The 54,119-nt window shown below is 33.1% G+C and overlaps 4 protein-coding genes across 5 annotated transcripts; 1 reads left to right on the forward strand and 3 right to left on the reverse strand.

The window, feature by feature from the left end:
- Positions 1-591: 591 nt before the first annotated feature.
- Positions 592-6,939, reverse strand: LOC137920182 (regucalcin-like). Its single transcript, XM_068763444.1, has 6 exons — positions 6,629-6,939; positions 5,876-6,035; positions 3,559-3,756; positions 2,676-2,894; positions 1,595-1,710; positions 592-861 (listed from the first exon to the last, which is right to left on the reverse strand). Exons 1-6 carry the CDS (start codon positions 6,713-6,715, stop codon positions 622-624), a joined length of 1,020 nt encoding a protein of 339 aa, XP_068619545.1. The 5' UTR covers positions 6,716-6,939; the 3' UTR covers positions 592-621.
- A 40-nt stretch (positions 6,940-6,979) lies between these two features.
- mor (SWI/SNF- related protein mor) lies at positions 6,980-35,644 on the reverse strand. 2 transcript variants are annotated; one of them, XM_068763443.1, is made up of 21 exons: positions 35,409-35,644; positions 34,258-34,377; positions 24,124-24,228; positions 21,274-21,442; positions 20,569-20,723; positions 19,588-19,731; positions 18,697-18,821; positions 18,517-18,623; positions 17,793-17,908; positions 16,250-16,431; positions 15,501-15,642; positions 14,950-15,070; positions 14,010-14,146; positions 13,710-13,899; positions 13,071-13,225; positions 11,862-11,979; positions 11,285-11,428; positions 10,316-10,537; positions 9,543-9,645; positions 8,549-8,689; positions 6,980-8,111 (listed from the first exon to the last, which is right to left on the reverse strand). In XM_068763443.1, the coding sequence occupies exons 1-20, from the start codon at positions 35,523-35,525 to the stop codon at positions 8,581-8,583; spliced, it is 2,781 nt and encodes a 926-aa protein (XP_068619544.1). In that variant the 5' UTR covers positions 35,526-35,644; the 3' UTR covers positions 6,980-8,111; positions 8,549-8,580. The 2 variants fall into 2 exon arrangements, with proteins under 2 accessions (XP_068619544.1, XP_068619543.1); XM_068763442.1 differs by having other exon boundaries at positions 24,115-24,228.
- LOC137920248 (regucalcin-like) lies at positions 26,560-33,462 on the forward strand. Its single transcript, XM_068763527.1, has 6 exons — positions 26,560-26,759; positions 29,312-29,447; positions 30,098-30,301; positions 31,489-31,707; positions 32,144-32,256; positions 32,648-33,462. The coding sequence occupies exons 1-6, from the start codon at positions 26,670-26,672 to the stop codon at positions 32,894-32,896; spliced, it is 1,011 nt and encodes a 336-aa protein (XP_068619628.1). The 5' UTR covers positions 26,560-26,669; the 3' UTR covers positions 32,897-33,462.
- Positions 35,645-37,015: 1,371 nt separating the features above from the next.
- On the reverse strand, positions 37,016-50,594 carry LOC137920220 (mitochondrial glutamate carrier 1-like). Its single transcript, XM_068763492.1, has 8 exons — positions 50,329-50,594; positions 49,734-49,791; positions 44,843-44,977; positions 43,293-43,442; positions 41,891-42,024; positions 40,240-40,432; positions 39,345-39,485; positions 37,016-38,864 (listed from the first exon to the last, which is right to left on the reverse strand). Exons 2-8 carry the CDS (start codon positions 49,772-49,774, stop codon positions 38,723-38,725), a joined length of 936 nt encoding a protein of 311 aa, XP_068619593.1. The 5' UTR covers positions 49,775-49,791; positions 50,329-50,594; the 3' UTR covers positions 37,016-38,722.
- Between the last annotated feature and the right edge of the window lie 3,525 nt (positions 50,595-54,119).

The following is a 54,119-nucleotide window of genomic DNA, read 5'->3' on the forward strand; positions in this document are numbered from 1 at the left end:
GAAAATAGTAGAAAGTGCTAAATTTTGGCGTCAGTTCGATATAAGAAATTAAAGACTGGAATATTAACACATTTTTGAAATATTAAAAAGCTGTATTATCCTCTGTGTCATAACTTTTTAAAACTATATTTCAGATTCCATGCCTACATATTATTTATATATTGATAGCACGTTTTCAATCTCACTCTCATTTCATTTTAAGTCTAAGAGAACAATATGTAAAATTTTATGATTTTTTTTAAATCATCGGTTATTGCTTTGACAAAAAATTCCGTAAATAACTTCGTAGAAAATTCAAAAGCATAGACTGACTAAACTAAATTTTACGTATTCTTGTGTCAATGAAAAATCACAAAAGTGAATTAAAAGGGTACGAGATATACAAAAAGATTGTAAATAGCATGTAATTCGCACCTTGCGAACGACGGATGCTTGTAAACAAATCCTTAGCTCTTTATGATTAACAGTTGAGGATTTCTAGTATTAATTTTGTCTGGAAAATATAGGCTTGAATAAAAGAAAAATTTAATGTATTTATTTTTTTAAAGATTTTCTTTTTTATTAATGATTATAAACGGTACACATAAAATTTTTCAAAACGACACCAATAGTCACAGTTTCTTAGTACACGTCGGCATTGTCAAATCGGAACATTGGTGTGGGTACACCTTTACTGCCGGTGGCTCGGATGGTGAACAAGGCGCCGGCCAGCGGCTCCTGCTTCGTGGACGCAGGATTGCGACCGGTGGTGACGAATAACTCGTCCATCTTAGGTCCGCCCCAGCAAACCGACGTTGTCCTCGATACGGGCAATTTGTATCCGTACACTACTTCTCGCTTATCCGGATCAATGTGTAGTACCTAAAAACATAAAGGAAAGGATTCTCGTCTTGTAATTTTCTATAAAGAAGTACTACATTCCCGTAATCAGAAAGACGCGAGCAATAGGCCACGTCCACCATTGGACATAGCCCGCCCACATAGACTTCCAAATAGGACCGGCTAGCAGCGATCTACATCCAACTCCAAGCGGTCTTAACAATGTCATCTATTCAATTATAGATGGACACCCGACACTACGCTTACCGGGCTGTACTCTATTCTGAAACGTTTAAACGGCAATCTGTTCTGCGTGATATGTGGTTAACACGTAACCATTTCAACTTGTACTATACCGCATACTTATGTCTACGAATATCTTCATTCTTGATTCGATTCCTAATGAAATCGCGAGCATAGCTGTCTCCACGGCTCGTTAAGCGATTATGATTGAGGTTATGAGGCCCGAAGTGAGTAACCACGCTTCTGTGCAGTGACCACTATATTCTTAATATTAAGGGGACCCGAAAGTAATGTGGTTTCTGTCGACATATTTTACAGAAAAACCGATTGATTTTTACCGCTCCGGCATTGAAAATTTGTATACTAGATGGCAAAAGGTTGTCGATAACGAAGATGAAAATATTGTTAATGAAAAATAAAAACTTATTAAAAATGTAGTCGTGTGAATTTAAGAAAGCGACATTACTTTCCGATCCCCCTAGTATATAATACTTGTACATAAAATAGACTGGTAATATGCTGGTATACTTACTGCTCCCCCAAACATAAGTGCCACCCACAAATGTCCCTTGTTGTCGATAGTCATACCGTCCGGTATCGCTTCGTCATATCCGTAGGCGGTTATATCAATAATTGTTCGCCGTCCACCTGGAAAGATTCGTCGTAGCTCATATAAATTATATATCTTCGCAAAACTGTCACCTGTCTATTTTATAAACTTAATGAACGTCTTCTCCACTTTCTTTCAATTGGGTTTTCATAATAGAATTTCGTAAATACCGTACTAAGTACATTTACACAACATTTCGTAATAACCAGCAGCGCATATGAAAGGGGAATTCCTCATATATAAAATTGTTCATTTACGTCGGTATAAGTACGGGCGAAGCGTGAATGAATATACACTACTTCGGACTTCGTATTATTATTACCTCTAGACCTACCGGCCCTAGGAAGAAATCTACAATTTTATGTCTCTAAGGTTTGTGGTTCTTGAACCTCAAACCACTGGATTCACTCACTACTTTTTGAATCCTTCAGAATCCTTACAAATCTTATTTATCATAATCAATATCATTATTTTAGCCGAAGGATGTCCACTGCTAGACATATATTTCCGAAAGACTGCATTTAGCATTTTCCGGCGACTTTAACCTATTATTATTTTTTTACTTTATTATTACCTTAATCTATGCTTATTGAACCATAAAGTTCAGACACTTAAAAAGAATTCTACTCTCTCGTCATGTATACATACAGATATAAAACTAAGACCAATTGCATATATATAAAAACAGGCGACGCTCTATCTTTTTCTGATTAAAATTAAGTAAAAACTAAATTTTCAAAAGACTAAGTATGTTTATTACATTAATTGAGTGGAACTTGGTGTGTTGACCTCATTTACATGGTTGATATTACAATGTATACATCAAATTGTTAAACTTCATTTGTAAAGAGCAACTGTTGAGTTTTTGATCGGCTACTCTCAGCAGAACCTCTTGTAGCTTACTGTTCATAATGTTAAAATATGTGACGGTTCAAAATTGCGTGTAAATGCTTACTTGTATAAAGGTATTATGAATTTGAATTATTAAGAAATATTCTCTTACTGATTTCTCCTCTTTGCGAATCGTAGTCGAATGCCTCTATCTTCTGTTTGGGCGAATCGATGTAGTACATGAGGGAGTTGTTGAGGGCGAAAGCGATGCCGTTGGAGATTGAGACGGGCTTGAGGTGCGTGTGCACGTGCGTGTGGGACTCTTGCTCCACGCTGTACAGCGCGGCTTTGTCCAGCGTCACATCGTCGCCTGACTGCGGACCCTTTGTGCCTGAACAACGTCATCGTTACTTCATTATTTACTATATATATATATATATATATATATATATATATATATATACATATTTTTTTTTTTAAATAATTTTTACACACTCCATATATCCCTCTCAACTCCCCTACAAGAAAGCCGTCGTAATGGACGACATAATTCGGTTGTCGCTGAGAAAATATATTAAGTGTATATGTATATACGCTTTGACAAAGCTGATATATATTATTTATAGTTACATTTGGAAATTAGTATGAAAAGATATGTTCGGGATTTCTCTACGAGGTCGATTCAGGGATGGGAAGGTTCGTAGAGGAACTGAAGTAACCGACACAGATCAGTGGATTGGCATGTAGAATAGTCAATGGGCAGGTCATGAAGAACAGATGACTGCTAAAGTCTTAAAGTTCTGCAGTGAAGACCATGGACTGGCAAGTGCAGTACAGAAGGTGCACCTGACTGTTGGCAAGAAGATTTTGGTAACTTGAAGCTAGGTGGACGCTTCCAATCGATCCTATAGAAAATCTTGAGGGGAGGCCCGTGTCTTTCGTTTGAAATGATGGTCATGATATTATGAAAAAGTCATATCAGGAATGTGGAAGTAAAACGATCCAGAAGTTCGTTTTGATAACCATCAAAGGAAAATAAACCAACGATAACGTACCTACCCAGAAGCGACCTTCCACGTCAGATTTACCCTCATTGATCTGATTGTCCGGCATTCCGTCGTCTAGTACAGTCAGCAAGCGCAGTGCCGAGTCACCTTCCACCGTCCAGTCCAGCAAGTACAGCCCGGTGCGAACCGCTACCAGCTGTCGCTTAGACCCCGATATCAGCGACACAACATTCACTTGACCGTAACCTAAGAATGAAGAAATTAAACGCTATAGTATATTCCCATAGCGCTATTTAGCGTAGATAAGCGCGGCAAGATGAGGAGATTGTCGGCCACTCCAAACTTTGTCAACGCTCGCAGCGACACCGCTCATTCTGTTCCTGGACCCCATCTCGCCGCGTTTGCCCTAGGCGCGGTACAGCAGATTCGGCTGAGCTGAACTAAAGACGGTTAATGCTTACTCAATAAATGGACACATATATACCATCGAGCTTATACATAGGGGAAACCTGCCAGTTTATAGATGTCATTAGCAGTGTAAACTTCTTTTCTAGTGATTATATGCTGCCAGTTAAAAAAATAATGCCGTGGATGCCGTCGCATGGACGTAAAGGACCTAAAAGCTAATAGCGTATCCCTTTATACCAAATGTCTGGATTATTTAAAATTTAATTGTTGCATATGTATCAAAGAAATTACCACAACGACAGTGGTTATGGCCACATTATTTTACAAATTATACCTTTTAGACTAATACGCTCCTAGGACGTTCATAGCATGTTACGTTGCGTTTGCGTCTTTACAGCCTCCTTCATAATTAAAAAAAAACTGCATCGGTAAATATCTGCTTCCGTGTATTGGTTTTTTATTAATAAACGTTTGAGTGACATTAGATATCAACCACGTCAATTAAATATTTTACGAATCACGGATTTCATGGTTATAAGTTTTCACGGCATATCATTTTAATTGAATATTTTTTTTAAATTAGCTATTAGTTTTATGATTTCGTGTTTAAAACGATACTTGCATGAGGTACTATGATTTCTCAGGTTCCTAATTGATATTAAAATGCATGTAATTAAGTGTGACAGTAAATAAATTAATTTACATTTGCCACGTTGGTTCCAATTAGTGCATTTTAACGCAAAATGTACATGTCAAACGTTACGAATGTAAATTATGTTGATAGCGTTCAATTCATGTTTTTATTGTCCAGATTCAGATCAGAATATATCTTATGGTACCTTACTAATATAATATCATAAAACATATGTAAGGTACCATAGTAATTCCAATATACTGAAATAATTACGATATCTAAAGGACTATACGGCTTAAGAACTTAAAATTTCATAGTGTTATGCCTTTGTCCGAAATTTCACCTGCAAGAGGGGTTAAAGGCAATCATTAAAAACTCATATTTACAAACTAAATTAAATCTAGGCAAAATTATTCGGCCAGAATTTTTTTGCTATATTACAAATTACTAAGAATGGATTTTATATAAATTTTACCAACAAAAGGCAGTACGGGCTACACAAAATAGGCGCGGTCCGCTACAGTACCCGGCGATAAAAATTACACATGGGCCTTTGGAAAGAGACAATCGGCGTAAACAAGTATAACTATAAAAATAATCATCAAAAGAAGCAAATGATACTTGTTTTAACAGCTCCTAATAGATATCGGACTGTTTGTATTTCGTGCGACAGAGATAACGCTCTACGAAGCCGAAATTTGCCGATTGTCTCTTTCCAAAGGTCGATGAGCAATATTTATCACCGGGTACTGTATAAAATATTATGTCTCGGGGCAATAATTTATTTCCTCGAATTGGACTCTAAACATGCACTACCGATTATACAGTACATCTAAATATTAGGAGGACGGGAAAGTAATGCCGCTTTCTTAAGTTAAATTCACATGACTACATTTTTAACAAGTTTTTATTTCTAATCAACAATATATTCACCTTCTTTATCGACAACCTTTTACCATCTAGTATAAAAATTTTCAATGCCGGAACGGTAAAAATCAATCAATTTTTTCTGTAAAATATGTCGACAGAAACCACTTTATTTTCCGGTCCCCCTAATACATTAAAAACTACTGTCGAGTTTGTAGGGGGCTTTTCTAATGTCAGGACGATGGGCTATATTATTATGTTGGCTTATAGAGCAACATTATAGACCACTTTTGTTGTATTGTTTTAAAATCTAGCATTATGGGCTTTTGCCACATTCTTCTCATGACGTACACATCACTGTAATCGACCTAAATTGGAAAAGAAAAAAAAATAATCTGAAAGTTTACGTTTCTTAGTATCGATGTTCGTAATCACACATCATCAACACACACTTACCGATATGTTTAGTTGATATTTTTCCCGTGTTGTAGTCGAGTTTGTGTACGTTCTGCGCGTACACGTCTACAAAATACAGATTTTGAGTCTCCGCGTCCCACACGGGGCTCTCTCCGTGTAGAAATAGAGCGGGCTGGTTGGGGTTGTCGTTGGATGATACCTTGATATTGTAAAATAATTTATAAACAGCAACATTATGACATATTTTGAGAAATCACGGAAGAGTCCGACAACTTTTTTCATTTGATCAAGGTCGTGTCTTCTCTTTAGTCATGAACCGATTTTTAGGTTGAGGAACCTACAATTAGCAAGTTGACATGTACAAGGGTGACATTATATCTCGTTGCAAATGTAACATTAACAGCCACTTAGCCCTCATATTTCATTGGCTGCTTGAAAACCGGGTCTCGACCGGCGCTAAAGTGTTGTTGACGATGTACTTCGAGCAAGGGCTGAAGTACAATATGACACACTAACATAAGCACCACGCAGGAACCGCAGATTCACAACATTTCTCTACTCCTAAACACTTCTGCACGATTTAGTTGAATATCTATAACTTGCAATCATATTATATTTTCTTTACGTCTCCTCATTTGTCTTTACGAGGCCTGGCAACATCAATCTTCAAATTAGTACTTATATAACATAAAAATAACTACACATTAAATGAATTTTAATAATTTTCAGGCAGTCAAAAAGATGAATGAATGAAATAATTTGAATGTATCAATTTTATAATTAAATACTTACCATTGAAATTTTATAATATTGATTTGAATTGGTAGTTTTTGCTGCACGGACACTTAAAAAGCACGAAATAAATAAAATAAACAACATATTAATTTTAATTTAATTGTCTTCCGTTAAAACTGGAGCCGAAACTTAGCACTGTAGTGGTACTTGCATTTAGCATATTTCCATTGGTAAAATGCTATTGTTTTCATTTGCTAAACGAAAAAATAGTGTAAAAAGAGTCAAGTCCGCAGAAAATGCGACACAAAGCAATTAGCGGCGGTATAATACCCAAAGTGTCAACATAAACGGCGGAATTGAAAAAGAACAGCGACAAATAAAACAGTCGTTTGATAAAAATTCTTTATTTTTATACTTCTTAACTACGTTTCTAAATTACACAGTGCGGCGTACAGCGCAGCGAATGACTTAATTAAAATTATTTATTTAAATGACCCTAATAATTGTTAAGGATAATCGATTCTCTTATTGAAATAAAGCGTGAAATGGTGTAATAAAGTTATTAAATAAACTAATAATAAAAATTTAAGCCCCGTTGTCGCAGCAGTATTTTAAGGAGACATTACTAAATGCCCATATAGAAACGAGGAGTTTTAGTTTAATGAAATGTAATCCTACACGTTACTATGTAGATAGTTTTGGTGTAATTAAATAAATAGTTACAAATCCAACGATAGTAATTCATATTAAACGTGTTGTTGGAATCAGCACATTAGCACGTTAAAGTCGCAGTGGGGCAAGTCACATAGAACGCAGAAAGGATGGCAGTCACAGCGCTTTTCCATCCTTAATCAGGTCGTCTGTCCACCTGGTTATGGATCTGGAAGGCTTCCGAACAGTTTTATTGCAAACCTATGATTTACGCTTACGTCCAGCTGTGGTTGGAATGATCATAAATACAAATACTGAGTTATAGATCTAAAAGTAACACGTGTTCGTAAACAGAGCTTTTAATTTTTGTTATACGCCTGCAAATTTTTTGATTTTAAGCGTTCATAAATTCATTTTTTTATGATTTAAAATAAAATTTCATAGATTTACCTGAACCTATGGGTTTTCTTAGTCTTATGACAAACCCTATGACATTATGGTATACGAAAAATAATAATTATATGTATTATATATAATAAATACATAATACCGTCAATGAGTTCTTATAATAACATAACATTAGTGGAGTTTTGCTTAATTATTTTGTATCAATAATAAATGTTGAAGTTATTTTTTGCAATACAAGGTAAATTTATTTTCACTGCAACCTATTGAGTATAGTTTAAAATAACAAATGCACTACCGATGTTACCAACAATAATGTAATATAAAAAATCAAATAAACTACAGTTTTACTTAAACTTATTAATAAATCGTCACAGCGAAAATAGTATTCACTTTTAGTCAACATTCACATGTATATCTTATACGTAAATATCAACAGATCACAACGCCTGACCTTTTCTTCTTCAGTTCACTTTCACCATTCCTGTTGGTTAAAAAAATAACAATTAATTAACCATGAAGTTTCAAGAATATAAAAATAAATGTATATTAATCATATATTATTCATATAAATATCTTTTTTTGAAGATTAGACTCAGTATAGTGAACTGTAATTGCTAAAACGTGTGTTAATCATTTTAATATTTTTATCTAAAAATCACGAGAATAATTTTATTGAAATAATCTTAGCTATTTTCTATGCATTCACTAGATATGAACATCGAAATATCATTTAAATTTTAGGTGATCATTTTAGAAATCTATGAGGGATACATATACGAATATATCTATGAGGACCTTTGTTAGTGGACGTCATCAGTTGAAATGATGCTGATGATTAAGAAGCATTAAAAACGCATAAAATTATTAAAACGTGTCGACATTAATTCCTGTAATTCGAGCTACGATGTTAACAAGTACCTTTAATCGGTCTTAATTATAGTTTTTTTATTCTAGGCATGGTGAGGCGGCACTATGGGCTGCGAGGGTGCCTCCCCCGGCGGCGGCTGCTCGCCCGCGCCTACCACTGCTCCAACTATTCCGCCGCTTTCTGCTTGAAGTCTGGACAAAAATATATTTATAAACTAGTTGAAGTTGTACATAGATATAAACTAAACAGTATGATATTTTTTTTACGTTTGTTATGCAATTCCTCCAACAATATTTCTCGGATCCATTCTCATGACCTGTTGTTCACATTTTTTTTAGAACAACTTTAATCTACCATAGTGGCAACCACACATACCCATGTGTGTCCGCAATTCATTGATTATGATATTGTGCAGAAATTAGCAATGGATATTTATTTCGAAAAATACATTTTAATATTTACCGTTACAATTTTCCCTTCTTCATTTAATTTGTATATAACACGTATTTGATGTACGATTTTCTTACCATCTACAACATTTTTAATTCTTACTCTAATTTTAAGTAAACAATTATAAAAATTAATCGAACAGAAGGTTCTAGAAAACTGGAGCATGTCTACAAAGGTGACATACACACCTTTTTTAATACTACCTATGTTATTCTCCCCGCCATATAAATGTTTGTATTTGTTTTATAAATTGTGAATGGAAAAATAAAATGGAATGCTCATTTCATTCAATCATTTTATTTCTAATTCAGAGGTTCCCATATTTTTTGTTAAAATAGACCACTAAAAATTAACTAATTAACTAAAAAAAACTAACTAAATACAGTTAATACACTTCAGCTACATTTCTATCATAACTCTAAAATTGAATAATCAAAATTTTTTACATTGAAAGGTAAAGTTAAGCCAACATTTTTATATTCGCTTTCAAAAGAAAATTAATTTTCGTGGACCATCATAATTTCTCGTAAATTCTTGGAGATGCGCCTGGATAACTTTAAGATGTAAGGCTTTAATAAACCATTACATTATTACCTTTGATGCGCTTGATGCCGAGCACGGAACTCTGCGGCCTTCAATTGTTCCAAGTGGAACTGCTGCCTCTCTTGTATAAGCTGCTGCCTTTGATACTCGAGTCCTATTTGAGCATTTATAAACACAATTAGACCGGTTTCGCTAACGCCACATAATAGTTTTTATTTTAGAATTTATACAACCGTATCTGGAGCAAAAAACTAAAGATACAGTGTCATACACACTTGCACACACATACATGTAATTATATACTACATATATAATACTAACACATACCAAAAACAGAGGAAACTGTATTTTTTCTTAATTTACATGCTTTTATTTTAATAATACAGCAATTCATCTTAGATTTTATGGCTATTATATAATATGTGTTTACTTTATACCTAGATTAAAATTGTAATTGGGAAGACATTGGCTTTTGAAATATCAGATTTTGTACTATTATTCATACAAAAAATGATCATGTCATTCTTTACAGACAATTTTTGATAAAAATTGACTTATTACAATTCGTGAGAATATTCCGAACAAATTGTGTTAAGCGTTTTCAATTTCTCTGCCGGTGCACAAACCAGAGCACGGCTCAGTGTTAACTAATGAATAACAGATTTCTTTATTTTAGATCCAAAGATAAGTCTTCATCACACGATACTTTCCTTCACCCTCCATAAAAACGACGAGATTACAAATTCACAGTCCTTTCGCAAGCTAAGTTCCGCATATTATTTTAGTATAGGATCATATGATTACATATATATTTTAGTACATACCCTCTCTCTCCCGCTCCATGGTAGCTTCTAGTTCCTCGAAGTGTCGCAGCTTGATCTCCAGCTTCTTCATCTGCGTCTCCACGAGCAGTGCCACAAGTGATTTAATCTTGCGTTCTTCGACGCCAGCGAGATGCTTCGCCTTAACGGCAGCAGCTGCTAGCGCGGCAGAGGCTGCCGCTGCCACACCTGCCTCCACTTGCCCACCACCGCCACTACCTGCCTCTGGTGAAGAACGTTACCATCAATAATTATGTTATTATAATTAATTATTATCTCAGGCACAGGAAATCTACTGCTGGACATAGGTCTTCTCCCAATAGGACCAGTTGGAAGCAGCCGGCAACCTGCATCTTCCGAATACCTTAACAAGATCTTGTCAACACTGTAGGTTGATGCCTTTTGCTGCGCTTATCGGGCGGTGGTCTTACCTTCAGAAACTAAGTACCCCAACTATCTGTTCTACGCTCTAAATAACCTGCCTACTGCCATTTCAACTTGCTAATCCATTTGGCTGTGTTAGTTAATTTCGTACGCTTGAACACACTGCATAAGTTGTGTTCCTTAGGGTAAGCCCTTAAAAAGTGACAGAGGATCTACAATTTTGCCAATGTACATTCAGTTTTATTTACAGTAGGAATACGACCTAAATTAGTGTTTTAAAATGATTCGGTGGCATCAAAATTTTCTTGTACACCACTTTTATTATTTCACTTGCCCACATCGAGTTACTTTTTGCATGACGTAAATAACCGTTTTCGTGGTTATATAAATAATTAGTGAGCTCTGAACGACAACATAAAAGTCCACAATTCTATTCCGATAAATCAAATACCGGTTATAGTAAGTAAGTTTATATGTAAAAATTCTGGGAGACATCGTATCGTCGTTTTGGCATTTTACCTACTTTTACTAGAACTGTTCATCTTGTTATGTTATGTATAAAAACATAAAATGTATGTAAATGTTTACCTGGTGGTGGAGACCCCGTTTCTTTTCGATCCTTTGATTCTTCCGTCGGTGCAGCCTCGGACGGTTCATCCTTTACCTTGACATCGCCTTCTTCTACTTCCATCGGTTCCGCCTTCACATCCGAAGGTTCCTCTTTCTTCTCTCCTATTAATTAATTATATATTAGGCGATACAATTCATCATACTATACCTTTTACACACATAGAATGATACACATAAATTAATTAATTGTGTGACTGCCATCTCGTATATTTTTAAATGATATTCAAAAATGTTTCATACCCTCTATATTTTAATGTTCTAAATTATAAGAAGCAGAGTTAAAGAACACGTGAGATAAATATACAAAGGTCGTGCGTTACTTCGTGAATCGTCATGACGAAAAAATCATGCTGTTACCGAGCGGTTATTTTTAATTAAGTTACTTAAATATATTAAATATAAGTTTAAAGATTTACAATATTTCAAAACGATATCCAAAGATGTGCTCGAAAGTATCAATCTCATGTTAATTCATGATAATTAAGGCCGCGGTATAGCGGATTCAGTAGTACTATACTATAGTATGGTAATGTACCTGCGGGTTTGGGTTCGGGAGCTGTACCGGCAATACCAGTTGCGGCCAACGCCGCGGCCGGACCGTGAGCGCCCGCTGCCTTCACGTGAGCCTCCATCATAGCCGCGGGCACCTCGTCCTGTTTGCAAACGTTTAAACAAATTTGGCCCATTGTATATTAGTACAAATGTAGAGGTATCAAAAATATCATTTATATATATCATTATCTACACAAGATCATAAAGTGACCACTTGTGCATGGCAGAAGAAAAATGTCACAGGAACCCAATATGATAGAAGCTAAAAGTTATGAGGGTTCCAAACGCGCCCTGATCTGAGAAGAGCCCATAGCAAACTCTGACGTTTTTTTTTTTTGTGGTTACTTTTACAATATCTTTAATAGAGTAGTAAGTACAATCATTTAAAAATCATTCACACTTTAGTAGGGTTTTTTACCATTTTTGTTTTATGAACTTGTAAGAGCTTCAATACGTCACTGTCAACGGCGCATCAAACACGAGATTCTTACTCCAGAGCGCTCTATGTCTACGTCAGCTGAAAGAGAGCCCGCTACAATACTTCGCCTTATTACGGTTTTCATTCGTTGAATATTATTTTAGTTGTTTTAATAATTGGTATGAATATGGGCTAAGTTTGATCAATATACAAACTTCTTTCAATACTTACTAACCCTAGGAAGATTCCCACAAATTTGTTATATTTATTACAAGATAATTTAGATACATTACATAGATATGCATTGTAATACAGGTTTTTACAATGTTTTAAAATTTGAAAACAAGATAAAACAATTAAATTAAAAAAAAGTAAGTTCTAATTTTTTAATTTGTATTTAGATTATTCTGTTTATACCAAATTATTAATTTGTATATAATTTGTAAATTTATCTGATCAATATTTATTTATACATCATCAGCCGATAGATACCCATTGAAAAGCATATAGCCTACCCCAAAGATCGTCAAGGTGAACGGTGTTGCGCTACCCGCATTTAGTGACTTCCCCAATATTGACCATGTCGTCGGTCCTTCTATAATACATACATTGAAATATATCTCTGTATTTAATTGGTGCTTTCGATGCTCAATATTTCTTCAGCCATCGCAATGTCCGAGGAATTGTCTTCTGCACAGCATATTGTTAAAAAGGACTTTCTAGTCGCGCTTTATAGACAGAAATTAATTACGTAAAAAATAAATAAATCCAAACCTTAATAGCAGCGAATTCATCCATAGCGGCCCTAGTTGCTTTGGACGCGATCCGGGGATCAACAACGGACGCAAGGAAAGCGACTGTGCTCATCACCGGGTTACCCACTTTGCTAAACGGTATGGGCTGGTAGGCGAGAGGGCCTAGTACACCACCTGTCAATATTGTAAAATAAATAATAACTTCAATATAACTTACAACAATAACATATAAAATAATATATTCGTTTTCAAACCGATATGTATATCAAGGTGTGATTTCAACAGGGCCACATACCACCCAAACAATGTATTTATTTCAAACCAAGTATTAATTACCACTATTATTACTGAATCATGCTTTTGAAATGTATAAACATTATAGCAAACTTAGGTCTCGATATCTGTAACGGCATTAAGGTAGCACAACAATCATATTTTAGCAATTGATGATCATTGTTTCGTCGAAATGAGATTTAATATTTTGATACATGTGCTGGATATCCACTATTAATTTTCAAACCTTGTTAATGCTTCAAATAATAATAGTTGGTGCCTTTCAATTCATTTACTTTTTCATTTTTATTTTAAAAACAAAATGCTCATCGAAAAACCATTAACATATAATGTTGAGATTTTTAGCAAAACTTATACAATTCACCTGAGGCAGAGTCCTGTAAGTATGGCTCCTCGATGGGCAGACGCAGGAAGTGCAGAATACACTCGTCGTGGGTGCGGGTGCCCACGTGTGCAGCCACGCGGTTCCAGTCGTCGCGGTGCAACTCCAAGCCCTCCAAAAGAAGCAACGTCTCTTGTTCGGTCCATTCACGGCCTCGCGCTCCACCACGATACTGAAAATGTATAAGTACACAATATTTTAATCAACACATTTTATCTACGAAATCAAATATAATTTTTTATACGCATCGCAAGTTGTAAATTTTATAAAAAAAAACTGTACTTGGTCAAGTTTGAGTCCCGGAGCATTTCCAAGTTCGATGTTTGGTTCTTGTTTGATCGGTGCAGCGGCCGAAGGGGCCCCGGCGTCGGCGCCATTCGGCAGACCCGCTTCCACTTTAGGCACTGCAGCATTCTCCGCTATCAAAACATAAAACAAAATGTCAGTTCTGTAATATCATTTGATTTAAAAAAACAATGATTGACACGTTTTCAATGAGTTACTAATTAAGTTAACAAAAATAAATTTATTTGTGTGATTTTTACCTACCTACAAGAAGGTAATTTGTCATCTTACTTGCATAAAAAGTAGGGCTAAATCTTACTATACATCCATTCGCTTCTCGTGTTAGTAAGCAAACATTCTAGCTTTAATTTTAAAAATATAGAGAATGTCGTGTATCTGTGCAAAAAACAAACGTTGATTTTTAAATCGAAAGATTAGCAACAAACTATTTATAAAATACGTACAATTTTGGTTAAACAATTAAATAAAGCTTATTATATGAATAACGCTTTTGAAATATGATAGCGAAGGATGCTATGCACACCGTGAACTGCAAGGAGAACCAACATATCTGTTCTCAAACAACTTCTCATAAAGACCAGGAGGTTTACCACCGTCTGTTACAAGCGAATTCTGGGCTACGTCGGCCACTTAGCTAGAAGGCAACCAGAGAGTTACTATAAGTTAGTAGACGTAGGAAAAAGAGAGGGCAAGAGACCAAGAGGGCGATCACCGATCAAAAAGATGGGGTGGACTCTGTGCGGCTGGTGACGGGCCTCACAGTTACAGATACAATCAGAAACGCAGGTCATAGAGACCAACGACTCTATGACCAACTCGTCGAATCCCCGACCAAAGGTTTTTTTCAGGAAGAGCGCGACCATCAGAAATGAAAAAATAAATAACCAAGAAGATATTACATGAATATATTGCATACTTGGTCGTGGTTGCGTGGGCCTGGACTGCAGCGGTTGGAGGCCAGACGGTGTATCGGAGAGCACGTGGAAGTGCGACGTTGGCGGTGGACCCATTGCAGTTGGTCGCGACTCTGCCTCCAGCTGTAAAAATTTAGATAATTCCACATTAATATACCAGGGTTAATTTTTTAAAATTTTAAAGGTAATCCTGCGGTCAGTAACAATATTTACAAATTGCACATTCTAACAAGTCACAGGGTAGACATCTTTTAATTATTTCCAACCCCTTTGGATTCTATGTTCTATTGACATTTAAGAAAATGTGTATGTCAATGTTAATTACATTATTTTTATATCTTATAAGATATACTGAAACTGAGAGGACTATGCTGTCCTGGTTCTACATTGTGATATTACTGAGTTAATTGTATAATTAACCCAGTAATTTCTTATCTCCACAATTACACATCCAAATGTCCGATCTCTGAATACAATCACCAAAATTTTCGTGCCTGTTGAGCATATTACAAGACATAATCAATAAGCATTTGTGTAGTGCTCTATGAAATACCTGATAGTTGACGAGGCCCCACTGCTCGAGGAAGCCGTGCACGCGCATGATGGCGCACACGTCTCCCGCCAGGTTGCGTCGGCACGCTGTGCTTGTCAGGTACTCCGTAGGGTTTAGGCGGTAAGTGTCGATCATGAAATTCCTGTAATAACAAATTTAAATATACTGGCGATATTTCGAAAACTATTATAATTGTAAAAAGACCAAGGTCATCGACATAGCTCGAAGAATTGCTAGTCTGAAGCAGCAAAAGGTTCGCGAAAGGCGTGGCGTGGACTTCATTTAGGTGGATCGAAGACATAATCAAAGTCGCTGATGATTAGTAGCATGGGATTGGGCAACGTAGTGATCGTTGGGGGTAGACCTATGCCTTAAAGTGGGCGTCTCAACTGGATGAAGATGATATCAGTTAAAAATGTTTATGTTACATCTCAATCCAGTATCTCTTCAGAGTTTTTACAAATATTCCTTATACTACACTCCTGCTTTGGAGAAGAATGTATATAAAACAAATAGTTTTAACCTAGATTTCATCTTATTTTTATATGCCGTCTTATATAAAAATAATGATGCACTTTTAAAAATCTGATCCTATAGGAAAATTAAGACACTCAAGTATATTTTTTGCATTCAAAGCAAAATTTCATGAATATGAAAGTCATGAGAATTTCCGACTTTCAAGTCTTAAGTGCAATTAATTAACCAAATATTTTTATAGCTTGCCGAAAGGGGTAGGCACTGTTACTGACCTGTACGCAAGGTATATTTCGGGCGTCTTTGACTTGTTCTTTCCGTTAAAGAATTCAGGAAGAGCGCGCTTCTCTATGGTGTGGATCGAATTGTAATCGAACCAGGCGGAATACGACGGGACCACTATGTGATGAGTTTGGTCGGTAACATTGTCCTCCAATTCTTCTTTAGTTAGCATCTCCTGCAAGATATAAAGTTTTTAATGGTTTAAATAACTAACCAAAACTATGGATACTTATATCTATTTAGAAGAAATGCATTTTACTTATAATGATAAGATAATGTTTAAAATCGTTGATCTGTGGTACGAAAAATGGAAAAATAAGAGTTAATTATGTTATAAAACGATACAATAGTCATAACACACTCAAGCTTTAGATATAATCCGGTTCCTAGAAAATTTGGAAACTAAATCGTCTAAAAACTGAGCACATAAAACAACCATGAGTGTCCACGGTTGATATATGTTATTGAATATTGTATATAATTTATAATTGAACAATTAAAACTCAATAGTAAAAACTAATATGAAATTGGGCCCTAAAGACTGTTTGATAACTCGTTTGAACTTTTAACACTCTTACATCGCAATAATACCTGAGTGGCAGAACATGATGTAATAATTGCCTTTTTGAAAGAAAAAAAATTTGGCGATAATATTACACAGAAGACTATAAAATGATGTCGCCTGTTAAGCTGGTTGGTATAGTTAAAATTGTGCTTATTCCTGTGGTAAATAATATCTGAACTTGGAAGTCTTTCGAAAATTATCATATTTTAATACATAACATAGGAACAAAACATGACATTTCTATTACGCAATAATTTTTCAAAACATATTTTCAAACAGTTAGGTACAAACCACGATATTTTTGTCGAATCTGTTCAGAACATAATTCCATTTTTTACATAAGAGTTTACTTCATAAGCTTTTGCAGTTATCTATTAATTACAAAATAGAAAAATAGTTGCCTGTTTTTGACCTTTTGTGAAAAGTTGCAGATCATGGAATTATGAGGTTTTTTAATGATCCCCGTTATTGAAGGCCTCACGTTTAGGGACAGGGGACTTACAATTTTTAATTATTTCACATCTTTCATTTTATTTCTTTACTCCCCTTTCAGTCTTCTTAGGAAGATTCATTCGGTCTTCTAACATACTTCGCATGATCTTACATACTCATCCATTTTTACTTTCCTCCTTTTCACCACCTTTCAGCCTTCACCTCACTTCTCTTATATCACAGGTAATAATGGGTTTTCTTATTTTTTTTATGACTTTTATTTAGTGCTTAAACCATTTTTACTAGTTAAATTTGTATTTAGTTAATTTATTAAAAATAGTTTGTATTAATTATCACAGTTGATACCACACATTATTTTATTTAATTTTATGTGGAAGTATCACGTTTTGTTCTATCACCGATCATGTTCATTACGAAATATGTCATCATCTTTAGTAGAATTGTTTGTTCTATGACAATGTTCAAGGGTATATTTGTTAATTAATGACCAGAATAAAGCATGATGGTGTATTTATTACCTGTGTATTGGAGTCGCTGTGTTTGCCCTGCGAGTCGTCGTGCACGTCCATGGCGGGTGCTGGCGTGGTTGGCGCTTCTGGAACGGGTACGGGCTCCGGAACAGGCGCAGCCGGTGCTAATTTTAATTATAATTAATAACATCATCATTTTACATAGAAGATGAATGGTTTAATGTGATTGTTCTGATGAATCCAATTTTAAGGTATGTTTAATTTTGACGGTTTTGTGACCTGACTTCTGCCCATTATCATTTTATTAACGTGAGATACAGTCTCCGTAATGCATCTACATTTGTATATATACACACATATATATGTATATATATATATATTATAAATATATATTATATATTATAAATTATATATATATATATATATATATATATATATATATATATATATATATATATATATATATAGACGCATTTTTCATAACATCAAAAAAATTAAAACCAGCATTAAAATCAGTTGACATCATCAAAAAGGGGTTATCGCCGAATATAGATTTTCGCAACATATGGGAGTGGTATGCGGAGATATCTACTATTTGTACTATTTATATGACCTTTAAGAAAAACCACAATTATTTTTATTCATAACATCATCACAACCAACATCACATCATCTATTTTCACTTTTTTTTCTTAATAACATCTTTATTTCCATATTTGTTTTTAGTTTCATTACGAGCTTGAACTACATGTCAAACAAGTATAAATCTTACTATCAGTGGAACGTTCCGCCTCAGGAGTGGGAGCTGTATCCGTGTTATCTCTAGAAGCGTTGTCTTCTTCGTCTTCGCCGTCATTATCACGACGCTTCGTTAAGCGACTGAAACAATCATAAATAATTAATTCAGAATAAAGTAACGAAAGATATAATATGATCTGATTTTTTGTATTACCTCTTTCTCTTTCCATGTTTCTGTGGCGGAGGTGATGGTGAGCGCTTTCGCTTACTCTTCTTTCCTTTGTTGGATGGTTCTGATCCTGGGATCAAGTCGTCAACCGAGAGTCGTAGTTTATGTACCTAAATAAAGATTTTTTAGTGGTTATATTATTTGACGTAATCAGTTACATGTATTACATCTGAAATTTATTTTAGGGCGTACTCTTTACCGTATCTCTTTTAAGAAATTACAATTTCATAAATATCTTTTCTATATGATATGATTACATAACTTTAATGAAAACAAATATAGTTGTAAATAGTAGAGTACGAACACCTTATTAACGATACTTATTCACTATACTGTTATACACCAGATAGGGTCCCTTTTGTTAAAGACAGAAGTATTGCTAGTTTCTTCAACCAATTTTCGTCAGTGTTTTTCATAGCAATAGTAACTTTAGCTGTGGAAACCCTTCCTATGATTCCACCATAGTAACCGATCAACTAACCCCTTTTCCCCAGAATATCTTTGAACAGGAACTAAACGCCCCAAGTCCATCACTCGGCACAGACTATTCACCTAAGTGCATGGCGGCTTCCCAATAAGATGAAATAATAGCCTGACAATAATCTCCTAAGGAAACAAAGAAGCTTAGTCACAAATGTTTTAGACCAAGTGCTTACAACACTCCACGAATTCCGGTAATGCTTATGAAGGCTGGTTCTAACGTATCGATTCGAACTAACGTATTTAATACCAACTTTAACGATATTCCAGCTAATGTTGTTTACAGGACACGTAATTTACGATTAGATTTTCTCATTATTGTCACCGAACAGCAGGCAAACAGCGCTCGAGACAAAGATATGTGTGTCTTGTTAAAGAAAAACTTCTATATTTTACCTTCTTTTTTCCAGAAGCATCGACTTCGTAATCCTCTTCGTTCATCCATTCATTGTACTGGGGTAGGTCGAGTACCCACGTGGCGGTAACGCGCCACGGCTCGGCGCGTGTGCATTCCCAATTAACACTCTCCGGCACGTCAACCTACAATGTTGCAAGACATTAACACATACTTTAGTTTAATCACATTTAATAATTATGAGTTTAAGACGAGATTTAAAAGGGAGAATAGTGATATATCTAACCTTTCATATTTTTCTGTATTGTCCGGTAATTAAAAAAATAACAATTGGTTTGATAGGAGGCTGGATAACAGGAGGAGCATTACCTTCGTCTTCTTTTCAACCGATAAACGTCTAATGCAAGGTATTGGCCTCTCAAAGATCGCCGCGATAGCCGGTCTTGCTCTGCCCGCATTCAGCGAATTCCCGCAACCTTAACCATGTCAACGTCTGGCCTAGATAGAACACTACCAACGCCGCGTTTACGCTCTCCTAGTAGCCAGTCGAGAACCTTTTGGTCCCGACGAAAATATAACCTATTAACTAGTTATTGCAATTTATTATAAAGTTATATATTTTCTCATTTACATAATTTCAGCCGTAGAGCATCTACAGCTGTATATAAGGCTACCTCATATATAGGACTAGTTCAATGAAACCTACATCCAATCCACCATCTTCCGATGACTTTAACAAAGTCTGTCCAACTTGTGGGTGAACGTACTAAGCTTGGTTTGACCGTCTGTGGTTTCCATTGCAGAACCTTGAGAACCAATAGCCTGATGGCCGCTGGCTAACTATTTTTTGCGCTACGCAGTCTGCCCACTGCCACTTTAACTTGCCTGAAGATCTGTCTAAAGACCTGCTCATTTATGAATCGATCTGAATTACATATGTACATTAAATTATAAATAATCGTCGTGGTATACGTGCATGCTTGCCTGTAAATTTGTGTGCGTGTGTGTTGATGAGAACTTACAGGCAAATCGTTCTGGGTCCAGGTGTCGTGGCTGTCGGGCAGGTAGTACCAGTGCACCAGCACGCTGTTGCCGCGTCGAAACACGGGTCGGGCATATTCCTCTTCCAGAGGATCTACTGTAGGGTAGATGATGTGCGTCGCGTCTTCTTCGTCCTCTGTCGACCAACCACATGCATTATTTCAAATTTAATATTCCCCACACCGCTTCATGTCTCTTAGTGGCGACATATCGCTGTGTAAAGAGAGTAGTGATTTGGACTGATATTTATCAAATTAAATATTGTTAACCATTTGTAACCACAGAGTTTATACTGCCATATTAACCGTAACATATCAGGTTATACAGGGTGATTAGAAATAGATGTAAAAGCTTTAAATGCTATTGTTGCCAAATGAGCTACACGGTCCACTTGTTATGTGTATATATATATATATATATATATATATATATATATATATATATATTCTGCAAATACCTTATGTAAGTATAGTAGCTGAAAAGCATAAACGAAACGGTCTTAGGCAGACCGACTTAACATCAGATAATGAAATTTTGTAAATACAGCATTCACACCATTAGGTCCGCCATTACACAAATTCTAAAATAAATAAAGCTTGGAATAAAAATGCATCGGAATATAAGTTAGCTTAAGGTGTATTACTTTTTATATAAATAAATAAAATATGAATTCAAAAGTCACTCACCACAAATCTCTCCTTGATGATTGCTGACGATATCTTTAACTTTGTTAGCCGTGGCCTTGTCGACGTCGGGACGAATGTACACGCACGGCGAGCGTATGATCTCGGCACTCAACAGAGCAGACTCGATCTCCATCATCATTTGCACGTTGAGGTCCTTCCTCGAAGGATTCTGGAAAGGGGGGAAGCGAGGGAGGGAGCAAAAAAAGATTGACTTTAGTAAGAAATCAATATACATAAAATAAATAAAGCGTAAAGTTCAATAGCTTTTTAAAATACAACCTAATACTGGAGATATAATATAAGAGATGACTATGACGACTTCGTAAGAAAATCTGAGCTCCTCACTAACCTCGTTAACAAGCCTTCTTCCAACCTACTTAACGAGGCTTTGAGCGACAGTTTCGAGATGACTCGATCCGTACATATTTCTTTGCTCAGCGGTGGCACGCGAGCTAGGTCTTCTCATGTCTTTATATTAACGGGTTGGGGGCTGCAGGTATACCCTAATACATTGAGCCACTAGGTTACTGTCGTTCAAATTACGGTATTGTGAAAGTGTTGGTAAAGAAAACCGTATGGTTTTATATTTATGTAATACTTTTGTTAACTCCACAACGCAAAAGTCTCTCTGTCTGTCAACGGGATACCATTGAATTTCTCACGGGACACATTAGCCTGTAGATAACCCATGATTCATGAATAGTTTGTTAGCTTCCCAATATGTAACAAAGCAGGGTCCTCTAAGGGCGTTCGGAGGACTTCCGAGGGAGTCCCAACGTGGGACTTCCAAAGAAACCCCAAAGCTTAGTTACTTTAAAGATATTGAGGCCAAGCAAGTTCGGCGCTCGATCATCTTGAATTGAATGAAGCTCTAAAAGGCGATTGACACAGTATTTACCAGACACGCGAACCACTTTTAAATAGACCATTAGATCACTTTTGTACAGGTATATATTTATTACATATTTATATCTAGCAACAAAATATTATTTATTATGATATTTGTGCAATAATTAAATTAGAAAAGAGTAATTTTAAATTTTTACTGCATCAAAAATTTTTCTTTACAAAAGCAAACAAAGTAATGATTAAGAAAAATATTTAAAAAACCAATATTCATTTCGTGAATTTAGATGAAAAGAACTTGATACATGCAAACACTAAGGGTGAGTTTCAAAAGTCCCAAAACATTATATTAGTGACAAAACACAAACTGTTAATTTGACAAAGACATTACAATGTCACGGTAGTAAATGGGGAATTCCAAATGTAAAGTGGTATATACATGAAACAAAGAAACCCACCTTCAAATCCCAGAACAAGCGATTTGCAACGTAATGAACCATATGAAACGGAATAAAATGAATTTCATACTTAATGCATAAATATTGCATTTAAACGTTTTTATTTTATATATTTTCGAACCTTATTTCTTGTATCAATAATTGTCAAAGAAAATAAAACATTACAATGCGTATCTTCTTCAAGAAATAATATATTTAAATCTTGTATTGTTTATCGAACGACTTTGATGGTTTATTAAACATTTTGACTTTTATATTTTGGTTAAATTTCATTGTTTTAGCTTATCCTTTATCAAGTTCGCAAATAAAGAATAGGTATAATTTAATCAATTTTAGCAAACTTTCCTTGCGTTAAAACGAGAATTTACAAAGAGTCACAGCTTCAAAACCGGAAGTTATATCACTATAAATATTTCAAGTCTATAAAAATTTCACGGTGACATAAATCAAGATTGTATTTTATTTTTCTTTATTGTTGTCCAGTGAGAAACGGGACGGGGAATAAAATTATTATATTAAATAGTAACTGCGTGGGAAAATGCGAGGAATTGTATTGAGGGCCAAATGTAAATTAGTGTTATGTACATGTACATACACATGTTGATGTCACGGCTATCATGCTGCAAAAGTCGACTCAGTAATGCTGCCCATGTGAAATTGTGTCTTAATAATTTATAATGGATCCTCAGAATGCATGTTACTCGTATTAAGTTTTTCGTAATATAGAGATTCCATTGGTGTAATAACGCGTGGATAAAACAAAATGCGTAATTATTTTCAACTGTGCTTCTTCATAAGTGTGTTATAGGAGAGATGGAAAAAATTTAGCTTTTTTAAAATACTCTATGCGTTCAATCACCGACACGTTGTCACTACGTTATTATATCATCGGTATCAGATCGCAAACGATCATGGTAAATTAATTAGATAACTGGCATACCCTAGGATCATTGTTTTAAAATTTGTCATTAATAAAATGGGCAATATCTTCCTGCATTATCGTAGAACCATGACAAAAGGCTATGTATTATATCAATAGGAATATCACAAGGTTACAAAAGATATGGATAATTGTGTGAAAGAAACAGATTTTATCATTACTAAAGCCGTCACACAAAACTACAAGTAAATTTAATAAATATTAAATTGAATAATTAACTATGGGGAAATTACCTACGGCCTATACCGTACCGTCTTTACTTCAAAGTAAATTGTTAATGTCATATCATACCCTCAGAACGTGCGATTGAAAGGGCTACAACATGCGTATGACAAAATATTTAGATTTAATTATGACGTTATTACTATTATTTACGACTTATTTTGAAATACAAAGAAAATATGTTTTAATCTGTGCAAATGAGCTGGAAAATGATTTGTCATAGGCATGGGTGTAGCTAACGATGCAGTTTTTGAGTCGCGTGGTATGGCGGGAACTGGCTAGGTCATCTGGGTCTGGCGGGGGGCGGCGAGGGGGCTGCATGGGGGCTGCGAGGGGCTTGCGGTGAGCGAGGCGGGCGTGCGGGCGAGTGCATACCTTACCGACCTGGAAGTCGAACTTGCGCCACCGCTGCTCCGACTTGAAACGGAACATGGTGGCGAGCACCGTGCACAGCGAACCGCCCGGCTTCATGTCCATGAACACTTTCATCTGCAACAATACCAACGGACCTGACGAAGTTGATGACAAAGTTCCTTATCAAACATTGTTTATTTATTTATATTAATATTGACATAGAATTACTTAATGGCCGTGAGTGTAAGTCATAAGAAGAATGTCAAAAAAGCCTAAATTGAAAGAAACTAGATATCTTCTGTAATGACATATTACAACTTAAAACTATGAGAGTCTCCAACGCACCCTGATCTGAGAAGAGCCGACAATAAATTTTGACGATTCTTTATGGTCATTTCCACAATTTTTTTAAACTTTTGAAGTTTAATCATTACTATCATCATTTCAGCCGCAGGATTCTAAATATCAACGGTTAGAAGACGGCTGTATCCTGCATATCAACGGCCTGTATCCTTCCTTGTGGATGGACGTCATATTGCTGCCGATTCGTGGCCCTAGCGGCCTATAGTTAAGTGAAGGAAGATTTAATAGCTTGTTTTTTATAAAAATACTTACGAACATTTGGCCATAACTTGGGTTAACAACTATTTAATTTAACCGCTATATGTTAAATTGTACATATATATAAACCAGTGATACTATAAACAAAATATTCTCATACGTACTATATACAGCAGTCTTAAAATCAAACACTACGGACTGTACTGAAACGATAATCGACCATTATGTGTGCCTTATTAGTTGCGTAATGTTGTACAGTGCGATGACTTCCTTTAAAGCAAAGTTTGAATTGGTCTTAATGAATGAATACACAGATTTCCACGTCGTAATTTTAAAGTTTTGTTCCGTCCGAAACAAAACTTCTTATAGTTAAAACAAAGATTGTTATTTTAATAACAATTTAGGCGCGGACACAATATAACATTAAAATGAGTTCCGAGGTTGTATTATTTTTCTTTTTGCTAAATAAAACCTCAGTGGGTCAAGGTAATATTGACAGTAAAATATGTTAGTTTTACTTTAAATAGGCAGGTTTATTATTTGTGTAAAATACGATTCCACTTTAAAGCCTTGATGTTAAACAGACTTCCGCGGAACGGTCTTCCTGATCCGTGACCAAGACGAGACGAAGATACTTTTTGTGTCGAAGATATTTGTTACTTATACAACAATACACCGCGACTAAAATAAATTTTACATGATTTATGTTATTTTTCAGATGAAACGCTTTGCCTCTTTCTTCCACCCTTTTGAGCATTTTTAAATGTTAGCTTTCAAAATCGTTTAATGAAGTTAAAACGCACGCATTTATAGAGCAATAATTTTATACTGGACGATTACATTGCGAATATTGATTTAATTTTGCATGACTATAAGCATATATTTTATTTTTACACACTGTCTACAATTTTTTTAATTTCAAAATCCTGGCAAGCTTACTTTGACAAAGACTCTGCTAATTTCGTGTTATGGTAACAAAAAAATTTACTTAACCGACAGCCTTCGTAAGCCCTGTTGCCAGTTAACCTAGATAGACTTTAATGGTTAGTCACTTAACAGAAATTTTTATTTTTCAATTATTCAAGTAAACCTACTCCTTCAATCTAAAATATATTAGCGTTAATAATTGCATTCGATAGAAATTTTATATTTCATGGCAAACAATATAATGTAAATCGAACAAATCATATTAAAATTTTTCCCCACATTGTTTTAAATTTTTCATATTAAATATGTATTTTAAAATAGTATGACTATTTTAAAATACATATTTAATATGAAAAATTACTGTTTAGCTCTAAAAATTGAGAATTTCCTAAAATTTAGGAAATTCAAGAACACCGATAATTTGATACTGACACCGATAATTGATAATATATTTAATATATTAAATTTGTGAAATAATATACAGTAAAAGAACATATACACCTAATATATTATATATACGAGCTGTCCTCCGTCAGTATCGTGATCTTAATGAACGCTTTTCAACCTTCTTTGCGGGTGGGATTTTGTAAAAATCCAAATTCTTAGCTGAATTTTACATAGCAAAAGGAATATTTCCCCCAAATTTCAAAACACTAGACTCTATTGTTCTAGAAATATCTTAATGAGTGAGCTTGATGAAATAGGTGGAAATCTTGAAATTAAATTTAGAAAAATAAAATTCAAAGAGAAATATGATACCTGATAATTTAAACAAAAATATTTTAATACGCAGTTTTATTAATATCTTCATTAACAGAATACCATTAACGGCATTATAATTCACATACAAAAAAAACAAATCTCTAAACGAAAATCTACATTCAGTATTCTTTTCATTCAGTTGCAATCATAGCCCCCAGATTAAACAATTCTCGTACAAATGACGCAACAAGTGAAGGCGACGGCGGCGGGCTTGGGCCATACTCTTAGTGTCAACGCCAGAGACCGGTTGGTACTCCAAAAGACTGTGTTTGCGGACGAGTGTTTCATTTATAAAATATAAAAAGATTTAAATAAAATCAGTTCAAATGGCAACCGTTATTCTAAGAATTTTCGCGTTAGTCTTTTGGTTAGAAATAGTATGCGGTTCGAGGTTAACGACGCCGCTTATAAAAACAGTAAGTTACAATCTTACTTAACTGCACACGATTACATTTGCAATTACTTTAAGAGGTAAATTAAGATTTTTTTTATCCACAAATATTGTTTACCCATTGATATATACAGCTTCTGTAGGTGGCGTGAGGCCGAAAGCGCTTAACCTAGACCTCATTAAAAGGACTAAGCTTTAAGGCTCCTTCGGGTCACTGCTTGGGCCTTTATTCATCGAATAGGATATAATAAAACATATTAAAAAAAACTTGCAGTCAAAATAAACGCAGTTTGAATTTATTCCTTTTTTCTTTAAGTTTGAAATGAGGAGAGACATTTAATCAATTTACCAGTAACATTCCCAGTGCTATGTACTTTTTTATCTAAGTTAGCCTAGATGACCTATGCGCTTCAAGTTTTGTTATGTGTTATCACATTCGGATATAGGATTATCGGTGCATAAAAATCATAAAATTTTTCACGAAACTAAACATCGCATCAAAATAATGAACAATATAAAATACAAGAAAAATATATTATTGAAATAAATACGTGGACCGCTATGTGAAATTACATATAGCACAACTCAGATATGGTATTTAACTTGGGATAATGGTGTGCACCGGGCAGCGAACATACTCACATAAAAAATCTACAATGTGTTGTAAATTAAAAATTATACGCGAATTATTTTATGCCGAACACAAAGTTAAAAGAATCTAGACAGATAGTTAATAATATGAAAATAAATTATGGGTATCTTTTTGTAATCGTAAGGCAAATTACAACCTATTTACCAGACCTTTTAGTTGTATTTCAGTTCAGTCAAAAGGTTTTTTTCCAATGTTTAATGTATAATTACAAAGGTTTATGTATAATTAAAAAGGCCATCGATCACAATATAACAGATTAGTCAACAATAAACACATTAATTTTTATACATTCTAATTAACTAACAGGGATTCCTCGAAAAGATAACTGTTTTATGAAAACTCATTTCTAAACCTTTTATTTTTTGGTGATGATTGCAAATTTTTATAGAAAAAACAACTAATAAAAATAGAGAATTAATGCAAATTCATTTAGATCAGAACGACATTAGACGTAATTAGTCATCTGTCCACCTTGTGCGACCTTAAGGAGCTTATGGGCCCAACGCACATCTGTTGTCATATGGCATGTCTTCCGCCATTACAACTTGTCAATCATCTCATTTGTCTACGGAATATTTATCTTCCCATTCCCGATTGGCTCTTAAAGAGAACTTCTGGGTATATCCGTGTCTCCCTGGCTCATCGAGCGAGAGTAAGATTAACAATCTTTCTCTGTAGTAAATTATCAAACTATGTCATTACCACAATTATGCGGGCCTTTGAAAATAGATTACTCAGGAGTTCATCATAGCAAACAATTAAGTAGCAAGGGCTAATGAAAACAGCCTAGAAATTATCATATTAATTAAGTAATTATATTGATAATGTCTAATTATTGTGAAGATTAACATTATTTAAAATAATTACAACTTTTGTAGAAAGATCCACTAATTGCATGCCATCAATGATTAGTGCAGTGTATTCATTTAAAATAGACTTACCTTATAACAACAAAAATATTATTTTCTACGTGTTATAACAATTTTATTTCAACACAATCTTGAATGAATTCTTCATCAGAAGAAAATGTAAACGCTGCGAATATATATAGGTATTATCTATAAACTTTGCTTATAATTAAATAGATAAGCTCTTATTAAAATAAAAATGGTGTTAGGCACATAATAAATACAAGAAATAAAAATATACTCGTAACGCCTAAATTTGGTCTTCAAGAAGTTAACAAATCCTTTATGGGTCTTGGTCCACAATATATCTAAGACGTTCTGTTTAGTTTTAAATCTAAACTTATATTATTAAATAGATCTTATTACTGCAATCGAGAGGTTTTAATTGATCTAAATGTATGGAACTTGGTTTGTTCACATATTTGCATGCTTGATGTAATGATGTACAAATAAATTGTTAAATTTCATAGAAAAATGGCAACTTGAGTTTCTGGCCCGCTTTTTTCAACAGATCAGCCGGTCATTCACTCATTCGGCCATTCCGAAACGGAGGTAGCTTAGTACTTATAATGATAAAATAATCGACGACACAAAACCGCATGTAAATGCCTACTCGAGTGAAAATTAATTTGAATTTAGGTAACTCGTGATTATGGTACGAAATTAAGTTATTTAAAAAAGTTAAAAAGAATTACGTGTCTTTAATTCGTGATTGTTTGACATCGTTTACTATTATAACCCTAGGGATAATAACTCTTGGGACCTTATGGTTTTGGAATGGAGACCACGGATCGGCAAGCGCTACGTAGGAAGTTCACGTAAAAGATGGTCAGACCTTAGGGTCCTCGGAAGACGTCGGATGCAAATATTTTGGTGAAGCCCATACCCTGCTGAGGAAGTCTTACTTTCGAAATGATGAAAATGAAGATGATGATATTAAATTGTTGTTATAATTATTAAATTTACATATTTTGTATATTATACCTGTATAAACAATTAGCTTTTCATTTATTATAGATACAACGCGGTGGTACGCACTTCGAGGGTCCCCACTGGTCTCCAGATGAAAATGCACTTTACTGGGTCGATATAATGCAACAAAAAGTGCACAGATTGGACACAGAATCTGGCAACGTGACTACTAGAGAAATTGGTACATACCTCACAATGTTCAATCATGCTTTAATAATATGTAATTGAAAACTACATGATAAAGCTGAAAAGATAAAAGCGTATAAACACTACTTTTCTATTCTAGAGCTTTATGTTTTTGTAATGTACATATTATGGTTAAAACAAATTTAAATTAAAACTTTGTTCAGAATTTAATCATTTTAAACAAATCATTTTATCGAGGTGATACCTTTTTTTCTAAACGCAGTCTTTAAAAAATCTAAGGTAACAGGATCTTTTATAGCGGTATCCGAAATCCATAAGGGACGCCTAGGTCCAGCTGTGGACATTACGCGCCTGTTAAAATTAGCATTACTTATGGAAATTTTCGTATTTCGATACAATGAAATACATCTACTACAACAATATTTCGGATAAATTTTAACTTCTATCGATTTAACGGGCACTCGAAAATATATAAAATATGTTAGTGATTTATACAAATTTCTACTTAGGAATATGATTACAATATAGAGATTTTTTTAAGGACGGAACTTTCTAATTATGCATTAATAATAGCAAACTGCTACACCGATTTTTTTTTCAAACTGTCTTGAAAGACAATGAACAATGAATTCCAAAATATTATTACAAAGATCCCGGTAATTAATAACGTTTATTTTCCTACAGGTTATGGTCCCGTGTCTCTCGCAGTGACCGTGAAGGACAACCCAAGACTGCTCCTGGTGGCAGTACGAGCAGAAATCTATCTTATGTCGTGGGATGGACCACCAAACGACAGTTCTTTGAGATTAGTGAGCGTGGTCGACTTGGGTCTGCCTGATAATAGAATCAATGATGGAAAAGTCGATGCTCGTGGCCGCCTCTGGTTTGGTAAGATAATTTTCTTGTCTCAAAGTTTGCTATTCTTAATCGAATCTAATAAACCCTATGTACAGTTTTTTATGGTCGCGTATATTATAGCGGTATCCAGAACTTCACAATATAAAAAATATTTACAAGTGAAAAATTGTTTATTTATATTTAATGGATTCAGGCGTTACATTGCGGAAGTCCATCCTAAATAAGAAAGGACCAATATTTAGCCACTTCCGCACATGCAGTGGTTGTCGTGCATGAAAGTGCACCGCCCGCTAGCCCGCTCGTAAATGCGCACGCGACAGACAATGCCAACTACACAACCGCCACCGTAAATTCACCCAACACTGTGTTGCATGTGCGGAAGTGGCTAAATATTGGTCCTTTCTTGTTTATTTATAATTTCTAATAAATTCAATAACATAAACAGTTCACAGTGAATTCAAAATGAAAATTAAATTTATATAATAAAAGCAAAAAAGTTGAATGTTGGACTCTCTTATGTAAACAATTGACAAAATATTAATTTTCAACATTGTCGTCAAAAAAAAACGTTATTTTGCTCATATACAACAAAAATGTTGTTATAAAATGTATAGAATCATTACACGGTAATTGGTGTCTAAAATATCATTTTAAAAATTTCACAACAATAGCTGCATTGTTTTTGTTATTCATAAGTATGCATAATGTGGGATACATTATTATACTAAAACTAATACAAAATCGGACCGAGTAGAAAAATATCAGGCACATTTGATACCTAACACAAAACCTTGTTTGAACAATGTTAATATACATTACATCATCGTATTTTCGTCTATAGAATGTCCACTGCTGAACGTAGTAGGACTTATAAAAACACCGAGTTTGCAATATTATTGGGCAAACAATTTAATTTTCCAAAATGCCTTTTTTTCAAAGATATTCTCTGGTGATCGATTTATGCAAATATTTTAGTCTTTAAATTTCGAAACACTTCCAAGATTAGTCATGAAAATGACGACGAGAACTAGAAGAATAAGCAGCTAACTAGTTTCTCAATAAACAATTTTTTTTTGTTTAACAGAAAAGTTGTCTAGCATTTTTTATGATAAAATATATATGTCATTATATAAAATATTCTCAGAGTTCAAAGGGTTATATATATAATCTGGTATGATCTGTATGGAACTTTTCATTACTATGGACACAATTCTTAGGTACTATGGGCAAAGAAACTGATTCCGTTATAGACAAGGACCAAGGCACGTTATATATGATGGATATAAATAACAGTTTAGAGCCTGCAGTGAAGGTGCGACCTGTATCTATATCGAATGGCATCGCGTGGACTAGAGACAACAAATTCATGTTTTACATTGATTCGCCTACAAGAAACATTGACGTGTTTGATTTTAATTTACAAGCAGGAACTATACGTAAGTATTAATTATAAAACTAACAAATCGTCTTTAAAATATAATTTCTGAATTTTTTCAGAATGTTAACACTACATTTTTTTAAATTTTATACCAACTCCATTTAATAGTTGTCTAGTACAGATCGCTTCGAGCAATAACAATGTTATTTATAAACTACAATTTACAGCGTGTTTAACAAGAGATTTATCAATAACTATAAATTTTTGTGTATGATCTACACTTGAACCAGCGTTAGACAAATTGCTTATATGTATATTTCGATGTACAATAAAATGTAAATCAAGAATATAAATTTTGGTTTGAGAAAAAAAATCTCCCGAAACAGAAATAATTTAGGTTCGTGAAACAAAAAGACAGAGTTAATATTTATATGTATTAAAAATATAATAAAATGTTAATTTGTTGTTATTATTATAATTTACCTTTATTCTAGGTAACAGAAGAACTCTTTTCAGTTTCCAAGCCTATAATGTAACTGGAGTACCTGACGGAATGACTATCGACAGAGATGGCAATTTGTGGGTGGCTTGTTATAACGGCGGAAAGGTAGATATAATCACAAAAATACATGTTTATTTTTAACAAATAAGTTTGCCTGCTTGTTAGCATTAAATACATTTCTTAACTATGTGGTGCTATAACAAATTTCTGTGAGATTAAAATTTTGGGCCGAACTATCACTGCTACCCTAATTGTATGTGCCCAACTTGTTTAAAATTCCGCATTGTTTATTTTTGTATATTAAGATATTTACTTCCGGCCATGCAATATTATACAATAAATTAATTGTTTTTTTTATTAAAATACTAGTTGTTCCAACAGACTTCATACTGCAGTCAAATATACAAAATGTATTATATTATCCCATTACTACAATACAGCTTAACTCATACTATAGCACTGATCTACAGTTTACAAAGAGTTTCAAAATTTTCAGGTTATCAAAATAGATTCGAGAGCGGGAAAACTACTAGAGCAACATAATCTACCAGTGAGCAAAGTGACTTCTGTTATGTGGGGTGGATATAACTTGGAAACATTATATGTTACAACCAGTAATGTTGGTCTCAACGCTGTGGAATTGGCTCAACAACCAGATGCGGGATCGCTATTTGCAATTGAAGGAACAGGGGCTAGTGGTTTACCTGAAAATCAATTCCTATTCCCGGGTGTGGCTGAATATTGATTTGATAAACTAATTGTATCCATTTTATAGTTCAGTTGGTTTTTATTTTTATGACAACCTGTTCATGTGTCCAAATTTTTAATGAAAATCACTACTTTTCAAATAATATATTTCAAATCCTATATTTCCCAGTTACAAAACTATTTTTTAATGTGACATGAATGGATTTCCAGCTATATATAAAAACATGTTATCTTGATTTTGGAGTTTAATTTTTAAAATTTTTAAGCAAAACTTAATAGAAGAATGCTAGTTAAAATCAAAAACACAAGTCTGTCTGTCTGTGTGTTATTTCACTGCTCTAGAATATGTCTACTTAAGGCACATTGAAATTTAAAAAAACATTGCAATTTGATCAAATGTAACCAAGATTGATGATATAATTATATTGTGACATATAATTAGTAATTATGTAATTTCATGATAGCTAACTTACCACCTTACTAACCTTGCATAGATTAGTTTAAATACAATTGTTATATAGCATTTTCCAGTAAAATATAGCAGAATTGAAGATTAAAAACTTTTGAATTGTTTAAATAAGGATGAGTTTTTACTAGACAATAACAAGAAAGCAGTGAATCTCTTATTCAATACCAAAATTTATAATAATGTATTTTATTATTATTTTAAACAGCGGCAACACTTTTACTTTAAATTTGAATAAAATCGATTTTTCTGTTACTTCTTGTTTCTCTATTCAAAAATGGTGTAAGTTAACAATGCACAGATTGATGATGAAACCACTTTTCTCTACAATATCCCCAATGAAGCTACAAATACCAACATGCATAAAGCACTACTTTGTTACAACAAAAAACAACATCACAGTTATCATCGCCACAAGACAATAAATTTCAATTGTTCAAGTTTATTTTTAATACTTCTCAGGGCAGGGTGCTACTCGAACTTTTTGTAGCTTTAAGTTGAAAAATGCCATAATCATGATTTCAGCCATAGGATGTTCAGTCATAGATATATGGCAATCCCATAAATGCTCAAGGACTAGTTGTAATTCACTTACATCTGGTGGATTCCGATAATGTTAACAAAGTTCTCTGTTCTCCAGATGCTGTTAGAGGGGCGCAATTTGATTAGTCTCTATGAAATTAGACTCTTCTTGTTACATACACATATAATGACTATAAATAATGCTGATATTAATGCAAATAAATGAATATCTTTCTGCATAACAGTAGCTATAATGCCTGCAAGAACAGTAACATTTTAGCTCTACAGTTTTGATGATTTTCTAAACACTTTACCAATCTATACAGCCTCTTGCGAAGAAGGGCAAATAACAATATGCTCAATATATAGATATGTATCACCAATTAATTAAGCAAGCTATGGTGACTTACCGGAAGCCTCAAAAATGGTGGATCTGAAGCGTTTTTCCCCAACTTATTTTCTTGATATTGAATTAGTTGAATCACAAGTTGTGAGAGGCCTTCTTTAGTTGGAGGATCTGTTTGTACATGCTACAAAGAGAATATATGAATAATTATTTTATTTAAATTATACCAAAGTATACTATACTTTTCCAAAAGAATAACACATTAGTATGTAAAAAATATCTTTTTAATAAGGTATTTTGTTTACAGAGATTGCTTAGACAGTCTGTTTATACCAAAGAAATATTTTTCTAACTTTCATAATGTAAACCTGATGAAGTATAATTATCTCAGTAAGTCTTGATTTTATATCAATAAAAACCAATGTCATTAAAATTTAATATTAATTAATATACAAATTATAGATGTGTGAAAAATATAAAAAATGCATACAATTAAAAATCTTGTTAATTTTGAATTATTTCACATTAAAATGAACGACAACATTTTACCATCAATTGACGTTTTCGCCAAATTTATTAAAAAAATATCCAGAATTATCAAATATTCAAATTATGACTAATATGATTGTTACATTCATGTGCAACAAAGAATTATAAGACAATTGAATAAGACATTAAAATTTTTTGATTTTAGTTTAAAAAAGACTATAGTTTTTTGAAAAATTATATCGTTAATATTAAGTTTACGCTTATAATGTTTAAGACAAACACACATATTTATAATAAAAAATCAAAACCATTAATTAAACATAGAATTGAACAAAGAATAATAAATGTAAATTATTGTTCCCTTTACTACTTGGTTTATAACAATTGTCAGATTTAAGCTATATGCATGATACATTGAGGTGATTATATCTAAATTTAAACACTATAAGGTTGACATTATACCCTAGACAATAATGGAGGGATGTTATCATCCATATATGCCGAATCTATATAACTGAATAATCTAGCTTAATCTTACAGTTTAATACTTGATTAACAAAAACTCATTAATAATAAGTAAATTTGTATATTTTGTTAACATTTCAATGAAAAGTTTTATTTGTGAAAACACAAATTGTAACCTATGCAACAAATGATATGCTTTATGCATCTCATATCTGATTCAATAAAAATGTGATCATAACGCTAAAACAGAATTAAACAAACCTTTTTGCAATTCTTTTGAAGCCAAACACGAATTTGATCAAATTGTGTTAGCGATTCCGGAGATTGGAAAAACTCCACGTTAGGCCCTCCATCCTTTTTAGGGCCTAAAGTAGCCATTTTGCTAAATGAAAATACAATTAGCACTGAACTTTGAGTTTTAATTCAATAATCACTTAGGTATCGAGTGCTAATATTAATTTCCTAAAATACTGAAGGTTTACCGTAGTCGGCGTCACTGTAATGTTTGACATTAATTTATTTGTGTTGCCACTGACACATTTTTTTGTTTATATATTTAGAATATAAGTAACGTTGAATTTCTGTAATAGTTATACTTAATTCTGATTCTGTTTTAAAGGAAACAGGCATAATTTTATTATAGATGCCGGCGTTATCTTTAGACTTCTTGTAATAGAGCTTATAGCCGTCATGTAAGAACGCTTAGTATTGCTGGCTACTACTGCCACAATACTTTGCTTAAAATAATTCTTGCACATTCAAATTCAAATTGAAACGAGGATTTGAATTCAGGCGTCGCCAGTTATGTTACAGTCCGCTTTGCATTTACGTTAATTTTTGAGGGGTATAAGAGTGGTAGTTTCCAAAAACCGGTTTAACGCGTGTAAGCTTCTACGATGTCATAGAATTCTAATTTTTTTTTTAAAGTGGTTGAAACCGTTTAGTATTGTCTTTTAATGTATTAAGCAGAATAAAATATAGTTTTTAAAAAACAAAGAAAAAAATCGTCCATATTAAAACCGGGAAGATATTTTTGTACTTGAAAATTTTATTTATTTAATTTGACACAGCAATATTTAAACCATAAAAATGTACCACGTATTACTGAATCAGCAATTCGTTTGTAGCGAATCGTTTTTAATCATAAAAATTGGTAATTCACTCAGTGTTTTTATACAATTTAACCAGACAGGAAAGGTAACAAAAGATTTCTTTCAAGTTAAAAAAAATTAACTCCTCATTAAGCTGTGGCGGTAATGACCGACATTTTGCGCAGCAGGTGGAGTCCACAACAGTGCACTGGTTTGATAAGCACTGTTTTTATTACTGTCATAAAATCAACGGTAACGCGGTTAGTCTGCTTTATTGTGGAGAAGTCCTATGTCTACCTACGGATTTCTTCCGGCTGAAACAATGATGATGCTAATGCTTATTCTTTTAACACGTTGAAAACACCACATTGTTGTGAACTAAGAATTTTATATTCAGATTAACCAAACCTCGCTCACTTTTTACTGTAAAAATTGCGATGAATCTTGATTTCAGTATAAAGAAATATATGATTAGTTATATAAGAAACAGGCTAATTAAATAATAGGCTAAATCTTTTTGTTACAATAATACTTGCTATGTATTGAACAGTGGCAACTTAATAAGTGTTTATTAAAGCGAAAGGGAAATTCATGTCTGTTTTGGAATAAGCTCCATTTAACAAATGAGCTGTTATATATAATTACGTCTACCATATACCTGTGTATATACCATATACCACTTTATACAATAGATTCCAAACAAAACTAAACAATTATTTTTATGTTGTTAAATGTATTATAAATATATTTCGGAAAATAATAAGAGAACAATTCCAATCTTCTCATATTTTTATTGAACTTCTACATCTAAAACAAGCAGCATAATTTATTATTAGATTTTTCTTCAATTCCAATCCCAAAGAAATAACCAAATATTGAATGACAGTTTACACAAAATATTTGACTAGCTCCATACTATATTTTTATAAATATTTGGCAGGTCACTTATCACTGGCTTGTGGCCAAATGGAATTTTAGACGCATTTTTTATTTTAAATATAAGTAATTGCACTAAATTAAGCGTTTATTATATTATATACCGTACATTTTATAAGGGGAAGCTTAATTGTGGTATAATTAAAGCCTATTAGGTTAATGGAAGCATGCAAATAAAAAAGGAAGTGTTTGAAGAGACCATATGTGACAGAAATTATTATAAAAATTTCACTATAATTAAGCCTTAACCCTTTATTAAACTTTCAACTTGATCAAAATAAATACAAATTAAAGTTAATTTGAGTATCGGGTTCAATGTTACATTGTTATAAATTTTAAGAATATATTTATAACTAAATGTAAATAAATTGAAAGTAAAATATTGGTCATGACCGATTGAAAGTTAAAACATTAAGAGTTCATCGAAAAGTGTATATTATGTACCAATTAAATATTGGTTTCAATGAAATGAATCTATGGGGTTAATGAAATTGTATGTATTTTATAAGATTTGTAGTAGAATAAGCTTTAAAAGTTATTTATTTTTATAATAATTAAAGTCTTTTGCACTTTTTATATATATATACTTTACGTCTTTTATTAAATATTCCTGATCTCTTCCTAAATTACCAACAGCTAAACTGTTCAAGCTATTATCAATATTAACAATGTATAATACTGTAACAAAGTAGTAAATTCTTGATTTTGTTACAATATAATTACAATGATTACGCTAACACCCGTTTTGTATTTCGCGTGTGATTATTGTCAACACATTAATTGAACACGTAACAACATCTCTACACATATTACAAATATATATTTGAGTTAATAACACTTATCATCGTGAATACCAATTGATAGTTAAACAGCCATCTTTGATTGACATCGATTAACAATATTAAAAATGGAGAGTATTTTGAAGTATTAAAAAGCAAATTATTACAAATATCAAAATATGTGATCAAAACTAACACAAGAAATTGCAAAAAAGTTAAATATCATAATAAACGCACTAGAAAGCATATAATCATACCTTTAAACAACAAACCCCTTTACTTATGATTCAAGCACATAAATAACAGATTATTTTTATAATAAATATACATTAGTCATTGTATAAAAAAATAAATAACAGAATGGTAATCTACTCTAGATAACGGCTATTACCTCCATACATGTACATATTGACTGTAGATAAATCAGATTTGTATAGTAATAATTGACTTACCATAATCAAAAATTATATGACATACAATAGATCTTTGTGATACACATGAAGCGTAATGTTATTGTATCAAATCAATTTAATATGATTCTAATAAAATAATAAATACATTTCAATACTCAATATTAATCACAAATTATTTAATACATTAGCTGGTGTATTCGTCGAACAAAATTGTATAAAGCAAACAAACTTAGAAGAAATCATTTGCACCTTGTAGGAACATTTTGATCAAATCAAATTAATTAACAATCGTTTTTTCAAAACTATACAGCCGAATTATTATTTTTCATTGTTCACATTAAATGTTTTAGATTAAATTAAGACTTGTAACCTAGTAAATACTCAGCAATGCCTAGATAATAGACAGTTTGCGCTATGCCGAATAGCGGAGCAATCACCATCACACGGCAAGCGCCGCCTTTGAAGAATGCGGTAACACCTTCATTTTTCCATGTCGTTCTGTAAAAAAACCAGAAGATTATATACTGTTACAAGAACGATATTATTATATAAACATTCAAGATGTGACAACATTAGTAATCGGCGATCAGGTATTCGAATCCACGATTATCTAGTTCCATAGTATTAAGAACATAGTGAAACATCAGTTTGCCGTAGAAGCTGTAAACGCCTCGAAACCTATCATCATCATATCAGCCGATAAGCACACACTACAAACCAGTTTCCCCTCAAAGAACAAGATAACAGGTCTTGCAATGATTCTTACGACCTTCACTCACAATGTAATTGTCTGCCGACCTTGTGACTGAACATCCTGTGCTGGGCTTGTCGGTCCATGGTCTCTACTCCGGAACATCTGAGTCGCAGGGGCTATAGTTTTGCTTGCTATATAGCGTGCCTATTGTCACTTCAACTTGCCACTACATGGCATGTTGTACATTTTATGTTGATGAATATTATTTAAAAATAACAACTCACAGAAGGCAATCCATTATGGACGAGTACTGTCGTTCACCGGTGCCTTTGGTGAGTGTCTGCATTCTAGTTTTGATGACGTCCATAGGATTTACTGCCAGCGCTGCCGTCGATCCACTGGCGCATCCAGACAAGAATGACCACCTGTAAACATTAATTTTTCCAGTTAAAAACTTAAACAGTACTTGATTTTTTAGTATAGTCTCTCATTTAATTATTTTGAATTATGTATTTATAAACATGTATGTTCATTTGTAAGGATTTATTTAATTAATTTTAGGCGAAAATGGAAAAGTTCTATGCACAGCGTTGGACAGAATGTTGCCCTAGCTTATAAGAGAAGACAAGGAAGAGAGCGCTTTTGGTGTGACAATGACATTAAAAAGGTATCTGGAACTCTCTGGATGAGAATAGCAACAGACAGATTGCTATGGTGAACACTTGGGGTACTGAAAAGTAAGACTTTGTAACCAGTGTATAAATAAAATATATATTTTTTTAATATTTACAATTTAGTATTACTAAGTAGAATTAAGGGAAAATGTTACTCGAACACAATATTCTTAATAATGCACATATATTCGACCAATGCCAAGTTAATGGTGAGCATTTGGCTCCATCCCTACTTCATGTTTTGTTATTACTGCAACTTGGTTCTCTCTATCAATCCAAGTCATTTTAACACGACAAAAATATTTAACTCCGAATGGGGCGAAAATGAGAAAACAAGGTTCATATGAAAATCAGCCATGTAAAATTTAAATTAAATATCTTTTTTTTCTAGAGTAACCGTATTTATAGCCACACTAAATAAAAACTGTGCATTGTCTACATTAGGGTGATATTCAGGTTATTTGCCAAATGCAAAATTGTATAAAGTATTATAAAATAAAGTTACCAGAATGGTGGTTGTGATTTATCGGTGGCTCCAAGTGCGTTGAGCATTGCGAACATGGGGAAGTAGACCACACTGAAGGAAATGTCTCTTGCGGCAGTTGCTGTGACGCCTTTGTAGAGGCCGAATATGCCGCGCTCCTTAATTAACCTCTTGGTTAACTGCGTAGCGGTGATACGTTCAATTGTCCGACCCTCTGGAATAACGATAATTTATATTTTATTTTATATTTAGTATTTTAGCAAATCTTATAGACTAACGCTTTGATACTAATTTTTTATTTGAATAAATAGAAAATAACTTCTAAGAGGACGTGCTGTTCATGGACCTTTTTAATGATCCTACTAAATGAGGCACAAGTCGACAATCAACCCATTAATAATTTTACTTTTAAGGTGTTTGTAGGTAGGAGGATAGATTTTAATAGCATTCAGTTAGTAAATTTTTATAAAAAGTATTGTTATTTATTGTATTGTTATTTGATAATAAGATATACATAAAAACTTTCTTGTTTAACAATGCAAATTATGTTAATTTTAGGAAATATATTTTTTAAAACATGCAGGCTGCAAGTAAGCTTCTACATATTATCATTCATAAAAGCTTGTACCCAAAAATTTTTAACAACGATAATTTTAAAATTCTTTAAAAACAAATAAAAATAAACAAACGATAGAAAAAAATAAACCAATTAACACATAATGTGAAGAAAAACTGTAAAGATAGAGCTCAATACACTATATTGATTAATAACACATTAGCTTGTCAAGTGTAAATCAAAAAATCATACATACATTTTACAACTCAATGACAAACTAATAGAGCAGATAAAATCAAGGTTTAAATGATACAAAACCCCATTGCATACAGTTGATAGTTGGTGCGCAATAAAAACTAGTGTCTCTGCATAGCTGGGTTAATACAAATCAATATCTTATTCAAACTTTGTTTAGTCAATATTACAATTAGCATGTTTCACTAAATAACAGATGTCATTTATACCTCACCAAAAGGATAATAGTAAAATATTATAATTTTTCCAGCAATGAATGTAATCATGAGAGGTTTGTGCAGCCTGGAAGACTAGATAACATATGAATTTATTTTGTACAGCCACAATGTATTTATGTATTTCCTTGAAGGTGTTTCAAAATTAGGTGCTGTTTTATTAAATGGCTTCTACCATTGTGGCAGAGTCCTTAAATCAATTGGTTAATAACTTATATTACATTACTATAATATTGTTTTTTTTTTTAATATCTACATATTTAGTTAACAATTTAGTTGTTGGGTAACATAGTGGAGCGGTCCAAGGCGTTGGTGACCTCCACCTTGATATTGTTACAGGTATTAATTGAAATTCGTTTTTTGAGAAGGATTTTTTAAAATAATGTAACAACGAAAATTAAGATAAAAAAGGAGCTTAGATTATTGATAGACTAAATATATTCTCATGTAAAGTGATAGGACTAAGGGTGCCTGATTAAAAAAGTACTTAAATATTATATCATAAAAAGTGCTGATACAGGACATCGGTATGGAGGGAAAAAAGGATGAAAGATTGTAGAATTACTAGATATGGTTATAAAAATAGAGATTTTAACGAAACAATTAAGATATGATCTGTAAAACAAAGTAACAAATAGTATCTCACCAGCTTTAGCCTGAGCAGCTACCCTTCCAGCATCTTGCATCTGAATCTTCAAGAGCTCCATAGGCGTAGTGATTACAATCTGACAAGCACCAGCCATACCACCAGCTGCCATTTGATTTATAATAGGCAATGTCCTAAAAAGTTATTATTTTATTACAACTGCGACTATAAAAATGTCACAAATGAATTAAAGGATGAGCCAAATAGACATGGCCAAAAGAGCAGCTATATAGTTCTATATGTACTTCCGCTTACAAGGTGGACAAATGACCTTGTTAAGCCTATTGGAAGATGCTGAATGCAGGCTGCTTCCAAATGGTCCTATTGGTTACCATGCGGGAGGACTTTGTCCAGTAGTTAAAGTCCTACAACTGAAATGATGTTACATACTCGTACACATGTTTAGTGTAATGCGGCAGTGGTTTTATGTACAATAAAAACAGTACTGTACAGTACCCAGCTGATACCTAGTACAGATAATAATATGTATTTACAGTACCCGGCGATAAATATTGCACATCGACCTTTGGTAAGAGACAATCGGCTAATTTCGGCTTCGTAGAGTGTTATCTCTGTCGCACGAAATAGACCGACTGACAAAACGTGACATAGGTAAATTAGCCGATTGTCTCTTTCCAAAGGTCGATGTGCAATATTTATCGCCGGGTACTGTAAATACATATTATTATCTGCATAGGATAATTTAGAGTTCACTTGTCTATGTAATGAGAAGAATGCCATAATAATTCAATTTGATAGATAAAGGAAACAGATTGTGCTCGTAAATAATGCTCTATCTCCTCGGTCATCACTGCAATTCTCTAAAGTATGGTGCGGCGGTTTTGTAGATTATTGATAAAGGTTTTAAAATTTAATGATATAATAAAATGCGTGAAATATTTACAGTGGTTTTTTGGGGGCCTGGCATGTGCTATCGCCACTACTTGATATGACCAGAATCACTTCATGAATACGATTTGATAATACCAGATTAGATTTCAAGATACATAGTTGTTATGCAAATTTGTACCAGCGGATTCGATTATGATATTTGCAATTCTCTATTATCCAACCGTATTCTAAATAAACACTCATATTAATTATTCATATATATTTATTTTTAAATTAAAAATTAATGAAAAAAAATTGATGTCAGACAGTAATAAGAAATGTGGTCTTACACATAAGGCCTCCTATGCAGTTGATAGACGACATTGTTGAAATCGTTGATTCTATTGAAAACCTATGGAGGCTTAAGTCCAACAGAGGAAGTATAGTTGAAATGATGATTAGTATTTGTTTTTGCACTTAATGAATTGTGTGTTCGAGCTGAGTAGTGGTAAACTCTAGAAAATTTTTTTTCTGTAAAAAGTTATTAATTGCAAGCAGAACTAAAACTTACCCATCAGAACGCGTGAGGTAGTATCGGAAGTAGTCATTGGCAGCGAGCTTAATTGCCTTCTCTGGTGTTATGAGCAGGATGTTGACAGCAGAACCGCGGTACATACCGAAGTAACCTTCCGCGCGATATGTCTTTTTGAAACAGTCCAACCTACATAATAAAGCATTCAAACAGAACATAAAATAATATTTTATTAAGTAACAAAATGTTAACGTACTATTAATACATGAGTTATAGATACAGTTAAGTGTATAGATAAAAATATAAGCAATTGCAAGGATTGTATAATTTTTTGCTGTTTTTTATGTGACTTGTGAAGCAGTGGCTTTTGCAGATTCCGCGGGTTCGAGGGGATAGGGGCGCAGACTATAGTCTTATCGGCAACATACTACAGTTTCACCGGTTTAGAAGACTGCAAAGTTCGTAGATCACTTGGGAGACGCTACATGGGATAACTAGGCTCAAGGGCCGCCTGGAGGGGACCTCGACTTGGGTTGTCACTTATGAATAACACCCGTTTAGCACCGCTACTCAAAGATACCAGAGAGGACAGAATTTTGACTTATACCTTTGCTATTCGAAAGCAAGCTGGTAGAAGTGTCGGAAGAAACTCCAGCAACGCTTCTCTTTAAAATGATCGGAGTTTGCGACCCATGTCTATTACTTATTGTCTATACTCCCGCAATTCCCTAAGAAGCTGATAATGACACGCGGATTGCCGTTTCCATTATTATTCCTGGCTTCTCAGAGTTTGAGGTGGCGGAACCCTGAAAGGGTTAAGCCTAGACTTCTTTACAGTTAGTCCCAAGGCTCCTTCGGAAACTTAGACTAAAACCGTTACATTAGATACTTCCATTATGAAAATTCAACCATACATACTAATTGAACAATCAATATTTTTTTTATAAAAAATGCTGTATTTGAATTCAATATGGCCATTGCAGTCTGCGCAGACGCGCAAGGGTCGTTGAAATAAGTCAATGTGACCTGTTAATCTATTTATTTATTTGTGTCAATGTGTTTATACATGTTTAGAAATCTATCGCGTTATCGCAACCTGTGAGAAGTTCTTACATAATTATATTAATTTTGATATAGACGTTACAATATTATACTGTGTTAAAAAAAGAAATAGTTTAACTATACTTATCAATATTTTGTACTACTGCATTGAGAGTATCGTTAGACACTAACCAGTTTTCCAGAAGAGATCCCGAGACCATGGGTACCCAGACATTATATGGACAAACATTTGTTAGACAGACAATATACCTTGTGCCATTTAGACCAAATTGTATTAATGATTATTTGCTTTTTTCGGAACTTATAAATATCAATATTAATAGTACAAAGGAACCTAATTAAACTTTTATAAATATCTTCGATGAAATATTTATTCGTAATGATGTTTGTATTAAACGTAAGTTGGCCAAAATTTTTTTGTGTTAATCGCTACGTACCTTTTAAAGCCTTGTCGTGCCATAGAAAACGGGGCATTATAACCAGAAGCATTCCCTCCGACAAAAAAATGAAATGTAAATATTACTTACATGCTTGTGTATTGCCTTTCACCTTTAGGACCCACGGTTTGATTCTGCAGACGAGTTTTAACCAAGTCAAGTGGAAATACCACTGACACGCCAACGATGCCTGCGATGCTGCCATTGACAATTTTTGGAAGCAAACTACAATGAAAAGGGAAAAATACATTTGTATAATTTATAGGTATAAAGTGATAATTGGTGATTGACGGGTGGACAGCGTCCTAGTCAGGGTCAAAGGAAGTCGCTGAATATAAGCAGCGTCAGACCGATCTTTGAGGTAGGTTTTCGCCATGCAGTGTACGTCTATTTGCCAACAAGATGACGTAATAATGTACATTGTAAAACTATGCCTAACAGGTTTTTTCTTCGAAATTATCACATATTTACTACGGTTTTGTTGTGCAGCGCTTGCATGTAACTGAATCTTAATGACGACTGGTCATCAAAAGGTCAGACAAAACTACTATATAAGAGTTTAAATAAAGTGCTTTAGCTGGGAGAAGCTCGACAGCAATAAATTCCGTTGCCCACACTGCGGAAAGGTGTGCCTTGCAGAATTTAGTAACGAGAAGATAGTTTTACCTATACCACAACTATGAAGCCGCATAATGTCCTGAATGAAATTTTCACACGTGCGAAATCGTCATTTGTCACAAAGCTATAGTATGAGGCATACAAAAAGTGATTTCTCAAAAAATACATAAGTAATGACTGAGTATTTAAGTGAGCTCGAGCGAGTCCCTTTTATTAATTTACAAATGTTTAGATTTCTGAACATTATGCTTTCATGCATAAGGACATTAGATAATAATGACATTTTTTACGTATTCATAAATTACAAATGATACATGTGCTATAACATTATTTACTTAATTTATTTTTCAATTGTGTTTTTTTATTACATAAGAAGTGACATCGTATCTATTATGAATGCAATACAACTTTTATTGCGTTATTCTTATGAAAGTAATTTAAACACTACAATATATATTTTGGAGGCAAGCGACTACGAGGTAAGTCAGTATTAGCAAGTTGGCGGTCAGAACGACTCTTGTATTTAATTACAATTTTTAAACTTGTACACAATTATCAATTTTGTAAATTAATTGTTTCACTACTGTATTAATAATATTGTATAAGTGACCACAAATAAAAATTCATCTGAGTTTGTCATCGGCTTTTCTAAGATCTGGGCGCGTCTTCAAGTCGAACAATGTTATATAAAATTAGGTTCTTCAGGCATTCTTCTGCGTCATAAATAAATTGTTCACCGTTAATGATTTGAATGAAATATTTGACTCTTTTTTACCCTCTGTCAAATCAGTTTGTCTTATTTAATGGCATTAGATAAGAATATTACAATTTTTAATTTCTATTTATTCTGCTATATATTTAACTTAATTTACGATTTTGTTAACTTGATATAGTTACGAGTACATATAACGACCTCGTGACAACTAGTTTTAAGGCAAGCTAGAATATGTTATAAAGGTAAATCTTGTTTTGTATTATGCATAACTAATAATGAAACCGAAAGAACTTTATTAAAATAATAGTTTCTAAAGGTAGATAGTTTTAAGCCGTATCTGTTAACGCATAAAGTTCATTTTTGAGATGCAAATGTACATAATAGTCTGTAATTAGTTAAAATGAAACGTATTATGAGTTTGCACAGCGAATGATGTGTTTAAAGTGATGCTTTGAACGCATTGGTAACTTTAGACTATTATTACAAAGGTCAACATAGCCAGTTATAGATACGGGTACACTGCAACGCTACAAGAGAAATATTAAATCAGCTTGTATGACATACATTTAGATGGTATGTATAGCATATTATTATATATAAATGGTGCATAATCATAACCGGGCCTACAATGCAATTGTTATCTAAGATATGAAGAGTCCGTGACATTAAGTTACAAAAGCCTCGTAAGATACTTTGTGTTTCCAGTCGCAGAAACATAGAGGGTAAAAGAGATAGAACAAAAACGCGTCTCTGCCTTAGAAATGTGTTGAGTAATGCTACTAATATCACTTGAGTTGCGCCGTATTTATATCGTTATTATCTAGTAATTTAAGATTCAGCAAATCATTTCTAGAATTTGGCCACGTTTTGCGAAAAAAAGAATATAAAGGTATAGAGAGACTCAACCAGAGAACAATAAGGAGGATGCTCTAATTTACGCGCCCCGTCGGACTCGATGCACAGAACAATCGTCACTCTTATACACATTACTCCGCGGCCGCGCATGCCTAACCCGCGTTCAAGCTAGGGTGGTCTGGTCCCGTGTCACTCCCGAACGCCGAGTAGTCCTCGCTCCGCATAAGTTTCACTACACCTCATTCACTACACTATACACCATGGATGCACAGACCGCGGGCCGCATGCGGCCCGCCGGTCGAATACTGGTGGCCCGCTGATAGCAAAAATAATACTCTCGTAAATTCGAAAAATATTGAATTCCATTCTTTTTAATTTTAATAAATTATTATCAATTCTTTATTGTCTTTAATTACCTATACTTCTGGCGGCCGGCCCGCCATCAGTCCATGATTTGCCCGAGTGGCCCCTAGTCTTAATAAGCCTGTGCAACCATGCTATACACCAACACGGGTATAGTCCCTCTACCTATGTGTCTTCATTGCAACTGGGGTACGATCATCCAGCGTAAATTCTTAGTCCGCGGACCTCCTGTTTCCGCGGACTCAACTTCGATGAAGCTGCACAAAGCCTAAATCGGCTAGCAGAAACCTACTTCTCCAAATGCATCAAATATCTCATTTACGTTTTTCAAGTGGTGCTTACGCTTTACTCCGAACTCTAACGATCTCCGAACTATATCGACTGCTCGGTCAAAAGTACATAGAAGTAAAAACAGGAACTTTCTAGAGTCGTTACAAACACACATATAATATATATATGTATATATATATTTATCACTCTGACATTACAAAAAATCCACTGCTTCATCCTTCATCCGCAATGGACACCATCATCATCATTAATCGGCCACTGACATTAAATAGGCGCGGCACAATACAAAATATAAATATATCATTTAGAAAAACCTCCACTGCTAGACATAGAAGCTCCACATAGATTTTCGATCTAGCGCCTTCAGACGGCAGGCAAGGTCTACTGATCTTATAGGTGGACTTTCTACATTTTACGTTTCATATTCTCGATTCCAGGACCTTAAGGCTCCAGCCATCTGTTCAATGCGCTAAGTGGCCCGGCCACATTCAACTTGCCAATTCGCTGGACTATGATGGTTATTTTCATATGTCTATTATTTTCCTCATTTCAAAATCGATAAGAAGTAATAACAATATGAAAAAAGTATTGCACAACATAAAACACGTGTCCTTCATTGCTATAAAATGTTAATGTATTCTTATGTAATACTACTTTTTAACCAAAAATAGCTAATCGTTTAGTATCAAGCTTAAGTGTTCCATTATGATCTATGAATGGTTTCCAATGGTCTACAAAGTTCCTCATTTTGAAACATGAAGGCATGAAGCATAAACTAGAACAATTTCATTAAATTTGAAAAATGATGCAAAAAATGACCAAAAACAGTTTTTAAAAAAATTTAAGAAGAAAATCATAATAACTTCTTAATTTATTATTTTAATCAAATCTTAAAATAATTTGTTGGTAATCTAATTCCATGTGAATAAAATGTTAGATCATCTACATGAAGCAATTAAAACAAAATTTTACAGATACATACTGGACCTGTATTTAATTTAAGAATAAAAAGTTTTATCATTTAATAAATATGTACTGTTTACTTTATAAGAATTAGGTCCAAAAAATTATGACATTGTAATTTATTTTTAGACAATTTTTTTATAAACATGGTGTTCCATAATTCAATATACAAAATACCGTATTACCTATTTTTATTATTTTATGTAAAAATGATTTGGCGAAAAGTGCTATTTTTTCACAGTGAAATACAATGGTCTGTATCATTTTTTGTTTGTGGTTTATAATATAGAAATATAGAAGGAATATAGTATAAATATAATACAGAAAGAAATACAATGTAGATGGTTTACCAACGGTAAAATAAAAGTGAAAAAGATAAAAATTTTAATTGAATGTAATTCTTTCACTACCGCATTGAATTAAATTGATTTTCTTGTTTAAGTGGCAATAATTTTAAAAATACTTGACACAGATTAATAAAAAAATAATCAATTTTATGGGGTTGGCCACTAGTGCCATGTCTTTTGTGGAATCATAAACAGTATAGCATTTCATGAAGTTTGAATAAGATACTGAGAAAACTTTTTATAAATTATAAGCATTGAGAAGAGCAGTGCAACTGAAGCCATATTATACACTTTTCCTACCATAATGGATAATTTATTTTTGAAAAGCAAAATTTTAGGTATTATCAAATTTGTACTTTATAACTGCATACAAAATAAGTATGCCTTCGAAATCCGGTAATTTTACATGCAAATTCACACTTAATGTAATGTAGTAACACTTTATTATACCAATAGGTAATCCAGAACCCGACACTTAAAAATTATTGATAATTAAACAAGAATCATTATATATAAGGTCATTGATGAAAATATGCTCGAAGTCTTGATCATTTCTCAAAAGGTAATAAAATTCAGTATTTTTTAATTATTGTATTAATTTGTTCATTGTATTATTTTATCCGTATTTTTTAACAACTGAAAATTTTTGCTGTTCAAATAGTTATGAAAGTAAAATAAATGTTGAATAGATAAATACAAATGTAGAGACATTTGTTAAGTAATCTTATATTACTTATGTTAGTTATGAGAAAATACATAAATTATTACACAAAAATAATTTATTTTAATATAAGTAACTTACTAAAAATAATAAATTAGTTTAACTTACTGAAATTCAGGTTGTTTTGGTTTTTCTGGCTGCTTGCTCATGATTATTCTTCTTTATTCTGTAAAATTATAATCAGATTACATATTTTAAATTATTTATGGATTTGTACACTTTGTACAAATAAAGCTATATATTCCTTTAATAATATTAAATAAATATAATAAAATGATGATGATGATAAAATAAAAATAATTATATTTTAAATAGATCATGTAAAAACAAAAGATTTAGATTTAGGGGAATTAAAAATATACCTGTCTAAGCCTTGTATGCCTTTAAATATATTTAGGTAATATTATATTGAAGAAAAAAATTAAATAAGTCATGTGTCAGTTTTTTAATTAAAAAGCAGCTCAATTTTAAGCATTCAAGGCTAATAATTATAATGTCTACCCCGATTATATATGCATCTCTAAAAATCAATACTATGTTCGAACCTTTTCATCACACTTTTCATTTAAATTTTGTACAATGATATAAACTTGAAGAGAAAATTTAAATCTTTAAATTAAATGAAGAAGTGAAGAGCTATCTCGAAATACTATTCTATTATATATTTTAATGAAAATTGACTATTTAACTACTGTGTACTTACGTATCAGTTGTGCAGGTACAGATTTTTTATTTATTAGATACACTGATAATTTTTTATTTATTAGATACACTGATAATTTAGGAGTATTTAAATGTAAGTAAATGAATCCGCCCTGTGCAAGCCTTCTAATTTTCAAAATTATGTATTAAAAAAATGTGAGAAACGAATTCCCGATTGTCGAGTCGGGATCGAGTCTGAACATTAGTTTTGCATGCTGTGTTACCAGAACTTCATTTCTGCTAGATCTTTAGTAAAATTTGGACGTTATTAAAACAGAAAAACGCATAAACTTGAAATCAGATGCCAATACTTTTTTTGGTTAAGTATCAATTTTTAGATTTGTTAATCCAATTAGTAAAAAGTTATGTGATGTTACACAAATAATATAAAAGCAAATGACGTACAAAAATAATTTATACGTCATTTTGCTTTTAAGACGAATTTCTGTGTAGATTGATATTGAATTCAATAATATATTTATTGAAAAAATTTTAAGGTTATTTAAATGTAATAAAATTTACAAGTTATTAAAAATCATTGATTAAAACGATGAATGTTGTCGATCCGTTAGGTATTTTTTTTTTACTTTAATTGGCCTTTGTTAAAGTTCCTCCTATTTTTAATTTTTTCATTAATAACATTATATTAAAAAAATTGTTATATTTTGTATATCTAAACGAATAATTTGGTATTGTGCGGTTTACGACGTAATCATGTAACGGCTATAATAACTTATCCATTTGTATGTACAATCACTATCAGAAATTTATTTGCGACAACTAATTTTAACTATTTCATAAAAGTAATATACAACATAAAGAAAACACGGTGTTTTTCTATATAGGGTAACAATGAAAACTGGTAATATGGTAAGGTAACTTAAGACTTATGTCAGATTTGATAGCTGTAAGCGGAACTTGCTAGGTAATATCTGACAGCAATTGAAAAATAAAAATCAATCGTCTCTAATTAGTAAAAAAATATTACTATTGCAAATGTAAAAATCATTGATTTCTTAATTTTCAATAATTTATTAATGTATCACGAATGCAGAAAGTAGTATCTCCAGATTATTTTTATCCATTTAAAATAGTTATAACAGACTAAAAAAGATTTAAGCAGCATGCAATCAACCATAAACAAAATGGTTACAAATTCTTCAAAATCTTTTCAATAAGCAATTTAAATGGTTAAAAGCGAAGTTCTTTCTTACTAGGTCCGTGTGCAAAATATTAAACCTTCGTTCCCAGAATGTAGTCTGATAATATAGAAAAAAATATTTGATAATCAAATTCATAGCCTTGGTTGGCTCTATCAATTTTTAGATTTTTGTCGGATATTTTCTAAAAAAACCTCGTAATAGAATGGAAAGCCGCTGCGACTTTCTGGGTGTTGTAAGTGTCCGTTGGTGTAGTTTCATTTTTATTTGTACCTATAACGTTTAAAAGTCCTCAGATATAGTAGCTACTAAAATAAAAAGTATTATAGTATCTCTATATATATAACTGTATTCATATATTACTATTAGTTTACATTTCCACAGATATAGATAACTATAAAAAGCGTATTCACAATTGGCTGTGTAGTATAACAAAAATAATTTTGTTAAAAACTGTGAAATGAGACCTTAAGCTTAAAGACATTCACAGTATCATTAATAGAAATATTAGATGCGAGAAGTAGATCAATATAAATTATTTATAAATAATTTTTAATGATTATACTAATAATTGTATTTGAAAATCATCTTTCCATAAAATGTAAGTTAGTAACGAATTTTACTTAAAGGCTATGTTAGTAATAGGTTCCCATTACACTATTAAAAATAAAGTAGTCATTGAAATAATTTATGTCCTCATTTTGTACACAAAGAAAGAAGGGGAGGAGGAAGGTAAAGGTAAAGGCCGATTTTTTGGTCAAGTAAAGTTTTTTTATTATGTTAAATTTCTGAAGGACAAAGAAGAAAAATTTATAAAATGAAGAAATAAAATATAAGACTAGAAAGTGTTTGAGAAAATAGATCTGCATTTGATTCTTCAATAGTCCGCGAGAATAGAACTAGTTACATACGAAGTACGTTTTTGAGCGAATTTTAAAATATTCGATGTTTATAAGGTTTCTCTAACCTCTACATTTAAATTTATTTGTATTTAATTTTTTTGGGCAATGTTTTCAGATTTGCCTTATAGAAGCTGTTTAAAGATATTTAAACATATTCTAGGCGTTTACAGATATGATTCTTAAAGTTTTGTGGAATTTAAGTATAAGTCCGAAATGTATGTAAATTTTTGTATGTACTTCTTGATAATTTATATTTATTACTCCGTACAATTGCGTAACTCAATAAAAATATAAAAGTAATGTCTAATGAATCGAAAGCTATATTCTTTCAACCACTTATTGGCGTGAAAAAATAAACTATTGACTTTTCATTGGAGTTTTATTTGTTCATTTAAAGTAATATTTCAAATATTAAAAAATAAATCATATCTAACATATTATCAAACCAGGAAGTGACGTGAGCCATAATCTGATCGTAAACGTTACTAACCCGCTCCACTGTGTAATGTTACGTGCGGTTTAATAACGGTGGCACGCGGTGAGTCAGGGGTAGGGGAATAGGGTAGGAATATCGACTGCTATGTTCCGTCAGCCCGTTTCACTCTTTCCGCGGCCTCCACCTCTTCACGCTTTCATGAGGAATGATACGACGATTAGGTACAATATTTACTACGCCAATCCACTTGTACTTATTATTTTTATAGTAATATTCAAGTAAGAGTTTTACACTTATGTAATGTAACTTATGATTTCTCTGGAGCAGTAAGGTTATTTTTTTCAGCCGATGAACTCTCACTGCCTGGCAAAAGCCCATAGGGCTTAGAGGCTCGAAATTTGATATTTATGAAATTCCTCCCTTAGAGAACTTGGGGCGCGTTCATATTAAATTCTCGAAGGGAACAACTACTATTAAAATACAATGTTTTGTATTACATCTTGCATCGAGACTCTCTGAAATCAATGACGGAAGCCTATGTCCCGCTGTGTATGCACTACGGCTATAATGATAATACGATCATGCTACTGCGACTTTTTAATTTTCTACTGTAAAGACACAGGCTTTTCGTAGAAATTGGAAGTAGATTTTTTATGGTGCTACTTAAAAGAGAGAGTTGACAAAATTCTTTTCAATCCAATCCCTAACTCTTGTGAATTTTAAAGAAAATATTCTACGAGAAATCAGCTCAATTGAACCAAGTTTACTGCTGTGTGTGGCGCAGAATACAAGACTCCAGTAACAGTGTGTGTGACGGAAGATATTTGGATGGCATACTCTTTCATAAAATTTAATCTGCATTTATATTTTTTGGTCATTGATTTTATTAAAACTATATGTCAAATATTACTTATTTTTATTTTAGTTAAAAATATCTGCCATATCTTTCGCTGTGAACAAGTAGATTCAAAAAGACGCTCTTTACACCTATCATGCGTTATCGGTATCTTAGACAAAAATATATGAACAGATTTTATTATCTCTGTCAGAAAAATGCGTATGATAACTCATAAGCCCTACCTATTGTTCAACGTGTTACAAGGGCAGGACTATGACTATGTTATATGAGATCAGGAATGAGGAGATCCGTAGACGAACTAATCAACTTATCCCTGTGAGTTGCTAGGTGAATTTGCAGAAAGATGGCCAATGCGGCCGTAAGGTTCTGGATTGAAGACCACAGTGCACCATCCGCAGTTAATGTGCAGCAATGGACGCTCTACCGCTGAAATGG

This window comes from Battus philenor, unplaced genomic scaffold (genome assembly GCF_028537555.1).
Source record: "Battus philenor isolate CCGP_79_NKW_IND1 unplaced genomic scaffold, ilBatPhil1.0.hap1 SCAF_18, whole genome shotgun sequence".
NCBI lineage: Eukaryota > Metazoa > Arthropoda > Insecta > Lepidoptera > Papilionidae > Battus > Battus philenor.

Bases quoted from the DNA above. Each gene is read 5' to 3' on its own strand.
- mor (XM_068763442.1), bottom strand. From the start codon at position 35,525: ATGGCTACTTTAGGCCCTAAAAAGGATGGAGGGCCTAACGTGGAGTTT. The intron at 15,643-16,249 runs GTCAGTAACAGT...TTGTTATTACAG, and splicing joins GAAATATACCTTGCGTACAG to GAATTTCATGATCGACACTT. The intron at 8,690-9,542 runs GTAATAATGTAA...ATTTTTGTCCAG, and splicing joins CGGCATCAAGCGCATCAAAG to ACTTCAAGCAGAAAGCGGCG.
- LOC137920248 (XM_068763527.1), top strand. From the start codon at position 26,670: ATGGCAACCGTTATTCTAAGAATTTTCGCGTTAGTCTTTTGGTTAGAA. The intron at 29,448-30,097 runs GTACATACCTCA...ATTTTCCTACAG, and splicing joins CGTGACTACTAGAGAAATTG to GTTATGGTCCCGTGTCTCTC. The intron at 30,302-31,488 runs GTAAGATAATTT...CACAATTCTTAG, and splicing joins TCGTGGCCGCCTCTGGTTTG to GTACTATGGGCAAAGAAACT.
- LOC137920182 (XM_068763444.1), bottom strand. From the start codon at position 6,715: ATGTTGTTTATTTTATTTATTTCGTGCTTTTTAAGTGTCCGTGCAGCA. The intron at 6,036-6,628 runs GTAAGTATTTAA...TACAATATCAAG, and splicing joins AATATTATAAAATTTCAATG to GTATCATCCAACGACAACCC. The intron at 1,711-2,675 runs GTAAGAGAATAT...GAATCTTTCCAG, and splicing joins TTCGCAAAGAGGAGAAATCA to GTGGACGGCGAACAATTATT.
- LOC137920220 (XM_068763492.1), bottom strand. From the start codon at position 49,774: ATGAGCAAGCAGCCAGAAAAACCAAAACAACCTGAATTTCA. The intron at 43,443-44,842 runs GTAAGTAATATT...TTTATTATGTAG, and splicing joins GAAAGGCAATACACAAGCAT to GTTGGACTGTTTCAAAAAGA. The intron at 38,865-39,344 runs GTGAGTTGTTAT...GTTTTTTTACAG, and splicing joins TCCATAATGGATTGCCTTCT to AACGACATGGAAAAATGAAG.